Source organism: Castanea sativa, chromosome 6, assembly GCF_040712315.1.
Source record: "Castanea sativa cultivar Marrone di Chiusa Pesio chromosome 6, ASM4071231v1".
Taxonomy (NCBI): domain Eukaryota; kingdom Viridiplantae; phylum Streptophyta; class Magnoliopsida; order Fagales; family Fagaceae; genus Castanea; species Castanea sativa.
In genome coordinates this window covers 9,115,835-9,173,606 of record NC_134018.1, presented here as the reverse complement: position 1 = coordinate 9,173,606, position 57,772 = coordinate 9,115,835, and the positions used below count along the sequence as shown (strand labels likewise).

Here is a 57,772-nt window from a genome sequence, read left to right as displayed (position 1 = left end):
GGAGTACTGATTTATGGTATTCCGAGAGTACTCAATAATTACCCTGCCTACCCTACCAATTGACCCTTCTTGAACAAAAAGTAAATGAAAAACAACTCATAAAATACTCCATTAATTAGAAAAAGGTTAGTAAATTTACTTATTTTTTTGGTGTGTTTTCGTTGAAATTCTGTTTTTGTTTATTTTAGTTTCCCTATAATATTCTCCCTCCAAAAAAAAAGGGCCTTTTTTTTCTGAGAAATTATTATTTAATACTTCTTTTAAATAACAAATACTTTTTAGAACTTACCGGAAATTATTTTTAGAGATCTTTTACTTATAATATCATATACTATATAATAAAGTTAAACTTAGAAGCCATATTGCGCCAAGTGGCTACTCTCATTAATTAGTGAATTAATTTTATATTATTTTTTAGTATATATTTTCTCAAATTAAGGGATAATATTTAACAATTGTTTAATTTAGGTAAAATTTTATCATTTAAATTTCAAAAAATTTAAATTTTATTCAAACTAAAAGTTTAGAGAAATGATATGTTTACAATATTTTCACAACATTTTTATAATAAATCTTAAGTGACAGGTTGTTATCGTTGGGACAAAGAAGAAATCTTAGTGTTAGGTTCAAATTTGAATTAATAATAACTAACCACCTATGATTTGTTGTGAAAATATTGTAAAAATATTGTGGACGTAGAACCTCTCAAAAGTTTATTATAAAAAATTTTAAACTTTAATCTCAAACAACAACCAACGTTTTTCTTTCTAAATAAAACCACATTTTGACTTCTACTCTAACTAAAAGTCTATTATCACCTTCTAAAAACAAGTCTATTATCAATATTTTAAGAACAAATAATTAATAAATTAAATTTATATTATTTTTATGATATAATTCCTCAAATTAAGGGATCATATTTAGCAATTGTTTAATTTAGATCAAACATATTATTTAAACTTCAATAGTTTTAAATTATATTCAAACTAAAAGTCTATTAAAAAAAAATTCTAAACTTAAATCTCAAAAAAAAAAAAATTTCTAAATATATAAACAACCTTTTGACTTCTACTCTAATTAAAAGTCTATTATCAACATCTTAAGAACGACTAATTAGTAAATTAATTTATATTATTTGTTATATTATATGTGTGGGGCAAAAGGATCCTGGTGGGAATGTGGGCCTTTTGGGCCTTGTTAAAGAAGGCCGACCTGACCCTGGGGTTAGAGATTGTTGGTGCTATGGGTCGGCCTATACGCCGAGGATCCTAGGATCCAGCCGAGGATGGTTTTCCCCTCGGACTGACATCAAAGAACCTGAGACTTCATGGTAAAGATTAGGGAATGATACGGTCAAGACCAACGGTTAAAGGGAGAGAACCCTTGAATGTCCTAGAAGCGCCGATGTTGGAAGAATATCAAAGGTAAAGGCTGCTACCTCCACATTAAAGACCCTGCACCTACCACCCTGGCCGCATTAATGAGGAAGTGACACTTAAACAGTGGAAGGGAAACTTCTAGTTACTGTTCAAAGGCACTAAGAAAAGAAATATCTAGGCTAAGGGAGGAATTGGGGGGCAACACGTGGATAAAGTATTAAAAAGAGGAGTATTTAAGGAGGGACCGGGAACAGAAACAAGACGGAACTTTTTGTAACCTAAAAAGAAAAAGGAAAAGAGAGAGATATAATATAAGAACAGCTCTCGGCTTACGTCCGAGGAGGCCTATTTACATTACTCATTTTTGTTTCCAAGTACTTGCAATCTTTAGTTTGTCATTTCATCCTCATACACTTCTAACCTGGGTTTCAAGCCCACACTCTACAAATTCTTATTGTTTAAGGCTCATTGGGTCTGAGCCCATAACTATTCTTGGGTCCAGGTGCAATTGTGCACTTACAATTGGCGCCGTCTGTGGGAATCTAGTCTAGAAGTAGTAGGGATATTATGGCAGGCTTAGGCTCTCATCATGCAGAGTCACAAGGGTCACAACCTGAAGATCATTTCGAACGTCTTGAACAACGTAGGGATCGTGAGGGAAGCGTCCATACAGAATATCCAGGGGCTAGCCATACTCATGGAGGGGGTAGCACTACCCACGATGAGGGCTCTAAATCCATGCAGAAGGAAATCAATCGTTTGAAGAGGAAGTTACGCCGTGCTAAACGTAAGGTTTCCCCGTCCTCATCTAGTTCTTCCTCAGAGAAGGATGGGGGACATGGCTACGGTTCAAGGTCATATTCCCCCACCAGTGCAACATCCTCTGGTGAGGAGAACGACCAGCCAATCCGCAGACGTAAGAAGCTTCGTCCTAGGGGTTTAGGCAACGATACCATGAGTAGGGCGTTGCACCAACTCTCTAAATCTCCGTTTTCACGAAGGATTGAGAGGGGGAGGCTCCCCTGGAGGTTCACCCAGCCCACGTTTACCATCTATAATGGCCGGACTGATCCGGTGGAGCACGTGAGTCACTTCAACCAAAGGATGGCAGTGCACTCTCATAACGAGACTTTGATGTGTAAAGTCTTCCCCTCCAGCTTGGGACCTGTGGCTATGAGATGGTTCAACGGTCTCAAGTCGGGGTCTGTAGGCTCGTTTGGGGAACTAACTAGGGCGTTTGCTTCTCGGTTCATTACTTGTAGCAGAGTCCCTCGGCCCATTGGACTCATTGCTATCCATGGTCATGAAGGAAGGGGAGACACTGAAAGCATACTCCGACAGATATTGGGAGATGTTTAATGAAATAGACGGCGACTTTGATGAGGTGGCGCTAAATACCTTTAAGGTAGGCCTCCCTACTGATCACGACCTAAGAAAGTCTTTGACGAAAAAGCCCGTCCGCAGCGTACGTCGTCTTATGGATCGTATTGATGAATATAAAAGGGTAGAGGAAGACCAGCAACAGGGAAAAGGAAAGGAGAAGGTTATCCCGCAGGAGAGAAGGGATTTCAGGTCGGACAGATATCACAACAACAAGCCGAGGAGGGATTACTTCGGACAATCCGGCTCGGCAGCACCCCAGGCTGTAAATACTGTGTTCCGAGAACCAGTGCATCAGTTATTAGAAAAAGTTCGTAAAGAGCCCTTCTTCAGGTGGCCCGGCAAAATGGCAGGTGACCCTGCGAGAAGAAATCAAAACCTTTTCTGTCAGTACCATCAGGATGTGGGCCACACTACTGAGAACTGTCGAACCCTGTGGAACCATCTAGAGCAGCTCGTCAGTGAGGGAAAGTTAAAGCAGCACTTGTGTCAGCCCACTGGGCAAGTCAGTCAAGTTGGTTCAAACAACCAGCGGAATAGTTCATCTCGGCCAGCATTGGGGACGATTAATGTTATCTTCGCTGCACCTGGTAGGACAGGCTCAGGTCCTACTAGGGTTATGGCGGTTTCCCATTCGCAGGCCGAGGATGTGGGTAGCAGGCCGAAGAGATTAAAGAGCACTTTACCTGTCTTGGGTTTCTCGAGGAGGATAAAGTAGGGACTATCCAGCCCCATGACGATGCTCTTGTGGTTACCCTCGAATAGGTAATTATGACGTGAAGAGGGTAATGATAGATCAGGGCAGCGGTGCAGATATCATGTACCCTGATCTATTTAAGGGGTTAAGGTTGGAGTTGGAAGATTTAACTCCTTATGACTCACCTCTTATTAGCTTTGAAGGGAGAGCCGTTGTGCCAAAAGGACAGATCCGTTTACCCGTTCAATCCGGCACAGAAACGGTTGAAGTAGATTTCATTGTGGTTGACGCGTACTCTCCATATACAGCCATCCTCGCCAGGCCATGGCTGCACGCCCTGGGAGCCGTTTCCTCTACCTTGCACGTTAAGGTTAAATTCCCCTCGGGGGAACATGTTGAGGAAATCCTCGGCAGTCAGGTAGTGGCCAGGCAATGCATCTCCGCAGTACTTCGTCAGTCAGAAGTCGAGTTATCAACCTTGCCCATCCAGGAGTCATAGCAATTAACAGCTCCGGAGGCACCTGGAGCGATGACAGAAGATGAGGCTGTTTGCGAGGAGTTAGAGAAGTTTGTAATAACCGACGATCCAGAGAGGTTCTTTCAAGTTGGCATACGATTGCCACACCAAGAAAAGATGGAGTTGTTGAAATTTCTGAAGGATAATCTAGATGTCTTTGCATGGGACCCCTATGAGGCTCCAGGTGTGGATCCGAACTTTATTTGTCATCATCTAAACGTCAATCCGGCCATTGTTCCGAGGAGGCAGCCACCTCGGCGATCTTCCCGAGAACATTCTGAGGCTGTGAAGGAAGAGGTTCTTAAACTCAAAAGGGCGGGGGCTATCAAAGAAGTTTTCTACCCTGAATGGTTGGCTCATACTGTTGTCGTTAAGAAGAAGAACGGCAAGTGGAGAGTATGTGTAGACTTTACTGATCTGAACAAGGCCTGTCCTAAAGATTCATTCCCAATGCCACGGATTGATCAACTGGTAGATGCTACTGTCGGACATCCTCGGATGAGTTTCCTGGACGCCTTTCAGGGTTACCACCAAATCCCCTTGGCATTAGAGGATCAGGAAAAGACTGCTTTCATTACTCCAACGGGGAACTATCATTATAAAGTCATGCCATTTGGGTTAAAAAATGCTGGGGCTACTTATCAAAGAATGATGACCCGAATGTTTGAACAGCAACTGGGGAAAACCATAGAAGTATACGTGGATGACATGGTGGTAAAGAGTAAGACGGTACCTTCGCACATCACGGATTTGGCCGACACCTTCCAAATGCTTTGAGGAAGTATAAGTTGCGCCTTAACGCCTCCAAGTGTTCTTTTGGAGTGGGATCTGGAAAGTTCTTAGGATATATGATCACTCATAGGGGCATAGAGGTGAACCCGGTGCGGGTTAGGGCTATTCAAAATTTGCAGCCGCCTCGGAACCCAAAGGAGATTCGAAATTGACCGGAATGATTCTTTGCGTTGAACGGATTTATTTCTCGGTCGGTGGCCGGTGCCGTCCTTTCTTTCGGTTGTTGAACAAGTGGAAAGGGTTTCGATGGACCGAGGATTGTGAGTCAGCTTTCCAACAGCTTAAGCAATATCTATCTCGGCCACCCATTTTATCTCGCCCTGAGGTGGACGAGGTTTTATTCGCTTATCTTGCCGTGGCTATTCATGCGGTGAGTCTAGTCCTTATAAGGAATGAAGATGGAGTGCAGAGGCCGATCTACTATGTTAGTAAGTCCTTGAATGAAGCCGAGGTGCGCTATTTGCCCTTGGAAAAAGCACTTCTGGCTGTAGTCCACGCCACGCGCAAACTTCCTCATTATTTCCAATCTCATACTGTGGTTGTTTTGACCCAGTTGCCGCTCAAGGCTGTGTTGCGTAGTGCTGATTATTCTGGCAGAGTGGCAAAATGGGGAACCATTTTGGGAGCCTTTGATGTTAAGTACAAGCCTCGCACCTCGGTGAAAGGTCAGGTCCTCGCTGATTTGGATGCAGAGTTTGCTGAGCCATTGTTAGAAGAAACTTCAAAGGTAGCGCACATGGGTGAAAAATCAGTTGGTGTGATCACAGCCGTATCGCCCTCGGCTTGGAAAGTTTATGTGGATGGGGCTGCTAATCATAAAGGGTCTGGCGTTGGACTTGTTCTAATGTCCCCTGAAGGAATTGTCTTTGAAAAATCTTTGAGATTGGCTTTCTCGGCTACTAATAATGAGGCCGAGTATGAAGCAGTCTTGGTAGGCATGCGAATGGTACATAAAATGGGTGGCAAGGAAATCCATGTGTTCTCGGACTCTCAATTAGTGGTCGGCCAAGTCATGGGGACCATGGAGGCTAGAGATTCCAGAATGCAGGAATATTTGGCCCAGGTCAAGCGTCAGCAAGCTGAATTCGACTCCTTTGCCTTAGTTCATGTCTCTAGGAGTGGAAATACCCATGCAGATTCTTTGGCTACGTTGGCAACATCCTCGGCTCAAGGTCTACCAAGGGTTATTCTCGTTGAGGATTTGGTAGAACCTTCTCTTATAGCTGCTAACGCACCTCGCGTCCATCTAATAAGGCCTGGTCCTAGTTGGATGGATTCGATCATATCTTTTCTCAAAAATGACATCCTTCCCGAAGACAAAGTTGAAGCAGAAAAGGTACGTCGAAAGGCGCCGCGTTTCTGGTTGTCCAAGGACCAGAAGCTATACAAACGATCCTTTTCAGGACCGTATTTGTTGTGTGTACACCCAGAATCAACAGAATCATTATTGGAGGAATTGCATGAAGGAATTTGTGGGATTCACACTTGTGGAAGGTCCTTAGCTCATAGAGCCCTTACTCAGGGTTTATGGTGGCCCCAATATGCAGAGGGAGGCTCAGGACTATGCCAGAAAGTGTGATCAATGTCAGAGGTTCGCTCCTAATATCCACCAACCTGGAGGGGTTCTTAACCCTCTGTCTAGCCCTTGGCCTTTCGCACAATGGGGCCTGGACATTGTCGGGCCATTTCCGAGAGCTGCTGGCAACAAAAGATGGTTGCTCGTGGGAACAGACTATTTCACTAAATGGGTTGAAGCTGAGCCATTAGCCAATATCCGAGATGTTGATTCCAAGAAATTTATATGGAAAAACATTGTTACTAGATTTGGTATACCGCACACTCTTGTCTCAGACAACGGCGTTCAATTTGACAGCAACGCCTTTAGGCAATATTGTGGTGACATGGGTATCATAAATAGATATTCTACCCAGCTTATCCTCGAGGGAATGGGCAGGCCGAGGCCGTTAACAAAGTCATAGTCAATGGGCTCAAGAAGAGGTTGGATGATGCGAAAGGCAGATGGGTAGAAGAGCTCCCTCATGTTCTGTGGACATATCGGACCACACCACGCAGGTCCACTGGAGAGACACCATTTTCTATGACTTATGGAGCCGAGGCGGTGATACCACTAGAATCTGGTTTTCCTACTCTAAAGACAAGTTCTTTTAGCCCCGAGAATAACCAGGGACTTTTGGAGAAAGATCTTGATTTACTTGAGGAACGGCGTGAGGCAGCTATGGTCCAATTGGCTTATTATCAGCAAAAGCTAAAACGAGGATATGATGCCCACGTGAAGCTAAGGCCACTTGCACCTGGTGATCTTGTATTAAGGAAAGTTGTAGGCACTTCTAAGAACCCAGCATGGGGTAAACTAGGACCTAACTGGGAAGGCCCCTATCGCATTGTTTCAATAGCAGGCATAGGGTCGTATAGGCTAGCTGACCTAGATGAACGAGTTGTACCACGTCCATGGAATGTAAATAACCTTAGAAGGTATTATTATTAATCAAATAAGCTTTTGTCAATTAATATTTTAAAGTTATGGCTAGCTCTTATATTTGGAGTTACAATTATTGAGAATCAAACAGAAACTTGGTTAAGTGTAGTCCTCGGACCACAAACCTTGTGGAAATTGATGTCTTGTCATTTGTTAAACAGAACCTTAGTTATGCCGGGTCTTCGGACCTCCTACTTTGGGAAAATTAACATTTGAAGTTACAATTTTTGAGAATCAAACGAAACTTGGTTAAGTGTAGTCCTCGGACCACAAACCTTGTGGAAATTGATGTCTTGTCATTTGTTAAACAGAACCTTAGTTATGCGGGTCTTCGGACCTCCTACTTTGGGAAAATTAACATTTGAAGTTACAATTTTTGAGAATCAAACAGAAACTTGGTTAAGTGTAGTCCTCGGACCACAAACCTTGTGGAAATTGATGTCTTGTCATTTGGTCAACGGAACCTTAGTTATGCCGGGTCTTCGGACCTCCTACTTTGGGAAAATTAACATTTGAAGTTACAATTTTTGAGAATCAAACAGAAACTTGGTTAAGTGTAGTCCTCGGACCACAAACCTTGAGGAAATTGATGTCTTACCATTTACAGTTACAATTTTGAAGAATTAAACGAAAGATTGCTTAAGATTTATCTTCGGACTATGACTTTGATTAAACTTAACTTCGATTATGCCTGGATGTTAATACCTTACTGTTTATTAACTCGGATCTTACAACCTACTAAAAACAGTGTTATGCATTATAAGGGCTTAATTGTTATATGAAGTCCTCTTTCCTTTTTTAATCGAGGTATTATTCAAAGGAATTAACCATGTCACCTTGTATTAAATCTTTAATAATATACGCATGATTATGTGAAAGTTATGACTATGCAATCCTTGGAGTTAGATTTTTATGCTCTAGAAACTTCTGATATGACTTAATGGGAAAACTTTTGTAATAAGTACATAAAGAATAAAGAAAAAGCAGACACAATCCAAGTGAAAAGCAAACGAAATTGTTCTTCATTAATCAAGGTGAATATACATTACAATATATAATTCAAAAACAAAAAAAAATGGAAAAAAAGAAGCCCTAAGCTAAGTCCTAAGCTGTTGGAGGAGGATCTTGCTGAGAAGTACTAGTGCCCTCGGTCTTTCTCAACTCCAGCTCAAAAGGAGTCATAACCTGCTTTCCTTTATCCGCTGTCTTTGGTGGAAGGACGTTGGGTTCCACTATCTGGTTCAAGTCCCTCTCTGCATCCACCCCTCCTTCCTTTTCTTTATTGGAACCAGAAGGTTCTGTAGGATCAGGAATTTGCTGTGGGACCATCGGAGGTAGGACAGGAAGAGTTGTCTCAGGGGTAGGAGTAGCAGCAGGAGCCTCTTCAATCTCCTGTATTTCTAGGGGAAGCCAAACGTTCTCGGACTTCCTCAAATCCGAAGACTGGGGAACTCCTGCTACGTTTAAAGCTTCCCCCCATACTTTTTGACAGTATTCGCGGCATAAAGCCGCGAACTCCTCTGTCAGCTGCTCCTCGGTAGTGGCTACCCCTTCATCAAAACTTGCCTGCTTCGCAGCTTGAAGAGAGAGTTGGAAGGAACTGGCTTCTTCTTTCATCAGCGCCAACTGCTTCTTCAGATCCGAGCACTCCTTTTGAGCTTGGGAGAGCTCTTCATCTCTTGCATGAAGGAGCTTGCGCTGTCCTTCTATCTGGGTCTTCATTGTCTTCAAGTTTGACTCGACCCCATTCTTCTCTCTCCTCAGCTCTGCTACCTCCGAGGTCAGCTTTTCGTTCTCAGCAAGGGCTGTACCCAAGGACTTCTCGGTCTCCACCCTAATTTCGAGCTCAGCCCTGGCTACTTTCCGAGCGTCTTCAATAAACTTTTCAGCTACAAAGACCTCCTGAATAGCCTGTAAAAAAGCATGATGGAGTTAGGAATAACAAAAACTAATTTACTTATAAATATTGTTAAAAGGAGAAACACTTACCAGTGCTAAGTCTCTTTTTAGAGAGAGGAATAGTTGTGGTTGGCCCATCTTTTCCAAGGTCTCCATGTCCTTGGGCAGCAGAAGAGGGCGTTCTAGGACCTCGGCCAGGTGGTGGGCGTGGCCTTGTTGAACTGCCCTTATACTGGACTGACAGGAGATAGGAGCGCCGTCCAGCCTTAGATCGGGGGACCAAGTGGCCGGTGCTCGGTGCACTACGGCCTCATCCCTGATTTCCCCAAGTTCAGCTGAACGGGCTCTACCCTTGCCTTTGTCCGGCCTTTCCGCCGGGCCGGTGGGAGTTGTTGGCGTGGTTTCTTGGGGTCTTTAGTAATCGTCCCCTCATTATCTCCCTTCCTCTTCTTCTTGGGATCCTCGGCTGGCAGTTTTGGCTCAGCTAGAGGAGGAGGAGGAGGTAAAGCTGGGGGAACTTGGGACGTCCCCGTTTTCTTCTTCTCTGCAACTTTGGCAGCCCTATTAGTGAGAAGACCCTCCATTCGTCCCATGCCTTCTACGGATTCGTCCTCGGGAAGGGCAACTACAAACCCTGCGATTCCGGAGGCCTCAGTGGCTTCTTCCTCCTCGTCGGAAAGTACCACGAACTGGTTTCCGCGAGGTCTCTCGGTGTCTTCAAGATGGAATTGGTCTATCTCGTCGTCAAGAGTGTGTGAAGAAGACACCTCCTCTTCTGGAATGACAGTTGTTTGTGAGTGTATGGCGAGGGGGACTGCTGCTATCGGCCGGTTGTACAAAATAGTGTCAGGAGCGTCCGGGAGGTCACGGTCGTCCAAAAAATGGGGCCGAGCTACGTTTATCCTCTTCCGTCTTCGGTCGCCGGCAATAATGGCGTCCTCTATCTCCTGAAAGTCTTTGGAAAGGGGAGTGTATCCTAGAATGAGATGAGCAGCCCGGAGTTGTAGGTCTGCACTAACGAATACCTCGGAGCGAAGTACTCGGTTTAGATCGGCAACGTTACAGTGACTTAGACGAGGACGCACGTGTTGCTTATCTGCAAAAAAGACATCAAACAAACAAACCTGGTCAGATTCACACAAATATTTAACGAATTTAAGTAAATACAAATACGCATTTCTGTGTGTGTGTTAGGAGAAGTTGTGTTGTGGGGAGATTAATCCTATGGTGTCGCACCTGGATCCCCCCACTGAACTGGGCAGTGGAGGCCGTCGTGCCAGTTCCCAGACACGATCAGGTAGTCGTCCTTCATGCCTTTGTTTGATTTGGGCAGACAGGAGATTAGCCTAACGGTGCTAGACCGAGATTTCATATAATAGCCTACCTTAGAGAGTTTGTGGGACTCATATAGGAACACGACATCGTGCCATGTAAGGTTTAAACTCATCTGCTCGTTTAGAGCATCTACACTACCTAAAACTCTAAAAACATTTGGAAGGCATTGGTCGGGGCACAACCGGTGGTTGCGAAGATACTCCCTCATTACGGGTTTCATTGGTAGGGTCATCCCACCCTCTATGAAGGCTATCATAGGAATGATAACCTCTCCCTCTTTCCTAGAACCAGCCACGGCTGTTGCCGGGCAGTATTCTAACCCTACGTCGCTGGGAATATGGTATTTGGCTCTAAAGCCTTCCATCCCAGCGGCGGTATCAACTAGACACTTGAATCTTCCCATTACGAGAGAGACGATAGACTAAACTTTAAAAGGGAGAGTGATTCTAAAGCTAGCCGAGGACTGTATCCGAGGAGAAAAGGTCAATACTAGAGAGAGCAAGAACTTACAAGGTTGAACGAACCGGATACCACATATTACTCCAGGTGAAGAATGATTGTTGTTGTTTTGATGGGATTGATCCCTGATGACTTAAATGAAGGCGCAGGTTCCCGAAGCGTCACGACGTGCGAAAAGGCGGCCTCGAAAATTATGTCTGTCCCGCCTAAAATTTCGTGGAGTGAGGAGAACCGTTGGATGCCCATCTCACCGTTGAGCGTGGGAGACAAAGAGTAACTTACAGTAATAAATGCGCGCGTTTTCGAAAATGAAACCGCCAAGTGTCATCTTCTGGGACGCGAAACGATTTCCACACGTGTCGTCACTTATAAAGTGTGTAGAGCAGGTTCTCGTCGGATCAAAACCCTATTTTTCTCCTCGGATGTCGAAAATTAGAGTTTTGAGGGGCTATTGTGTGGGGCAAAAGGATCCTGGTGGGAATGTGGGCCTTTTGGGCCTTGTTAAAGAAGGCCGACCTGACCCTGGGGTTAGAGATTGTTGGTGCTATGGGTCGGCCTATACGCCGAGGATCCTAGGATCCAGCCGAGGATGGTTTTCCCCTCGGACTGACATCAAAGAACCTGAGACTTCATGGTAAAGATTAGGGAATGATACGGTCAAGACCAACGGTTAAAGGGAGAGAACCCTTGAATGTCCTAGAAGCGCCGATGTTGGAAGAATATCAAAGGTAAAGGCTGCTACCTCCACATTAAAGACCCTGCACCTACCACCCTGGCCGCATTAATGAGGAAGTGACACTTAAACAGTGGAAGGGAAACTTCTAGTTACTGTTCAAAGGCACTAAGAAAAGAAATATCTAGGCTAAGGGAGGAATTGGGGGGCAACACGTGGATAAAGTATTAAAAAGAGGAGTATTTAAGGAGGGACCGGGAACAGAAACAAGACGGAACTTTTTGTAACCTAAAAAGAAAAAGGAAAAGAGAGAGATATAATATAAGAACAGCTCTCGGCTTACGTCCGAGGAGGCCTATTTACATTACTCATTTTTGTTTCCAAGTACTTGCAATCTTTAGTTTGTCATTTCATCCTCATACACTTCTAACCTGGGTTTCAAGCCCACACTCTACAAATTCTTATTGTTTAAGGCTCATTGGGTCTGAGCCCATAACTATTCTTGGGTCCAGGTGCAATTGTGCACTTACATTATATTTCCTAAATTATGGGATAATATTTAACAAATATTTAATTTAGATAAAACTTATCATTAAACTTCAATAAATTTAAATTCTATTCAAACTAAAAGTCTATTATCAAAAAATCTAAACTTGAATCCCAAACAACAACCTACATTTTCTTTCTAAAAAAAAAAACCCTTTTGAAGTAAACTCTAACTAAAAGTTTATTATTAAAATTTTAAGAATAATTAATTAGTAAATTAATTTATATTATTTTTATGATATATTTTCTCAAATTAAGGAACAACATTTAACAACTGTTTAATTTAAATAAAACAAAAAGTCTATCATCAAAATTTTCTAAACTTAAAAACCACACAACTCACATTTTTTTTCCTTAAGTTGCGTCTTATTAAATTAATATTTTATCAGGATATTAAGCTAAAAAACTCGAGTCTTGACTAAGAGATAAGATTTAACAATAATTTAATTTAGATAAAATTTTATCATCTAAATTTTAGAAATTTAAACTCTGCTCCAACTAATAGTCTATATATGTATGATAAGCCATGACTTTTCGATATAATCACTCTTAACCAATAAAGTCATTAATATAATTAAATTCCACATAATACACCCCATGTTTTTGTATTTTTTCAATTTTTTTTTTCCTAAGATGCAACTTACGCTTATTGTTCATCATGTGTATTGTTTTAATTTAATAAATTCATCTTACTTATTATTCTTTACTTCTGAATTTGCATAAAGGATATTATGCCAAAGGAAGTTTACTATAAAGAAGCAAAATAATGGACACCATTTAAGTTCTTGATTCTTTTATGTAAGTTTTTAATTTTTTTTTTATATTCTCAATTTTGAACTCTTTTGTGTATGTTTTAATTTTGGGTTTTGATTATTATATTTAATTCGTGAGTATGCTGATTTATTTAATTATATTATCACTTGGAAAATAAATCTGTATTGAGGGGAACTATTTTGTTTATTATTATTTGTGTTGGCTATGGCATAATCCAAATAGGAATAATCAAACTCATTTCATAGATAAACACTGATAATGTCCAAACTCTAAACAATCGAAACTTAAAGTAATTTTTTTTATTAAAATTACTTACTTATTTTAGAATTTATTATTAATTTTTATTTAATTATTTTGTTTTAATTAATTTTAAAAAAATTTAGCTTACATATGAATCTTCATTAAGCCATGTATCGTGCGAGAATAATACTATTTTATAAATTAAAAAGTAAATGATTCTTTAACAAAATATTAAAGTCAACAACTAGTTTGATTAAAACACTAACTCCTCACTTAAAAAGTACTTATTAACCACATAAAACTCTAACTTATACTTAACTTATTATCTTATTAATCATTCTAATGTTAAAATACCCTATACTTTTTTTTTCTTTTTATAAAAAAAAGTATATTTAAAAGCATAGAAATTGGAAAGTCCCAAAATAACGTCATATAAATTTTGTCCTTAATACCTTCGTTCTCTTATTCAGAAAACTCTCTCCCAACCTTATTGAGTTAATAGAAGTTCATTCACATAATTAATTTATAACCCACCAATTTTAGATGAATTATTAGGGCCGATCATGCATCTGGCCTAAAGTGGACTTCACAAAAAAGATGGTGCTAATGGTTTTAACTTGTATTGGGTGGATTCTAATTTCTAATTCTTTAATTTGAAGTAATTATAAAGTCCAAAATTAATAAAAAATGAAAAAATAACTGGTTCCATTGGTGGGCGATAATGCTAGTGGTATGGAACTAGGGACGGACCCAGGTGGGGGCCTAAGGGGCTCGGGCCCCCCCTGGGCTCAAAAAAAAAATTAATGGCTTAAATTTTCCAAAAAAAAAAAAAAGAATTGGGCCCCCCTCCCGCTTAGGCCCCCTCCCAAAATCCATGAGTTCCAAGCCCAGAGGCAAGAGCCCATGCCATGACCGATGTAAATCCAAAAAAAAAAAACTCAGCAGTAAACCTAACTCCTAACGAAGAAAGCCAAAGGAAAAAAAAAAGAAAAAAAAAAGAAAGGAAATAGAACAGAGAGATAGTGAGGCTGAGGCGAGAGTGCGAGACTGCGAGACGGAGAGATAGAGAGGCGCGACGACGACGAGACAGAGAGATAGTGAGTGAGTCACTGAAGCGACGATGGCAACGACGACGTCGCGAGACACTGCCGCAGTACCCACCCACGCCGACGCCGGCACGCCATCATCATGCCAACCCTCCTTAGCTGTCACCGCCGCCGGTTGCTTGAGGCTTGAGCCTTCACACTTCACAAATCACAGGTACTTTAATTTATGATTTGTGAATCAACTGTTTTACTGATTTGTGAATCAAATGTTTTTACTGATGACGAGACATTGAGACTGCTTGTGGAGTGTTTGTGATTACTAATGAACTGATTATTGAATGGCCTTTGGTTTTTTTTATTTTTTTTATTTTGGGCTTTTTGGCTTTGTGACTCTCTGTCACTCTGTTGTCTCTTGTATTATATATAGATAAGAGAGATAGAGAGAGAGAAAAGTTTGTAGAGAATAGAGATATTTGTTTCATTGTTGGATTGTTTGTTTGTTTGTGGCACAACTACCGGTCAACAAAGCATAAACTTTGTGCTTTGTTGACTGGTAGTTGGGTATAAGAGAGACAAGCCACAGACAAAAAAAAAAAAAAAGAAGTTAAGTAAAGATTTTGTTAGTAGTGCTGGGTAGAATAAATAAAGAGTGTCGGTAGTACTGTTGTGGGATTGGGTTAGTAGGTCAATGTCAGAAAAATGGAGAAAAACACAAAGACAAAGATAAATAAAGGCAGACCATAGACAAAAAGAAAAAAAACAAATCATATAATATAGAAAATTGTCACACAAATTTAAGAAAATTGTCATACAAATTTAATATATATGATTCTTAATTTATTTGTAGATCATGAAAAAATCAATTACAATGCTTGATTTTTTCAAAAGAAAAGATTCAAGTTCTTCTGAAGTCAACGTGGGATTGCCAACAACTAATGTTGCTATTCCAATTCTAGAAAATGTGGATGTTCCAATTCTAGAAAATATGCATTCCCCAATTCCGGAAAATGTCAATGTTTCAATCTCTTAAACACAATTTCAAAGAGTTGATCTTGATTCTTTGGATTATGATCCCGGAACACGCAAACAAATATGGGAATATCATGTTAATCAACATGATGAAATTCGACGGGCTTACATTACAAAAGGTCCACACCAACCTCCTTTAAAGAAAAACAAAAAAAGTGGAATGCACAATCGTAGCTTTCAAGCTTCTTGGTTTGAATATAATAAATCATGGCTTGAATATTCTCCTACAACAGATATGGCTTATTGTCTACCTTGCTTTGTCTTTCATAGTCCAAATGGAGTTGTGGGACAAAATAAATTCACTGTCGGTGGATTTAGAAATTGGAAAAAAGTTGGGGGCAAAGATTGTTATCTTCAAGGTCATATAGGAAAAGATCCTAATTCAGCTCATAGAGTTGCTGAGCAAATGTGTAAGGATTTGATGAACCAATCACAGCATTTACAAAGAGTAGTTAATCATTTCACTACTGAACAAATTGCAAATAATCGGTTGCAACTAAAAGCCTCAATTTTTATTGTCCGATATCTTGCCTTTCAAGCTATAGCTTTTAGAGGTTGAGATGAAACTTTTAGTTCATTAAATTGTGGGAACTTTTTTGAATCATTGGGTATTGTGACTTTTTGGAATGTGGAGGTTGCTGAAATAATAGAAAAAGCTCCCAAAATTGCAACTACACATCACCTAGGATTCAAAAGGAAATTCTACATGTTTTCTTAGCCAAGTGAAGAAGGCCATTCGGGAAGAAATTGGTGATGCAAAGTTTTGCATAATGGTTGATGAAGCTCGTGATGAGTTCATGAAAGAGCAAATGACTGTGGTTTTTAGATATGTTGATGCAGAAGGTTTTGTGAAAAAACGTTTTTTTGGGCTTATTCATGTTGTTGACACTGCGGCTTTGACTCTAAAGAAGGGGATATATTCTTTGTTATCTCAACATTGCTTAGATATACAAAATATTTGAGGGCAAGGGTATGATGAAGCAAGCAACATGCGAGATATGTGGAATGGATTACAAGCTTTGATTTTGAATGATTGCCCATACGCTTACTACATTCATTGTTTTGCACATCGCTTACAATTGGCATTAGTAAAAGCATCAAAACAAGTTGTCCCCATTAGTGGGTTTTTTCTTACATTGCTTTTTCTGATCAAAATTGTTAATGTTTCATGCAAGCGTAATGAGCAATTGCAAGTTGCCAGTGCTAATGAAATAGCACGTTTGATTGATGTTGAGGAACTTGAGACTGGAATTGGACTTAATCAAATTGACATTTTACAACAACTTGTAGAAACACGTTGGAGTTCACATTTTAGATCAGTTTCTAGCTTATTAAGGATGTTTACTCCAACTCTTGAAGTTTTACATAATATAATTGATGATGCAATTCTTGGAGAACATCCGGCAGAAGCAGAGTTAGCTTACGAGAGTTTAACTTCATTTGAATTTGTCTTCATCTTGCATCTTGAGAAAGAAACTATGGAGATTACTGATATACTTTGTCAAGATTTGCAAAGCCAATCTCAAGACATTTTAAATGCCATGCATTTAGTTTCATCTACTAAAGCACTTATCCAAAAATTTAGAGATGATGGATAGGATGACTTACTCACCACTTTGATATCATTTTGTGAGAAGCATTCCATTGATGTTCTAGATATGAATGCTCGTTATGTTGCGAGGCGAGGTCGAGCTCGTAATCAACAAGATAGCGTTACAATTGAGCATCATTATCGAGTAAATATTTTTCATGCTGCAATAGATTCTCAACTACAGGAACTAAATCATCGGTTTAATGAAGATGCAATGGAGTTACTTAGGCTTAGCTTAGCTTTAGAACCTCGAGAGGCATTAAAATCTTTCAGAAGTAGTGATTTTTGTTTGTTGGTAAAGAATTTCTATCCACAAGATTTCACAGATTATGAAAAACAAGTGTTGGAGAAGGAGTTTTATCATTTTGAGTATAATGTAGTCCAAGATCCAGAGTTCAAAAAATTGAAAAGTTTATCTGAGTTGTCTCAATGGTTAGTGAGAACTAGAAATTCAGAACACTACAAACTTGTTTATAGAATGGTGAGACTTGTGCTTACTCTTTCAGTTTTTACTGCTACTACAGAGCGAGCATTTTCAGCTATGAAAGTTGTCAAAACTAACCTTCGAAACAAAATGGAAAATGATTTTTTGACGGACTCTTTGATGTTATACATTGAAAAGGATATAGCTTCGACATTTAGTTTGGATTCAATCGTAGATGATTTTGAAGATTTGAAAGAGCGTCGAGTTCCCTTTTCATAGATGATTGTATTAAGAAACAATAGTATTTCGTGTATTTTGTTTATGTTGATAGATGATTGTATCTTAATATATTAAGAAACAATGATTTTTGGGTATTTGTCTTAGTTGATAGTTTATTAATACTATATGGATGTGTATTTGAAATTTTTTTTTTTTCGCTTATCTCTACCCCCCCTCCCCCCGGACTTGAAATCCTGCGTCCATCCTTGTATGGAACACATCACAAGTACTTGTATGCATGTATGTGTTGATGATTTTTGTAAGTCCATTTGTAGCTGTCATAATAAAACTAGAGCAACTTTTTGAACATAACCTTAATTTTAGGTGAACCACGTAATTCTTCTATTTGTGTGTTGATCTTTTCTGTTCTCTATATTCTATTGTCCACACATTTCATAGACCATGGATAAAGTTTATTTGTTCCCTATGAAGCATGGGTGCGTTTCGGGATTCGAGTGCGGGTGCGGGAGTGGGTGTGAGACTCGGCAATTTTTGAAAAAGTAGGGTGCAAGTGCGACGGGGTGCGGCGATTAATAAATTATTAAAATTATTAAAAATATTTTTATTTATATTTTTAATATATTGCTAAACATACTTTTTTCACATTATATAAATATATACCAAATTTAAGAGCAATAGTAAATAATAACTAGAATACAGAGAATGGGAGAGAGCCTAGCTGAAGAGTGAAGGCAGAAAGTGGGAGAGAGGCGCAAGAAAAATGAAGAGGGAGAGGGCTGGGTCTTGGTTTTTTTTTTTTTTTTTTTTTTTTTTTTTTTTTTTTTTTTTTTCGGCCAAGTTAAACGATTATGCACCTGTTGTTGTTGTTGTTTTTTTTTTTTTTTTTTGAATTTCGGCCGGTATCGGTTTATGCCCGATACAGACCGATTTGGGCCGAATCGGCGCGTATCGCGCCGAAAAATAATATTTTTTTAATGTCCGACGCGGCACGGACGCGCAGGCAGCGGCGTCGCCTGCGCGTCCCCGTGTCGCGCCGCGTCAGACGCAGGTGTGGCGGCCCAAACGCCGCACCCGTGCTTCCTAGTTTGTTCCTAACAATTTATTGATTTAAGTCTTTGGATTAAGGTTGTATCTGTTAATATGTATATTAAAATCTTAGTGCTCATAAAAAAAAAGTATATTAAAATCTTAGTTAAAGAATCCCTAAAACGTTTTATTCCATGCAAATGACTTTTAGGTCAAGTATTATTTTTAATATTTTGACCAAAAATGTTTATTGTTTAACTCTAATATCCACTTAAAATATATGTAAAAGAAAAACCTTTTTCTCCCTAAACATTGGTGTCAGAAACTAGAATAATAGTTGAACTTTGGGCCATTTGTTTTGGCTTGCAACCAGTGGAGAAAATAGCAAATTAACCATAATTTTCAAACAATATAATTAATAGTTACAGTTTACAAACTATATTTTTTACTAGCATCTCGAGTTTAAGAGACTCGATTTTGGGCTTAAAAATCGAGTCTTTTAGGATCGATTTTCACGTCTGATGTGGCATTTTTTTCACATGGAGCCTACCTGAAAATCGAGTATCTAAGACTCGATTTACAAGGTAAAAAAATATTAGTCTACGTCTCTTAACCTCCCTTCACAGAAATACACAGTCAAAATTCATCCACCACCGTAGGAAGATCATTACTGAGCAAAACTCACCACAAAAAAAAAAACCCAGATCAGCCCAGATCCAAGTCACGTTGCGCCCAGGCTGCGCGCGCCCAGATTGCGCCAGGTCGCGTCGCGCCCAGGCCGCGGCGAGCCCAGGTCGCGTTGCGCCCAGGTCGCCGCGAGCCCGGGTCGCGCAACCCCGGGCCGCCGCGCGCCCAGGTCGCGCGAGGCCTGGGCGCGCCGCGGCCTGGGCGCGCCGCGGCCGGGGTCTCGTGACCTGGGCGCGGCGGCTTGGGTCAGCCTGGGTCGCACGGCGGCCTGAGTCGACAGCAATGGGTCTATGGCGGCTGCTTGTACAGATCAACGTGGAGGAGGAAGAAAGGGACAGATGAAAAAGTAGTGAGGAAGAAGAGAGATGTGAAACGTAGAAAAAATAAGGAGGAAAATAAGGAAGGTTTAGGATGTAAATCGAGTATTAGAGACTCGATTTTTAAGTAGTTGCCATGTGAAAAAAATGCCACATATAATTAGACCATAAACATCGACCATCAAAGACTCGATTTATAGGTCCAAAATCGAGTCTCTTAAACTCGAGATGCTAGTAAAAAATATAGTTTGTAAACTGTAACTACTAATTATATTGTTTGGAAATTATGACTAATTTGATATTTTCTCCGCAATAAGCATATATGGGAGCTGGGTTTTCGGACACATCCAAGTGGAAACCAACTGATCCCTACTAACTACAAACTGGTAATAGTCTACTTAATTTAAAACACTCAAAAGTATTGTATCGTGTAATAATATCCCATGCAGTATGCAGCATGGGATCTCAACCCCTAGCATGTTGTCGTGTTCGACTCTGTTTTTGCAACGCACATTTGGTAGAATCTACTACGATTTCCCACCTGCGCTAACAAATTTGATTGATGATTGTAGGTTCCTGGTCTCAGTTTAACAAACTTGATTGATGTTATAGGATTCAAAAACGAAATAAGGTATGATCAAGTGTTTATTTTGGTCCTAGCTTCTCGTAGAGTCGTAGCGGCGTACTAGATTGGAAATACTTTGTTTAAGTTTGAGTTTTTTATTGCAATTAGTTAACTTTATTTAGAGAGGCAACAAATTTTGAATAAAAAATATTTAGGCATAAATGTACTTTTAGTCCCTACATTTTGACGTTTTTCTATTTTAGTCCATACATTTTAATTTTATCACTTTTAGTCCCTAAACCAATTAACGCGTGTTATTTTTATCCTTTTCGTCAGTCAATCGACGAAAATTGCTGAGGTGGTAGCCGGAGACATTAAAATATTATTAACAATGCCACATCAACATTTAATTTTTTTAAAAAATAATTTATCAATTTTAATTAAATAAAAAAAAAACAGAATTAAAAATAATAAGAACACAAAAACAAACCCAGATCCAACCCAGAACCTAACACAAATTCAAATTTAAAAACACAAAAAAAAAAAAAATGATTGTAGCTTCGTACAAACCCAAAAAAATCATATAAACCCAGAAATGAAACTCTAATTCATGCTTCTCATCCCAATACTCTCTCCACAGTCTCTCATCCCCTCTCTCTCTCTCCATAGCTCATCTCAGACCCAGCCTCTCTCTTCCTCTCTCTCTCTCTCTCTCTCTCTCTCTCTCTCTCTCTCTCTCTCTCTCTCTCTGTGTGTCTGTCTCTGTCTTTTATTCAGTCCTCACTCTCTATCTCACGGTGGTAGTGGTGTTTTTTTGGGTGATTTTTTTTGGTGATATTGGTATGGGTCTAGTGGTTTGCTTGAAAGATCGGCGAAGATCTAATGGTCTGGTAGTTTTGGTGATCGGTTTTGGCTATGGGATTGATGATTTGCTTGCAAGATCGGAGTGGGTCTATCGGGTTGCTTGCGAGACTGGCGTGGGGCTGATGGTCTAGTAGTTTTGGTGATGGGTTTTGGCCGTGGGTCTGGTGATTTGCTTGCAAGATCGGTGTGGGTCTAACGGGTTGCTGGCGAGATTGGCGTGGGGCTGATGGTCTAGTAGTTTTGGTGATGGGTTTTGGCCGTGGGTATGGGTTGTTTTGGTCATGTGTCTGGTGGTTTGCTTGTGAGATCAGCGTGGGGTTGATGGTCTAGTAGTTTTGGTGATGGGTTTGTGGTTGAGCTTGGTTTGTGTTGAGTTATTACAATATTCTTTTATGATTTTTCTGTGGTTGAGCTGGGTTTGTGTTAAGCAATCAAGTTTTATTACAATATTCTTTTATGATTTTTCTGTGTTTGATTTTTGGGTTTATATGATTTTTTTGGGTTTGTGCGGGGCTGCAATAATTTTTGTTTGTTTTTGTGTTTTTAAATTTGAGTTTGTGTTTGGTTTTGGGTTGGATCTGGGTTTGTTTTTGTGTTCTTATTGTTTTTAATTCTGTTTTTTTTTTATTTAATTAAAATTGATAAATTATTTTTTAAAAAAATTAAATGCTAATGTGGCATTATTAATAATATTTTAATGTCTCCGGTTGTCACCTCAGCAATTTCCATCGGTTGACTGACGGAAAGAACGAAAATAACATGCGTTAATTGGTTTAAGGACTAAAAGTGGTAAAATTAAAATGTAGGAACTAAAATGGAAAAATGTCAAAATGTAGGGACTAAAAGTGCATTTACGCCAAATATTTATTGATTAGTTTTTGTTATTTCTTAAAGTGCAATCAATTAGATAATGGGTACACTTCGTCACATGTAACATAAGTGGAGTCACTTCAAGTAATTTTGTTCTATCGCTACTTTTTCCACGGCTAGGTGCTTACCTTTTTGGTGCTAAAGACTAAAGACGAGGATGGTGGTTACTAAACTGAGATTATGTTGTGTAATTAAAATTTTTTTCACTCATACAAAAGAGATAAATGAAAATTATTTATAGATCTTTGGTGAGACTAGCTAGTGATATATTAGACATAACGCTTTGTTTGTTTTGATGAAAAATCTTGTGTAAATATATTTTTTTATGTATTTTTCAGTGTTTGGTACTATCAGAAAAAATGAGTCAAAAGAAAACTATCTTTAGTTAACATAAAAAGTATGACTTATTTTTAGAGATTACTTTCTACTAATTTTTTTTTGGAAAACAACTTTACCTCATAGCAAGCTAAATAAAGGAAGTTAGAATATTATTTTTCAACTCATTTAAAGTTGTTAACAAGCATAGGAAAATAAAATAATTTCATAGAAAATGATTTTTGAAAAATGACTTATTTTCTTTTTTTTTGACTCATTTTCTAGAAAACAAATAGAACGTAAATTCAACCTTAGTTACTATAAAAATAAGGTGGCTAAGAGTTTTAGCATAATTGATAATTTCTGGTATTTTTAAAATAAATGTACAAGATTCAAATCATTCTCTCACACATTATAAAATAATAAAAATAAGAATATGATCCTATAGAGGTTACTGTTGAGAGCCGAGTTTTGAATAAATTTCGTGAAGCCCAAACTCAAAAGGTTAGCAAATTAACCCACACACACATTGGGTTAATAGATCAACAAAAGCCCAAAACCAACTTCCGGGCCCTTAGTTTTCCTTGAGTTACTGAGGGCCCAAAACCTCACAACATGAGGGCTCATTAGGATCTTGAGTGTTCATCACACATGTGCCCCTAGTGAAGGCCCAAAAGCCTCTAGTTGATCGTAGGGCCCAATCGAGCCCAAGTAAGGAGTATAATTAGAGTACAAGTGACTAAGTGGAACTCCCTAGAGTAAACCCGGGCCTAGGTGAGATCCAAAACCAAAAATATGGCATGTGTCTAGTATTAAATTATATTACATGCGTCTAGGAATAGTTTTTTGACACGTTACATTGTTTGTCCATATATCAACTAAATGTAGGAAGATGTGAGATGTCATCGAAGTATGTATGGTTTGAAAAGGAATACATGTAATTGTATTGTAGTATGTATCTATCAGTTTTTGGATATAATATATAGATAAATTAATTGATTAGATTAAAAATAAAGTCACAATAATAAAATTGAAAATGAAATGAAGAGTTTCTGTTCTAAAATTTATATAACAAAAAAAATGGAATATTGTTGCACTACTGAGAAATTATAGTCAGCATTAATTGAGATTGGGGTGATATTACTGATTACTCTTGAATCCTTGATCCGGTAATAAAAACTAATTTCGGGAATATAATAATATTGTTTTTCCACTTTTCACACAATGATAAATTTATATTAACCAATGTCCTCGAGACATCTGTCAAAACTTTTCTTTAATAATTCGTGTAGGAACGGGAGCATATTTTTGAGTGTGGACTACGTTCAAAGTTTGAAACTTTAAAATATCAAATAATCTTCTAAAGCCTGAACTTTATTAACCGTCCAGTGTGAAAAATTCCAAAAAGTTGACGGAAGTTGATAGACCCAGGTCATCAATCAACATCCAGTTGTCCTGGTGTGAGAATTTTTTTTGAAGGCCACGAAAGATGACAGTCCCAGCTCCCATGTGTTTTTGAAATTTGGTTTGTTTGAAGTCAGCATCGGCCATCGAGTTCAAATTATATTCTTGTGAACCCGTTCTTCAGGAAAAATATATATGTTTTTTCTCTCTCTCTCTCTCTCACAAGCGGTCGGTCCCACTGAAGAGTGAGGCCCACCAATTGTTAATAGAGAAAAAACATACACACGATGCGATGCAGGATATGTCTTCTTGTTCTATAGAGTAGACTTTAATGACAGGTTAACCTTTAGCTTTCACTTTAGGGAGTTCATCCTGCCTTGCGCAAGAATGAAAAATTTTAAAAATTATATGTATAATTATTTTTAAAATGAGATGTTTTGTTTAATTTCAAATATATTTAGTGTAAACTTTGACTTGAGATTCTTAAAAATCTGAGTTCAACCAAAAGTGCAGTACTATACATGTACAAAAAATTGAGTTGATAAGTTTTTATATGTTTTATTTGGGCCCACTAGAGATGTGCATGAATCTGATCAATGAGTTTTTACGATCCATCTTACCATGATTGGTTAAAAAAACTCAATTTAATTCAACCTATCACAGAGGTCCAATCCAACTCACATGGGTTGGGTTGGACTTTTTTTTTTTGTTAAATAAAAAAAAAAATCTGAGCATTAGAATAGTTACATCCAGAAGTATTACAACTGTTTTGCTGCCCCTACCATCTTCTAAAAATTCTTAGAACCATGCACAAATTATCAAACCAACACAAATAATCAAACCAAATGATATTTAAATAGTAGTATCTCAAAAAAAAAATGATATTTAAATAGTAAGATATCAAATAATTTTATCTCAACCCAACCCTACCCGATGAGTTGGGTTGTTTTTGGGGGTCATCGGCTAGGTTGGTTGCACACTACAAGGATCTACCATTAACATCACTTTTTTTTTTTTTTCTACCGCTAACAATTTGTTGACATTAACAGTTTTAAAAAGTTTTGTCCATATTTTTTGTCTACAAACTTTCTTCGACAAAAAAAATAATCTTGGCTCTTAAACATAATCCTTAACCCTTGAAAAGAAAAAAAAAATTAAATAACAACAATAAAAATTAGCAAAGAAAAAAAAATAGATTAGGCCAAACAATAACAAATGAATAAAATATTCAACAAAAAGGCCAATTAAATACAAAACATAAAAACTACGTACCTAATCATTCAGATCCATAAGTTGTTCAACCAATTTCATAAAAATAATTCATAATTTCATTTTTCCTAAAAAAGGTACCAAAAAAGATATTGTGGCCGTGATTTCTCCTCAGTGGCGTTGTTTGCTCAGCTCTCCTCTGCAACTCAACTTGCAATTGTAACAGGCATTATCCTTTACCTCTCTTTCTCCCCATGTATTTGCTTGTTTTCATGTGATGTCAACATATTCGACTTCTCTTTTTATTATATTTAGTTTAATTTTTTTTTATTGGTTACCTTAAAATTTTTTTAAAAAACCGACACTGCTTATAAATTAGGTGCGTGGGACTCAGTTTATGGAGCTTGCTCATAAGATAGTCTTCCTCTACAGCTTTAACCAGTTTTAATTTCTGGTGAGAATAATTCCAGAAAGACCACGAAATTAATTTGAAAGTAACTTTCTTGAAGACTTGGACTATATGCTGTACTAGGAAACATTCCACTTTCCACGCGACATCATGACTTTTAAGTCTTTGAACCCTAGAAAACGTAAAAAATGACTTTTTAAGTCTTTGAACCCTAGAAAACGTAAAAAAAGCTGCACAAGTTATTCTTCAAGCTAGTGTTTGGTTCATTGTAATATGTTTTTAATGTGATGTAATGAATAATGATGTGACATTAAAATTTTTGGTTTATTTTATTATTTTTAATATTATTATAATTTAAAATTACAAAATATATCACATTATCTTAATTTCATTACCTTCCTAAGCAATATAATGTTGCAGAGCTGGCCTAAACGTTTCGGAAGTTTAAGGCGGAATCTTCAAATGAGCCCTTTATGTTATCACTTAAATCATATTTAACTAACATTTTATATAATAATTTTTAAAAAATCCATTCCTTTTATTTTTTAATATGATTTTTTTTTTAGAAAGTGTTAAAGTTATAATAAATTTTACTACAAACTAGTGTTGTAATGTTGCAGGGCCAGCCTAAGCGTTTCGAAAGTTTAAGGCAGAATCTTCAAATGGGCTTTTATGTTATCACTTAAATAATATTTAACTAACATTATATATAATAATTTTTTTAAAATCCATCCTTTTTACTTTTTAATATGATTTTTTTTTCATTTAAAAAATGCTAAAGTTATAACAAGTTTTACTACAAACTAGTGTTGTAATGAATGTGATCAATAACATGAGGCTTACAAAAATACTAGAAATATTATAAAATTTACAACATGAGAATTACAAAGATATATCACTAATCACATATATTCATTCAAAAATGCATTTAATAGTTTGTTGAAATCCTCCTATCATATTCATTGTCAAATCAAATAATAAAAGTTGTGGGGTGTGGGGGCAATGACCGAAATTTAAGTTTTTAGAAGAGAGTTTCACATTCATATACATTTAGATTAGGCTAGAGTATAATTTTATCTTGTATAAAAATAATTAAATAAATAAAAATTATGTAGTAAAATTTATAGTATTTATAGCATTTTCATATTTGAATTACTTGTGATTAGTAACATGTCTATTTGTAAGATCTATTCATTTAAATTTGTCTTATCTTTATCTTTAGCATTACTTAATTCTTTGAGTCTTCTTAATAGTGAAAAAAGATGTAAACTAAAATGTTTTAATATCTTCCAAAAATATTTATATATAAAAAATAAAAAAATTTGCCCCCCAAATTTGGGGTCTTCTCTAGTAAGAGGGCCCTAGGCAATGACCTAATTGACCTAAGCCTAGGGCCAGCCCTGTAATGTTGTATCATTATATTAAGATTACATTAATATAATATTACAATAATGTAATATTACGGCGTAATATAACATCACAGCAAACTAAATGCTCCCTAAGTGATTTAACTAAAATTATTAATGCGGAGTATTATACTTTGGTTTGGGTAAAGGGTGAATCGACAGGTTGGTCGGGTTGAGGTTCGACCTGATGGGAGTAAAATTAAAAAACGACTTGTTCTAAATGGGTCATCAAATTTATGATGTTAATCTAAGAGTCTTTTAAAGGTTGAATTGACCTTATATAATTCTTAAAACTACTTTCACGTGAAAAAATATAAAATAAAAATGAAACTTAATTATATTATCTCTATCTACCTTGAAATAAGAGAACAAATAAATATAACCACTCAAAAATAAATGTTAAATAATATAAAAAGTCTAATATTTAAAGTCTTTCTGTTTTTTGTTTTGTCACTCAATCAACTTTCTCATTTTAGATTCTTGAAAATTCTCACAGAAAAGAAAAGAATAGGGATGATTTATCTTTCGTAGACTCTAGAGTTCAATTCCTGTGGTATTGCGCGGCTAGAATGATGTCTCTAAAGTTATACCTTATATGTGTTAATTAGATGACTTAAAGGTTAAGATACCTTGTGGAATGGTAGTAGTAAGCACTAAGCACACTTCCAGAAGTTGGTCTATCAATTAAATTTCATGGGTTATTCTTTTGGAAATTCCAAATCCAATCAAGATGATGAATCTTTTAAGCACACTTCTGTAGTTGACAAGATGACGAATCTTATGGGATTGAAATCTGGGCTATTGCACAATGCAGTTCCCTTTTGGGATTGAAATCTTTAAAATTTTTACTTTTAAATTCAGTACTTCAATTTTTAATCTTTTACTTTTTCGCGCTTTTAATTTCACTTCCACACGTTAAGGAGTAATTTCATGATATAATAACTCTAAATATTGGTCCACTATGCCCTTGAGCATAAGTCTCCAATGGACTCTAGGATTCAATTCATGCTTTATTGCATGGCTAGAATTTATTTCTCTCACCTTCGAGTTACGTCTTTCAGAGTTTAAAGACTCAGAAGTCAAGATAACAGGTGGATGTTCAGTCTCACTTCATAAGAACGATTGTTATGAACTTATTGGTTTTTGCTATACCTAACTCGGTCCAATCTTATGGTTGGCATTGAAGGTGAGATAAGATTATTAATACACACACACACACACACACATCCCACTTCAATTAATTAATATAATGATAACTATAATTTTTGGTTGGTGCATTTAAAGTCTTTTTGTTTTTTGTTTTGTCACTCAATCAACTTTCTCATTTTAGATTCTTGAAAATGCCTACAGAAAAGAAAAGAATAGGGATGATTTATCTTTTGTAGACTCTAGAGTTCAATTCCTGTGGTATTGCATGGCTAGAATGATGTCTCTCATCTTCTTGAAGATAGACCTTATATGTGTTAAGTAGATGACTTAAAGGTCAAGATAACTTGTGGAATGTTAGTAGTAAGCACTAAGCACACTTCTAGAAGTTGGTCTATGAATTAACTTTCATGCGTTTTCTTTTTGGGAATTCCAATACCAGTCAAGATGACAAATCTTTTAAGCGCACTTCTGTAGTTAACAAGATGATGAATCTTATGGGATTGAAATCTGGGCTATTGCACAATGCAATTCCCTTTTGAGAGATAAGGTTTAAAAGTTAAAACTTTAAAATGTTTACTTTTAATTTCAGTACTTCAATTTTTAATCTTTTATTTTTTCAGGCCCTTATTTTCTCTCTCACACGTTAAGGAGTGATTTCATGATATAATAACTCTAAATATTGACCCACTATGCCCCTGAGCATAAGTCTCCTATGGACTCTAGGATTCAATTCATGCTTTATAGCATGGCTAGAATTCTTTTCTCTCATCTTTGAGTTACGTCTTTCAGAGTTTAACGACTTAGAAGTCAAGATAACTGGTGGATGTTCAGTCTCACATCATGAGAACGATTGTTATGAACTTATTAGTCTTTGCAATACCTAACTCTGTCCAATCTTATGGCTGGCATTGAAGGTGAGATAAGATTATTAATACACACACACACACACATCCCACTACAATTAATTAATATAATGATAACTATAATTTTTGGTTGGTGCATTTAAAGTCTTTTTGTTTTATGTTTTGTCACTCAGTCAACTTTCTCATTTTAGATTCTTGAAAATGCCTACGGAAAAGAAAAGAATAGGGATGATTTATCTTTTGTAGACTCTAGAGTTCAATTCCTGTGGTATTGCGTGGCTAGAATGATGTCTCTCATCTTCTTGAAGTTAGACCTTATATGTGTTAAGTAGATGACTTAAAGGTCAAGATAACTTGTGGAATGTTAGTAGTAAGCACTAAGCACACTTCTAGAAGTTGGTCTATGAATTAACTTTCATGCGTTTTCTTTTTGGGAATTCCAATACCAGTCAAGATGACAAATCTTTTAAGCACACTTCTGTAGTTGACAAGATGATGAATCTTATTTGATTGAAATCTGGGCTATTGCACAATGCAGTTCCCTTTTGAGAGATAAGGTTTAAAAGTTAAAACTTTAAAATGTTTACTTTTAATTTCAGTACTTCAATTTTTAATCTTTTACTTTTTCAGGCTTTTATTTTCTCTCTCACATGTTAAGGAGTAATTTCATGATATAATAACTCTAAACATTGACCCACTATGCCCCTGAGCATAAGTCTCCTATGGACTATAGGATTCAATTCATGCTTTATTGCATGGCGAGAATTTTTTTCTCTCATCTTTGAGTTACGTCTTTCAGAGTTTAAAGACTTAGAAGTCAAGATAACTGGTGGATGTTCAGTCTCACATCATGAGAACGATTGTTATGAACTTATTAGTCTTTGCAATACCTAACTCGGTCCAATCTTATGGTTGGCATTGAAGGTGAGATAAGATTATTAATACACACACACACACACATCCCACTTCAATTAATTAATATAATGATAACTATAATTTTTGGTTGGTGCATTTAAAGTCTTTTGTTTTTGTTTTGTCACTTAGTCAACTTTCTCATTTTAGATTCTTGAAAATGCCTACAGAAAAGAAAAGAATAGGGGTGATTTATCTTTTGTAGACTCTAGAGTTCAATTCATGTGGTATTGCGTGGCTAGAATGATGTCTCTCGTCTTCTTGAAGTTAGACCTTATATGTGTTAAGTAGATGACTTAAAGGTCAAGATAACTTGTGGAATGTTAGTAGTAAGCACTAAGCACACTTCTAGAAGTTGGTATATCAATTAACTTTCATGCGTTTTCTTTTTGGGAATTCCAATACCAGTCAAGATGACGAATCTTTTAAGCACACTTTTGTAGTTGGCAAGATGATGAATCTTATGGGATTGAAATCTGGGCTATTGCACAATGCAGTTCCCTTTCGAGAGATAAGGTTTAAAAGTTAAAACTTAAAAATATTTACTTTTAATTTCAGTACTTCAATTTTTAATCTTTTATTTTTTCAGGCTCTTATTTTCTCTCTCACACGTTAAGGAGTAATTTCATGATATAATAACTCTAAATATTGACCCACTATGCCCCTGAGCATAAGTCTCCTATGGACTCTAGGATTCAATTCATGCTTTATAGCATGGCTAGAATTCTTTTCTCTCATCTTTGAGTTACGTCTTTCAGAGTTTAACAACTTAGAAGTCAAGATAACTGGTGGATGTTCAGTCTCACATCATGAGAACGATTGTTATGAACTTATTAGTCTTTGCAATACCTAACTCGGTCCAATCTTATGGTTGGCATTGAAGGTGAGATAAGATTATTAATACACACACACACACACATCCCACTACAATTAATTAATATAATGATAACTATAATTTTAGGTTGGTCCATTTAAAGTCTTTTTGTTTTTAGTTTTGTCACTTAGTCAACTTTCTCATTTTAGATTCTTGAAAATGCCTAGAGAAAAGAAAAGAATAGGGATGATTTATCTTTTGTAGACTCTAGAGTTCAATTCCTGTGGTATTGCGTGGCTAGAATGATGTCTCTCATCTTCTTGAAGTTAGACCTTATATGTGTTAAGTAGATGACTTAAAGGTCAAGATAACTTGTGGAATGTTAGTAGTAAGCACTAAGCACACTTCTAGAAGTTGGTCTATGAATTAACTTTCATGCGTTTTCTTTTTGGGAATTCCAATACCAGTCAAGGTGACAAATCTTTTAAGCACACTTCTGTAGTTGACAAGATGATGAATCTTATTTGATTGAAATCTGGGCTATTGCACAATGCAGTTCCCTTTTGAGAGATAAGGTTTAAAAGTTAAAACTTTAAAATGTTTATTTTTAATTTCAGTACTTCAATTTTTAATCTTTTACTTTTTTAGGCTTTTATTTTCTCTCTCACACGTTAAGGAATAATTTCATGATATAATAACTCTGAATATTGACCCACTATGCCCCTGAGCATAAGTTTCCTATGGACTCTAGGATTCAATTCATGCTTTATTGCATGGCTAGAATTTTTTTCTCTCATCTTTGAGTTACGTCTTTCAGAGTTTAACGACTTAGAAGTCAAGATAACTGGCGGATGTTCAGTCTCACATCATGAGAACGATTGTTATGAACTTATTAGTCTTTGCAATACCTAACTCGGTCCAATCTTATGGTTGGCATTGAAGGTGAGATAAGATTATTAATACACACACACACACACATCCCACTACAATTAATTAATATAATGATAGCTATAATTTTTGGTTGGTGCATTTAAAGTCTTTTTGTTTTATGTTTTGTCACTCAGTCAACTTTCTCATTTTAGATTCTTGAAAATGCCTACGGAAAAGAAAAGAATAGGGATGATTTATCTTTTGTAGACTCTAGAGTTCAATTCCTGTGGTATTGCGTGGCTAGAATGATGTCTCTCATCTTCTTGAAGTTAGACCTTATATGTGTTAAGTAGATGACTTAAAGGTCAAGATAACTTGTGGAATGTTAGTAGTAAGCACTAAGCACACTTCTAGAAGTTGGTCTATGAATTAACTTTCATGCGTTTTCTTTTTAGGAATTCCAATACCAGTCAAGATGACAAATCCTTTAAGCACACTTCTGTAGTTGACAAGATGATGAATCTTATTTGATTGAAATCTGGGCTATTGCACAATGCAGTTCCCTTTTGAGAGATAAGGTTTAAAAGTTAAAACTTTAAAATGTTTATTTTTAATTTCAGTACTTCAATTTTTAATCTTTTACTTTTTTAGGCTTTTATTTTCTCTCTCACACGTTAAGGAATAATTTCATGATATAATAACTCTAAATATTGACCCACTATGCCCCTGAGCATAAGTTTCCTATGGACTCTAGGATTCAATTCATGCTTTATTGCATGGCTAGAATTTTTTTCTCTCATCTTTGAGTTACGTCTTTCAGAGTTTAACGACTTAGAAGTCAAGATAACTGGTGGATGTTCAGTCTCACATCATGAGAACGATTGTTATGAACTTATTAGTCTTTGCAACACCTAACTCGGTCCAATCTTATGGTTGGCATTGAAGGTGAGATATGATTATTAATACACACACACACACACATCCCACTACAATTAATTAATATAATGATAACTATAATTTTTGGTTGGTGCATTTAAAGTCTTTTTGTTTTATGTTTTGTCACTCAGTCAACTTTCTCATTTTAGATTCTTGAAAATGCCTACGGAAAAGAAAAGAATAGGGATGATTTATCTTTTGTAGACTCTAGAGTTCAATTCCTGTGGTATTGCGTGGCTAGAATGATGTCTCTCATCGTCTTGAAGTTAGACCTTATATGTGTTAAGTAGATGACTTAAAGGTCAAGATAACTTGTGGAATGTTAGTAGTAAGCACTAAGCACACTTCTAGAAGTTGGTCTATGAATTAACTTTCATGCGTTTTCTTTTTAGGAATTCCAATACCAGTCAAGATGACAAATCCTTTAAGCACACTTCTGTAGTTGACAAGATGATGAATCTTATTTGATTGAAATCTGGGCTATTGCACAATGCAGTTCCCTTTTGAGAGATAAGGTTTAAAAGTTAAAACTTTAAAATGTTTATTTTTAATTTCAGTACTTCAATTTTTAATCTTTTACTTTTTTAGGCTTTTATTTTCTCTCTCACACGTTAAGGAATAATTTCATGATATAATAACTCTAAATATTGACCCACTATGCCCCTGAGCATAAGTTTCCTATGGACTCTAGGATTCAATTCATGCTTTATTGCATGGCTAGAATTTTTTTCTCTCATCTTTGAGTTACGTCTTTCAGAGTTTAACGACTTAGAAGTCAAGATAACTGGTGGATGTTCAGTCTCACATCATGAGAACGATTGTTATGAACTTATTAGTCTTTGCAACACCTAACTCGGTCCAATCTTATGGTTGGCATTGAAGGTGAGATATGATTATTAATACACACACACACACACATCCCACTACAATTAATTAATATAATGATAACTATAATTTTTGGTTGGTGCATTTAAAGTCTTTTTGTTTTATGTTTTGTCACTCAGTCAACTTTCTCATTTTAGATTCTTGAAAATGCCTACGGAAAAGAAAAGAATAGGGATGATTTATCTTTTGTAGACTCTAGAGTTCAATTCCTGTGGTATTGCGTGGCTAGAATGATGTCTCTCATCTTCTTGAAGTTAGACCTTATATGTGTTAAGTAGATGACTTAAAGGTCAAGATAACTTGTGGAATGTTAGTAGTAAGCACTAAGCACACTTCTAGAAGTTGGTCTATGAATTAACTTTCATGCGTTTTCTTTTTGGGAATTCCAATACCAGTCAAGATGACAAATCTTTTAAGCACACTTCTGTAGTTGACAAGATGATGAATCTTATTTGATTGAAATCTGGGCTATTGCACAATGCAGTTCCCTTTTGAGAGATAAGGTTTAAAAGTTAAAACTTTAAAATGTTTATTTTTAATTTCAGTACTTCAATTTTTAATCTTTTACTTTTTTAGGCTTTTATTTTCTCTCCCACACGTTAAGGAATAATTTCATGATATAATAACTCTAAATATTGACCCACTATGCCCCTGAGCATAAGTTTCCTATGGACTCTAGGATTCAATTCATGCTTTATTGCATGGCTAGAATTTTTTTCTCTCATCTTTGAGTTACGTCTTTCAGAGTTTAACGACTTAGAAGTCAAGATAACTGGTGGATGTTCAGTCTCACATCATGAGAACGATTGTTATGAACTTATTAGTCTTTGCAATACCTACCTCGGTCCAATCTTATGGTTGGCATTGAAGGTGAGATAAGATTATTAATACACACACACACACACATCCCACTACAATTAATTAATATAATGATAGCTATAATTTTTGGTTGGTGCATTTAAAGTCTTTTTGTTTTATGTTTTGTCACTCAGTCAACTTTCTCATTTTAGATTCTTGAAAATGCCTACGGAAAAGAAAAGAATAGGGATGATTTATCTTTTGTAGACTCTAGAGTTCAATTCCTGTGGTATTGCGTGGCTAGAATGATGTCTCTCATCTTCTTGAAGTTAGACCTTATATGTGTTAAGTAGATGACTTAAAGGTCAAGATAACTTGTGGAATGTTAGTAGTAAGCACTAAGCACACTTCTAGAAGTTGGTCTATGAATTAACTTTCATGCGTTTTCTTTTTAGGAATTCCAATACCAGTCAAGATGACAAATCCTTTAAGCACACTTCTGTAGTTGACAAGATGATGAATCTTATTTGATTGAAATCTGGGCTATTGCACAATGCAGTTCCCTTTTGAGAGATAAGGTTTAAAAGTTAAAACTTTAAAATGTTTATTTTTAATTTCAGTACTTCAATTTTTAATCTTTTACTTTTTTAGGCTTTTATTTTCTCTCTCACACGTTAAGGAATAATTTCATGATATAATAACTCTAAATATTGACCCACTATGCCCCTGAGCATAAGTTTCCTATGGACTCTAGGATTCAATTCATGCTTTATTGCATGGCTAGAATTTTTTTCTCTCATCTTTGAGTTACGTCTTTCAGAGTTTAACGACTTAGAAGTCAAGATAACTGGTGGATGTTCAGTCTCACATCATGAGAACGATTGTTATGAACTTATTAGTCTTTGCAACACCTAACTCGGTCCAATCTTATGGTTGGCATTGAAGGTGAGATATGATTATTAATACACACACACACACACATCCCACTACAATTAATTAATATAATGATAACTATAATTTTTGGTTGGTGCATTTAAAGTCTTTTTGTTTTATGTTTTGTCACTCAGTCAACTTTCTCATTTTAGATTCTTGAAAATGCCTACGGAAAAGAAAAGAATAGGGATGATTTATCTTTTGTAGACTCTAGAGTTCAATTCCTGTGGTATTGCGTGGCTAGAATGATGTCTCTCATCTTCTTGAAGTTAGACCTTATATGTGTTAAGTAGATGACTTAAAGGTCAAGATAACTTGTGGAATGTTAGTAGTAAGCACTAAGCACACTTCTAGAAGTTGGTCTATGAATTAACTTTCATGCGTTTTCTTTTTGGGAATTCCAATACCAGTCAAGATGACAAATCTTTTAAGCACACTTCTGTAGTTGACAAGATGATGAATCTTATTTGATTGAAATTTGGGCTATTGCACAATGCAGTTCCCTTTTGAGAGATAAGGTTTAAAAGTTAAAACTTTAAAATGTTTATTTTTAATTTCAGTACTTCAATTTTTAATCTTTTACTTTTTTAGGCTTTTATTTTCTCTCCCACACGTTAAGGAATAATTTCATGATATAATAACTCTAAATATTGACCCACTATGCCCCTGAGCATAAGTTTCCTATGGACTCTAGGATTCAATTCATGCTTTATTGCATGGCTAGAATTTTTTTCTCTCATCTTTGAGTTACGTCTTTCAGAGTTTAACGACTTAGAAGTCAAGATAACTGGTGGATGTTCAGTCTCACATCATGAGAACGATTGTTATGAACTTATTAGTCTTTGCAATACCTAACTCGGTCCAATCTTATGGTTGGCATTGAAGGTGAGATAAGATTATTAATACACACACACACACACATCCCACTACAATTAATTAATATAATGATAACTATAATTTTTGGTTGGTGCATTTAAAGTCTTTTTGTTTTATGATTTGTCACTCAGTCAACTTTCTCATTTTAGATTCTTGAAAATGCCTACGGAAAAGAAAAGAATAGGGATGATTTATCTTTTGTAGACTCTAGAGTTCAATTCCTGTGGTATTGCGTGGCTAGAATGATGTCTCTCATCTTCTTGAAGTTAGACCTTATATGTGTTATGTAGATGACTTAAAGGTCAAGATAACTTGTGGAATGTTAGTAGTAAGCACTAAGCACACTTCTAGAAGTTGGTCTATCAATTTACTTTCATGCGTTTTCTTTTTGGGAATTCCAATACAAGTCAAGATGACAAATCTTTTAAGCACACTTCTGTAGTTGACAAGATGATGGATCTTATGGGATTGAAATCTGGGCTATTGCACAATGCAGTTCCCTTTTGAGAGATAAGGTTTAAAAGTTAAAACTTTAAAATGTTTACTTTTAATTTCAGTACTTCAATTTTTAATCTTTTACTTTTTCAGGCTTTTATTTTCTCTCTCACACGTTAAGGGGTAATTTCATGATATAATAACTCTAAACATTGACCCACTATGCCCCTGAGCATAAGTCTCCTATGGACTCTAGGATTCAATTCATGCTTTATTGCATGGCGAGAATTTTTTTCTCTCATCTTTGAGTTACGTCTTTCAGAGTTTAAAGACTTAGAAGTCAAGATAACTGGTGGATGTTCAGTCTCACATCATGAGAACGATTGTTATGAACTTATTAGTCTTTGCAATGCCTAACTCGGTCCAATCTTATGGTTGGCATTGAAGGTGAGATAAGATTATTAATACACACACACACACACATCCCACTACAATTAATTAATATAATGATAACTATAATTTTTGGTTGGTCCATTTAAAGTCTTTTTGTTTTATGTTTTGTCACTCAGTCAACTTTCTCATTTTAGATTCTTGAAAATGCCTACGGAAAAGAAAAGAATAGGGATGATTTATCTTTTGTAGACTCTAGAGTTCAATTCCTGTGGTATTGCGTGGCTAGAATGATGTCTCTCATCTTCTTGAAGTTAGACCTTATATGTGTTAAGTAGATGACTTAAAGGTCAAGATAACTTGTGGAATGTTAGTCGTAAGCACTAAGCACACTTCTAGAAGTTGGTCTATCAATTAACTTTCATGCGTTTTCTTTTTGGGAATTCGAATACCAGTCAAGATGACGAATCTTGTAAGCACATTTCTGTAGTTGACAAGATGATGAATCTTATGGGATTGAAATCTGGGCTATTGCACATTGCAGTTCCCTTTTGAGAGATAAGGTTTAAAAGTTACTACTTTAAAATGTTTACTTTTAATTTAGTACTTCAATTTTTAATCTTTTACTTTTTCAGGCTTTTATTTTCTCTCTCACATGTTAAGGAGTAATTTCATGATATAATAACTCTAAATATTGACCCACTATGCCCCTGAGCATAAGTCTCCTATGGACTCTAGGATTCAATTCATGCTTTATTGCATGGCTAGAATTTTTTTCTCTCATCTTTGAGTTACTTCTTTCAGAGTTTAACAACTTAGAAGTCAAGATAACTAGTGGATGTTCAGTCTCACATCATGAGAATGATTGTTATGAACTTATTAGTCTTTGCAATACCTAACTCGGTCCAATCTTATGGTTGGCATTGAAGGTGAGATAAGATTATTAATACACACACACACACACACATCCCACTACAATTAATTAATATAATGATAACTATAATTTTTGGTTGGTGCATTTAAAGTCTTTTTGTTTTATGTTTTGTCACTCAGTCAACTTTCTCATTTTAGATTCTTGAAAATGCCTACGGAAAAGAAAAGAATAGGGATGATTTATCTTTTGTAGACTCTAGAGTTCAATTCCTGTGGTATTGCGTGGCTAGAATGATGTCTCTCATCTTCTTGAAGTTAGACCTTATATGTGTTAAGTAGATGACTTAAAGGTCAAGATAACTTGTGGAATGTTAGTCGTAAGCACTAAGCACACTTCTAGAAGTTGGTCTATCAATTAACTTTCATGCGTTTTCTTTTTGGGAATTCCAATACTAGTCAAGATGACGAATCTTGTAAGCACATTTCTGTAGTTGACAAGATGATGAATCTTATGGGATTGAAATCTGGGCTATTGCACATTGCAGTTCCCTTTTGAGAGATAAGGTTTAAAAGTTGAAACTTTAAAATGTTTACTTTTAATTTCAGTACTTCAATTTTTAATCTTTTACTTTTTCAGGCTTTTATTTTCTCTCTCACATGTTAAGGAGTAATTTCATGATATAATAACTCTAAATATTGACCCACTATGCCCCTGAGCATAAGTCTCCTATGGACTCTAGGATTCAATTCATGCTTTATTGCATGGCTAGAATTTTTTTCTCTCATCTTTGAGTTACTTCTTTCAGAGTTTAACAACTTAGAAGTCAAGATAACTAGTGGATGTTCAGTCTCACATCATGAGAATGATTGTTATGAACTTATTAGTCTTTGCAATACCTAACTCGGTCCAATCTTGTGGTTGGTATTGAAGGTGAGATAAGATTTTTAATACACACACACACACACACATCCCACTTCAATTAATTATTATAATGATAACTATAATTTTTGGTTGGTGCATTTAAAGTCTTTTGTTTTTGTTTTGTCACTTAGTCAACTTTCTCATTTTAGATTCTTGAAAATGCCTACAGAAAAGAAAAGAATAGGGATGATTTATCTTTTGTAGACTCTAGAGTTCAATTCCTGTGGTATTGCGTGGCTAGAATCATGTCTCTCATCTTCTTGAAGTTAGACCTTATATGTGTTAAGTAGATGACTTAAAGGTCAAGATAACTTGTGGAATGTTAGTAGTACGCACTAAGCACACTTCTAGAAGTTGGTCTATCAATTAACTTTCATGCATTTTCTTTTTGGGAATTCCAATACTAGTCAAGATGACGAATCTTTTAAGCACACTTCTGTAGTTGACAAGATGATGAATCTTATGGGATTGAAATCTGGGCTATTGCACAATGCAGTTCCCTTTTGAGAGATAAGGTTTAAAAGTTAAAACTTTAAAATGTTTACTTTTAATTTCAGTACTTCAATTTTTAATCTTTTACTTTTTCGGGCTTTTATTTTCTCTCTCACACGTTAAGGAGTAATTTCATGATATAATAACTCTAAATATTGACCCACTATGCCCCTGAGCATAAGTCTCCTATGGACTCTAGGATTCAATTCATGCTTTATTGCATGGCTAGAATCTTTTTCTCTCATCTTTGAGTTACGTCTTTTAGAGTTTAACGACTTAGAAGTCAAGATAACTGGTGGATGTTCAGTCTCACAACGTGAGAACGATTGTTATGAACTTATTAGTCTTTGCAATACCTAACTCGGTCCAATCTTATAGTTGGCATTGAAGGTGATATAAGATTATTAATACACACACACACACACACACATACACATCCCACTTCAATTAATTAATATAATGATAACTATAATTTTTGGTTGGTTTATTTAAAGTCTTTTTGTTTTTTGTTTTGTCACTCAGTCAACTTTCTCATGTTAGATTCTTGAAAATGCCTAGAGAAAAGAAAAGAATAGGGATGATTTATCTTTTGTAGACTCTAGAGTTCAATTCCTGTGGTATTGCGTGGCTAGAATGATGTCTCTCATCTTCTTGAAGTTAGACCTTATATGTGTTAATTAGATGACTTAAAGGTCAAGGTACCTTGTGGAATGTTAGTAGTAAGCACTAAGAACACTTCCAAAAGTTGGTCTATTAATTAACTTTCATGCGTTATCTTCTTGGAAATTCCAATACCAGTCAAGATAATGAATCTTTTAAGCACACTTTTGTAGCTGACAAGAGGATGAATCTTATGAGATTGAAATCTGGGCTATTGCACAATGCAGTTCCCTTTTGAGAGATGAGGTTTAAAAGTTGAAACTTTAAAATGTTTACTTTTACTTTCAGTGCTTCAATTTTTAATCTTTTACTTTTTCACGGTTTTAATTTCTCTCTCACACATTAAGGAGTAATTTCATGATATAATAACTCTGAATATTGAATTGGATCCAAATTCAATCTTATGGTATATCCCACGGGTAGGCCCTAGGCCACTTATACTAAGACTAAGGCACCCACTACGGGTCCCATCCTTTTGTTAGAAAAGGCCACACCCCCAATTTTTTTTTAAAACTCAAATTTTAATAAGGATCCTGTTAACACACTTAATAGGTGCCTTTAGAGCATTTGTTAATATACCATGAAAGTTGGTTTAAACCCTTCAAACTAGATTGTTTAACCTAATAGATTAACCAAATGATTACTTAGATTAATTATTTAGATCTAGGTTAAACACAAATAAATCGTATCATGCAAAGATGCAGAAAAGTAAATAATACTACGATATGATGACCCAGGAAAACCTATGAAACTAAATGTTTCAAGGTAAAAACTTGGGGCAGATTTGAACTAGCTATCCTCAAGGTAAATCAAATCCATTATAAAAGAATTGAAGTTTTTACAAAAGATTTAATCCTAATGTAATGCTACCTCTAGTAGTAACTTACTGACACAACCACTTGCAAGCTCCGAATCCACGGACTCCTTCTCTTGTTGGATTTACAGTAATACAAGCCACCTTGCTTTTGAGACTCCACTCAAAGGTTTCAAATCATCTTCACTTGTTGATCTTGATGTAGCTACTTCGGATCTGCTGGATTTAATGATATGAGAATAATTTCCGGCAATGACTTTGATAGAGGAAGGCACAATAATATTTAGATCTCACAAGAGCACCTTTAAAGTCTATCAAAAAATTCTCAAAACATAGTTAAGGTTTTCTTTTATATGCTAGAAGTGTTTCATTTGAAACCCAAAACTTTTAAGCAGAGTTTAGGCTGAAATAGAGTTTTGTAGAAATTTCATGTATGTGATTTTCGATTGGTTAGATCTAATTTTCGTTCGGTCGGATTTCACTGAATTTGAACTCTCTTTTTCGCAGACTGAATGTTCTTGTATTTTGACTTGTAACACCTTGAGCATTGTCTAATAAACTTTATAGACTCTAAGATCTATACCTAGACAAGTTTGTGCTCATGGTTTGCCCATTGTTCTAAACTTTTAGAACCTAACAATCTCCCCCTTTAGCAATCCGTGACAAAACTTACATACAATATGAAATGCTCATATACAAGAACAACCCTATTTCAATAAAATGCCCAATTACATCACAAATCCCAATCTAAGACTTCAAACCTAAAAGTTGCTAGAAGAGGCAGAAGATCTTGATCAGAATGTACTTGTCTTTCCTGAAACACTCAAAAGAACACATCACCGCATGTGTGGAAATAAAGACATAAACAATATGAATAACAAATATAAAAATATAAAACCAAAAGCAAACTAACTATACCCCTAAGTTAGATACATCAAATAAAATTTATTTTCTCCTCCTTTCAAAAACAATTCCATCTCCCCCTAAATATAAGTAGTTATAAACCTTTTCCAAATTTCATCTATTTCTCCCCTTTTTTGTCATGTATTGGCAAAGACAGCCCAATCCAAAGGTAGACAGAAAACATACACAACAAAGGATAAGAGAAAATAGAGAATCAAGAGAACACAAAACAATTTAGCTCTATAGAAAATAGAAGCAACTCTCCTTATGAAGAGCAACAACTCCCCATATGAACAACATAGATTTTAAAAACAGCTTTCCCCCCCTTATAAAAATAGGAAAAATAAAACAAGTTTTGGGAAAAAACAATTTTAGGGAAAATTTAGGGGGTAGGGAAAACTAAAAAGACATTTTACGTTTTTAGACCCCTTAAACACAAGTTGTTTAACCTAATTAATTAACCAAGTGAATACTTAAGTTTATTATTCAGATCTAGGTTAAAACAAAACAATCATATCATGCAAAAAAGCTGGAAAATAAATAACAAAATGATATGATGACCCAAGAAAACCAAATCGGTAAAAAACTTGGGGAGGATTTAACCTAGCTATCCTCAAGGTAAAAGGCAAATCCACTATAGAGAATCGAAATTTACAATAAGACTTAGACCACTAACATTCTATTGCTACCATATGTAGAACTTACTGATACAACCACGTGCAAGCTTTGAATCTACGGATTCCTTCTCTATTAGGCCTTTACAACACAAGCACCCACACTTGTGATAAAAAAACACAAACTCTTTTGTTTGTGACTCCAAGACCATGCTTGAAGGTTTAGATCATCAGTACCTTTGATAACTAGAGAAGAGAGCAACTTCTACAATACCGAATCTTGAGATTCTTCAAGGAATAACACCGGTAGAAGACATTAGAGAACTTTTGGGTACAAAACCCTAGATCTACAAAAAAGGCACTCTTCTCTCTCTAAAAAGCCTTACAAAAATGTGCTTAGGGTTTCTTTTATATACTAGAAGAAGTAAATCTGAAACCCTAATCCTTTTTGGGCTTGAATTGCTGTTTGGGCTTAATTAAAATTCTGCAGATACGAATCTTGATCGATCGAGCCTGTCTCTCGATTGGTCGAACCAGGCGAATTTCGAATTCTGTTTTCTGCAGCTTGCTTGTTCTTGGATCTTGACTTGTATCACCTTGAGCATTGTCTAATAATACCTATAGACTCTAGGATCTATATCTAGACAGGTTTGTATTCACGATTTGCCAATTGTTCTAAACTTTTAGAATCTAATAGACACAAACCTGACTTAAAAAAAAAAAAAAAAAGCTGAGGATGCACATGAAAACAAATATTCTCTCTTTCAATATAAGCAAACTTGACACTATGTGACCCATAATAGATGCATGCAAACATTTCAGGCACAATCAATTAAGACTACAATATAAATCTTAATGGAAAAAAAAAAAACAGCATGCAAAGTGTTTTAGAGAAAATTTTTGCATATTTATTATCCATAAAGTCTCTAAAAACATATTTCCAATTTTTACCAGTTCACACATCAAGAAAGACAACATATACTAACATGTATAGAACTAAAAAAATTAATCAATCAATTTTTAAATCAAGTTGAGTATTCAATTTGGCAAAGTGTATGCATGCTATGTGTGAAAACAATGAGAGATATGTCTACAAGAATGCAAGATGGATAAAGAAAACAATATAATGCATGTGAATCATAACAAAAATGATGCAAGAAAAGACTGATCAATTAAAAACTGAAATATTTCCAGTTTTGATCGATCGAACATCGATCGAGTATCGATCAAGAGAGGCAGAGAGTTTAGGCTGAAAAACTGAATTTTCCTCTTCCCATTTCGATTGGTCAAAATATAGACTCGATCGGTCGAATCCTAAAGAATCAGAAATTTTGAAAATTCTGGAAAACTTTTTCTGCAAAACCATTTGAAAATCTGTTTTTATGATATGAGATGTATGCTCATGATTTCAAATGTTTTACAAACCAAGTTTTTCTAAGAAAAATTCAAACTTTAACAATTTTCTTCAATCTTTTCTTTCCTCACTCCCCCAAAATGCATTAAACAAATTAAGAAGTTTAAAACTTAACACACAAACACATGTACCAAATTTAACAAAGTTTCGCTTGTGGTGTGTGCAACTAGAAAGTGCATGAGATACTCACAAGGTGATATATAAACAAAGAATAAAAACACTTTCTACATTATTCATCACATAAGTTTGAAAGTGACTATCATATAAAGAGTTACATCATATGACTACCACATCTCGTAGAAAACATGCTTGCAACCATGTAATTTTTTTATTCTTTTCTTTTGAAGCATTTTTATTTTTGTTTTTGTTTTTGATTTTGCTTCTTTTCACTAATGTACAATAGCAGCTTAAGTATTTACCTGTGCAAGTGCTACACCTCACCGAGCACGGCTTTTATGATTTGCGCACAAGTGTTCATGATTGATAAGTAACAGTAGTGAGATGGTTATTTATGCCTTTCTCCTAGGATTTTTTAGTCCTTACAATCAAAAGAATGTGTCTTCAAAATTAAGAGCATGTGTTTAAAAATCATAAATAACTCACACAATATAAGCACTACATAGCACAAACTAGCAAAGTGTAGAAAAAATAAAGCTCATCAAAGTTAAACAAGGTACACAGTCATGAAATTCAAATTTCATAGGCCAACCTCAATTACACATCTCGAAGATGTATAATATAAAACAAAAAAAATCTTTTTGAATTTTCAAAATTTTTATGACAAAAAAAAAAAAGCACACATTATGCTAAATGAACAAATGCAAAAACATTGCATGACAGTACTCAACTAAGCTATAAAGGGTACACAAATAAGAAATATCAATTTCTTAATTAACCCATAAGTACATGTACAAACTAGTACATACATATACAAAATAGTATTTATCTCAAAATAATCTTGCACTTAGTTATGCAATACACACTTGGGGATTCTGGCCATTTACTCCTATTTTTCAAAATATCTGGCAATATGCTCCTGTTTCCAAACTATTTAGGTTTATGCTCCTATTTCGAAACTCGATTTTTTAAAATCAAGTTTAAATCAAAAAACTCGATTGGTAGAAAATCGAGTATGGGGCAATCAAACTTAAAAAAAAAAAATTGCATGGAACTCGAGTTCATGGAGCTTGAGTACCATACCTATAGCAGCGTTCAGTGACATCTATAGCGGCGTTCAGTAACACCTATAGCGGCGTTTCCATGCATTTTTTTTTTTGACTTTGATCAGCCCAAAACCTATAGCAGTGTTCGATAACACCTATAGCAGCGTTTTCAATGGAACTTGAGTTCCATGCAAATTTTTTTTTTTTAGTTTGATCAGCCCAAAACCTATAGCGGCGTTTAATAACACCTATAGTGGCATTTTCAATGGAACTCGAGTTCCATGCAATTTTTTTTTTATAAGTTTGATTGGGCATAATTTGATTTTAAACCAATCGAGTTCTTCATTGAAACTCGATTTTGAAAAAATCGAGTTTCAAAACAGGGCATGGACCTAAATAGTTTGGAAACAGGGGCATATTGCCAAATATTTTAAAAATTAGGGGTAAAATGCTAGAATCCCCATACACACTTTCTATGTTTCCCCACATTATCAAGCATGTTCTAAATCAAGAGAGAGATATCATAATTCGTGTAATCCTCAAGAAAACAAGACAATATATATATATATATATATATATATATATATATATATATATATATATATTCTTTTTGAAAATTTTCAATGTTTTTGGTTTTTTTTTTTTTGAAAAAAACAACCTAAAACAAAAATAAAAACATGTCCACACATAATTGAAAGAATTATATCAAGGACAAATAAGCAACACTCACCTTAGAGAATCTTTTCTCACCCATATAGCACGTGTCTTTGGCTTTGTAGATGAAAAATTATGAAAAACAGAGTATATTTGAGGGATTACAACCTTCTTCTAAGAGAGACTGAAATCCTGCAATTTCCTTTCGCAAACCAACAAGCTTAAATTTTTCAAAGGCATATGAAATAATTTATTTGGACTTATGACAAGAGAAATATCATCACATATCTTAGATTGAAGCACAAAATACTTAATTTTCAATTTATGACAGTTAGGATGAATGTGATCAGATACACCACAAAAGTGACAAACAAGAACAAATTTAGGAATATCAGTATTTCTAAAAGCTGATTTAGTCTCAAATTTTGGTTTTTGCCTCAGCAAAGAACAATTTGGTCTAATATGACTAACAACACCACAAAGGTGGCAGGTAGGCACAAAAACAAATTTCTTATGCTCTCTAATAGCAGGTTTAGACTTAAGTTTAGAAACTTCAACGTCTACATCAAAACTTTTAACTTTGTCTAACCTAACAAAATAAGTTTTTTCTTTATGATTCCTCTTGAAAGGAGGAATATAAACATTGTTAGCTTTAGGCTTAAGAGAAACAAAAACAGATCTGTCATCAACAGTAAGTTTGGAATTAGACAAATTTTCAAGTTTAGCTTTAGCCTTAGCTAACTTTTGTTCCAAACTTTTCATCTTTTCATCTTGAGAGGAAAATTGATTTCTCAAGAATTCATTCTTTTTATTAGATTCATCTAATCTCACAATCAATTTCTCTTTTTCAAGATAAGCCAATTTTAACTCTTCCTTGAATTCTTAGCAATTTCACAGATTTAGTTAAATCCCTACGAAGTGTTTCACCGGCATCAATAAGATCAACAAAAACATTAGTATCCTTTTTATTCAAATCTTCACAAATATGAGCAGATAGACACTTAAAATTATCCATGATAGCAGGGATTAAGGATCTCACTTAGGACGTTGATCCAATTAGAGTGAACCTGCTCTGATACCAATTGAAAGTTCGTTTAGGCCCCTTAATCTAGATTTTTTAACCTAATATATTAAGCAAGTGATTACTTAGATTAATTATTCAGATCTAGGTTAAACACAAATAAATCATATCATGTAAAGATGCGGAAAAGTAAATAACACCACGATATGACGACCCAAGAAAACCGATGAAACTAATCGTTTCAAGATGAAAACCTAGGAAGAATTTGACCTAGCTATCCTCAAGGTAAACCAAATTCACTATAAGATAATTGAAGTTTTTACAAAAGATTTAGCCCTAAATCTAATGCCACCTCCAGTTGTAACTTACTGACACGACCACGTGCAAGCTCCAAATCCATGGACTCCTTCTCTTCTTGGATTAATAGCAACACAAGTCACATTGCTTGTGACTTTATGACTCAACTCAAAGGTTTCAGATCACCTTCACTTGTTGATCTTGATGCGGCAACTTCAGATCTACTAGATCTAATGATATGAGAATAATTTCTAGCAGTGACTTTTATAGAGAAAGGCACAATACCTTTTAGATCTTACAAGAGCACCTCTAAAGTATCTCAAAAAGTCGTTAGGCTGAATTACTTTAGAATTCTGCAGAGTTTAGGCTGAATTAGAATTCTGCAGAAATTTCATGTCTGTGATTTTCTACCGATCAAATCTAATTTTCAATCGGTCGGATTTCATTGAATTTGAACTCTCTTTTCTGAAGCTTGAATGTTCTTGTATTTTGACTTATAATACCTTGAGCATTGTCTAATAAACTCTATAGACTTTAAGATCTATACCTAGACAAAGTTTGTGCTTACAGTTTGCCAATTGTTCTAAACTTTTATAACCTAACAAATCATTTTAGGAAAGTTTTAATACATTTTTTATGAAAAATATGAAAAGTTGTCAATATAATCAATTGTAATTTTTTCTTTTCCCATAAAAAGCTTTTAAAAATATTTCACAAACTTGCTAATTTTGCATATCTCAATAAACATAACCAATTTCAAAATTATGAAAATTAATGCTCTTAATAAACTTCTTATAATCTCTAAACATCCACAAATTGGAAATAATCTCCAATATTTAAAACATGAATCGAAATAAAGATAACTAAAATCCTCTAAGGATTCGAGCACTATGTTAAAGTTTCCTAAAAACTTCCAAGCTCTACCTTACACCTCATGAAGCAATCCAAAGGTTCTGTTTCCTAACTACACTTTAATTTGAAAATTGTAATTGATGAGGTGAGCCACACACCTAGTACGCAATTATACACAATACATACACAATAGAATAGAGTCAAATAAAGCACAAATATTTTGATTTTACATATAATGAACCACTTAATACACATGTAATCAAATCTCAAAATCATTCGAAAAAACATACAAATAATTTATCAGAGTACAGTGTCGCATATAAATATATCACATATTCTTACATACAATCCTATGAGCAGATACTAACATTTAACCCCTGTTTTTGAAGGTTCAATACTTAGTCTCACATACAACCATGTGAGCGGGCTTGCACATATATCAGATCAATTTTAAAAATATTTAATGAGTCACATATCACGAAAGCAAAGTTTATATAAAAGTAGAGCAATTTACTTAATAGTAACAATCATTCCAAATACAAAGGCATATTGAAGATCGCAATAGTGAATTGAACATAAATTAAAGGATGCTTGACTCTCTTAGGGTATGTTTGGTAGGAGATGGAATAGAGGGGGTGGAAAATAAATGAGAGAAAATGGAGATGGACGTTATTTGGTAAGGAGAGAAGGAAAGAAAAATTTTGGGTGTGGCCCAGGCATTTACCACCCGGGCCCACAAAATTTCTTTATCACTTTTCTCTTATCCTTTTACTTTCACATTTACTTGCATGTCAATTAATCTTAGATGTATTTCCCAAAAAAAAAAAACATGATTTTAGGTGCTCTCTTATAAATGGTCATTTGCTGCACAATCACTTTTTTCACAAAGTGATTGTGAGATGATTTCATAAGAGAGAAGGATAAGGGATTATAATGAAAATAATATGGGTGAGGTCGTGAGACCCACCAGCCTTTTATTTTTATTGTATAGTATTTTTTATTGAGCTCCAACAAGTTATTTATTTTTTATTTTTTTCATTCATTTTTGTTTGTATTAAGAACCTGAACAATTGTAGTATGCAAAAAGTTACAGTTCGTAATGCAAATAAATGGTTAAATTTAAGAAAATGGGATTGAGATTTTAAGGTGTTTCTTATTTTAAATAAATTGTAATTTTCTTTGTAAGAGCTAAGAATTTGATGGCCCAAGTCCACTTAGAACAGTAGTACCTTGTACTTCAAACCAAGCCCAAACAATAGAACATTATTACGTAGAGGGTTGGAAGACAGTTCTAATATAATTCTAAGTAAATTTCAGGACTAAGGTTGAGGAGCCCAATCAAAGAAAAACAAATCACGTAGTTATTGAGAATAAAGCTTTCCTTGGTCAATTCCAAGGTGGAGTTCTTATATATGATTGATACAAGTTTTACACTAGGCAATGCACTGTTCACTTTCATGTTTTTCTCTTTCTTTCCCCCAAAAAACTCCTCCTTTAATGGGAGGCTTTCTCCCCCTTATATATCCTCATTCTTTGGATCCTAGCCCTCTACTTGTATGCCTTAGGGATTTTCTCAGGATACTTGCCCCATCAGGATTTTGCTGAAGGTGGTAGAAAGGGTTTCTAGCTGTGAAAATACTGTTTAAGGATCATTTTCTCAATAATGCAGCTGATAAAGTTGTTGTAGAGCATTTAATGCAGAGGGGAAAGGTATACCCTTTCAGGAAGCTTCCTCCCACTGTTCTGACCCCTTCCCCAGGTTCCATCCCTTCCAATCGAGTCTCATAAAATGCTACTTCACCTCTCCATCCCTTCTTGGGTTGATGAAATCCTCAGGTCGGATACGCTTTTACGGGTGGGATCATATATGATACTTCGCATTCAATCCTCCTTGGTCTTCGAACACCCTATATTAGCACCTTAAAACCTTGCTATTAAGATTCGCTCTAAGAGTAAGGTTTTAGTAACAATGGGTAGGGTAGTACGTGCTAGGTGCTTTCCCACGTGAAGACGTCATTTCATCTGTCTTCTACATGTCCCTAACGCTTCAGTATCCACGATCCTGCAGTTATTATGTCAGGCGGCTGCTTGTCCCCCCACATTCGATGGTTTGATGATGATCCTGTAGTCCTTAATTTCTGTAATTTATGAGGAGGAAATTTACCGCTCATTTTTTACTCCTATATAAGAAGGGGATGGGAGCAGCTTTGTCCCATTTACTTGTTCTCTAGCATTTTTTGTTGAAGCAGCAGTCCGAGGAAAAACCCTTTCCAACGCTCATAGGTGCGTTTAGTTCTTCATCCCGTGCCATAAAGAAATTTATTTATTACTCTTTCATTTTTTTAAAAAAAATTCTGACCCTATAAGAGCTTATGGGTAGATTCGCTAGATTAGTTGACACCCCCAAAGGTATGGCTGTCTTTAGGGCTAAATATAGGATTCTCAACAATGTTGAACTTCAACATTATGAGTTAGGAGAATGGTTAGTCATAAATAAACCACCCAATTTAATGGTTATTCTTATTATCGCCTTCATAAAAGGTGGGATGGAAATTCCCATGGGTAAGGTCCTAGGGATTTTCTTATTAATTTTAGGCTATCCCCAACCCAATGCCCTCCTAACCTCTTTAGGGTCCTCGGTAGTGTAGATATGATAAACCGAAATGGGAACTAACCTTACGTAGCACGACGTAAATTGGGTATATAATAGTCAAAAGGGAAAAGACACAGGTTATTATTTTAAGTGTAGGGTTCCTTCTGTTAGGCTAATTTCTTGTATACCTAAGTCAAATAAGGGCATGGACGAAGACTTCCTCATTATTTGGAGTGAATGGCACGATGGGTTGCACTGTCCTACTCAAGATGGGGAACCAGGTAGGTTCCTGTAAAGTTGTGATTTACAACTAGTTTGTGTTGGCTTTAATTCCGTGCCAAATTTGATTGTAATTATGTTCAATCTTTTGCACCCTGTATTTTATGTGGGATTTCATTGTATGGGTTGTGTGTGAGAGAGAGTGTGCAGCCTCAAGGCAAATTGAAGATCAAAGGAGTTTTTGTGGGTAGCTCACAAGTAGCCTTCCCGCGAAGTGAAGCATGTGCTCAACACATGACTAGATTGCAAAGAGTCATGACAGATGGTGACAGCTGGTTTTCCCGAGTGTCTCGCGGGTAAGGCTTTCCCACGAGATACCCGCGAAACATTTTGTTTTGCTATTTTGTCATATCTACTCCACTACATCCTCACCCACACTATATATTCCATCATTACCCATATATTGAGAGGAGTGATTTTTTAGAGAGAAAACCCTAGCCATAACCCTTGAGAGTTAGAGATTGTCATACCTGCAATCCTCTACACAATCCATTATAGTTTTCCTCAACTCCAACCTCTCTAGTTCCAAATCCTTGAAAGGTTGATAGCCCAAACACTTACCACACCCATTCTGAGTGTAAAGTGAGGTTTTGGTGCTGCTGGGAAGCATTGGAAGAAGCCATTTGTTTGGCGGATGCAACCAAGCTGAATTGCATGATCCAAAGAGCTAGAGAAGACAAGGCTTGGTGGGCCTCAGTTGGTAGTAGGAGCTTGGAGGGCTCAAGTACATGGGGTAGACTAGGCTTGGAGGGCCTTTTGTTATTCGTGTACTTCAATTTATTCTCTAGTGGATCAATTTACCGCTTGGAGGGCAACGGAAAGGTTTTTCGCCGAGTTTTTCGATTTCCTCTTCGATAACACATCGGCATGTTATCTTGTGTTTGCATTCTTCTTCCTTACTCTTTTAGCTTTTATTTTACTACTGTGATTTGTTGAATATGGCTTAGAGTAGTTTTATTGTTTGTTCGCTCACATTTACTCTATTATGCATTTAGTTTAAGTTAGAGTAAAATCAATCGAGCCATAATTTTTAATTTAGGGGTCTAAACAGCTCTTGTGTTTTCACACAAATTCGAGTTTTCAGTTCTCAAGGCCTTTAGACTAATTTAGGGCATCCCTTTTCTCTTAATTTATTTTTTTCGCTTACAATAAACAATTCTGTGACTTATAGTTTATTTATTTATTTATTGCAGACGAGTTCCATATTGCTTCGACCAAAAGTTTGGTGAATTTTTCTGATCTCAACCAAATCCTCATGTCAGAGATTTTTCTCCATCGAGGCCGACAGCTCCGGGCAGTACATGTGATCCTTGGATTCAAGCCCATTTCCAACTGTTTTTAAAGCCCAAACATGTGATTAGAGTGAAGGATCCAAGGCTAGCCTTAATTGAAGTAGTTGTCCCCGGATTCTTAACAAAGCCTCCTCCATTTGGCACCCAAGACACCCAGCTGCCTGCTCTGCTTGTGGTCAAGCTCTTCTACTCCCAAGAACAATCCATCCCCTCTAACGATGAGTAGGAAGAAACAGCACCTGAACCAACCTGGGAGGATATAGACAAAGATTTCGAAGTCTTCTATCGGGAGGATTCTAAGGACACTCCAGGTCCAGCCCACCGTCACCTCATTGCTGCTCAAGTGAGTACCAGCTAAGAAGCGACTGAGATTCCTGAGTCCATGGTTTTGGAGGAGAAAACCCCTGATCTACTAGCCTTACTTACCACCCATGCTGGGGGTAATACCCTCGTGGTTCCTGTGGTGCCTTAACCATCAACCCCTACTCCAACTCATACTTCTGCTGCAGATGCCCTTGAGAAGAAGAGAAAGAAGGGAAAAACATCTGAGGGTTCCGAGGAAAGGGAGATACCCCAACCAACGCAACAACCGCCCGCTAAAGAGTCTAGGGTCAACAAAGGTACCAAAGGAGAGCAGCGCTCCAAGGCCTCCATATGGAATCTGGCCTTCGTACTTAGCTTGGGAGACCCAGTTATGGACGATGCATCCCTCAGGGACCCTCAAAGAGGCAGGTTAGGGCTACTATCAAAATGCTTGGAGAAGGCCCTATTGCTTCCTAAAGACATGCAAGAACTCCAAGGAGTAAGGAAGTGTGAAGTGTTCCCTTCACTTAAAAAGGACCTTGCAAAGGTCTGTACTCTCTTCTTTACCTTTATGATAATTTTTTTTTTACTTATATACTCATATATATTTTTTATAGGCCGTGCAAGAATCCTTTGTTTTCGAGGAATGAGTGGACCATGCTTTGTCCAAATCCTGAGAAGCAGAAGGTAAATTGGAACAGTCCGAGAAGGCCCTATCGACTTCGAAAAAGGCTTAAAAAGACCCTTTTCATCTGGCCAAAGTAGAAAAAGGGTGCAAAAATGCTAAGTCGGCCTTGGCAAGGTTTGAAAAACAAGCTGAGGAGTCGCGAGTTTCATTGAAAAAAGTTGAAACGCAACTAGCCTTGGCAATGGAGAAGACCAAGCAATAGTAGAAGAAACTCAAGGAAAAGGATGTTGAGAAGGCAAGGGCTGAGCAGGCTGCATATGATGTTGGCATGACCAAGATTGCTCAAAGCTTGACTGCTCAACTTCGGGATGTTGCTTAGGACATCTGTACAGAAGTTTGGAGCGAAGCTCTCAATGCTGCGGGAGTGGATGCGAAATCTAAGTTAAGGGGAGCAGACAAGGTTTACTACCCTTAAGCACTTCGCATTGCTCCTAGCCCTACCCCTTCTCTTCCTAATCCGAGCTCCACTTCCTCGGCGCCCAAGCCCACTGCAACTCCAGCTTCTGCTACTTCCACCGAGAAAGAGAAAGAGTAACAACCTCCATCTCTGGTGGTGGAATTGGGACTAGAAGAAGCGATTGAGGTTGAGCAGTTGAAGAGGAAGAAAAAATAAAAAGCAAAAGATGCAATTGCATAAGCCCCTCTAGTTTAGTACTTAGGGTAAATTTGCAGGTCATTTAGTTCAAGATAATTTTTTTTTTTGTGTAATCCAAAATTTTGAATGAATATATGCGAGTTCATTGGCATTCCTATTTTGTGTAGATTGCAAGTTCTTTATTTTTACCATCATAACTCGTATTTCATTAATGAAAGAAAACAACTGAACATAGTGTAACTCATTTCAGATTTACTTCAACCTTACTAATATGGTCTATTTAAACAGAATGATACCCATATCTCAGATCTAGATCTAGTATACTAAGCCTTTGCTAAACAAGCATTTAAACTCTGTTTCATTGGTACTAACCTACCTGAGGCTCAAAACTTAAGGAATCATACAAAGCCTAAGATTCATCTGACATTTAAATAACTTCTAATAAGGATTAATTTACCCAAGGCCTGTGACCTGAGGAGTCGAACAAGACCAAGGTTCTGTTTAATACTTAGCCAATCTCACGTATGGGTTAATTTACCCAAGGCTTGTGACCTGAGGAGCCGAACGAGACTGAGGTTCTGTTTAACACTTAGCCAATCTCACATAGGGGCTACTTTACCCAAGGCCTATAACCCCGAGGAGTTGAACAAGATTGAGGTTCTGTTTAACACTTAGCCAATCTCATGTAGGGGTTAATTTAACCAAGGCCTGCAACCCGAGGAGTCGAATAAGACCGAGATTTCGTTTAACACTTAGTAACTGGGTGAAAGTCACCACAATTTAACTTGTAAATACAACAGTCAGGAAGTGGACAAGAAACAAATAAAAATCGTTATATTATTATTAAAAATAATACCGACGTAGATTATTTACATTCCATGGACATGGAACCACGTTTTCATCCAAGTCTTCTAAGTAATAAGCCCTAATGCCTGCTATTGAAGTTATCCTATACGGACCTTCCCAATTAGGACACAGTTTCCTCCAAGATGGGTTCTTTGCCGTTCCCACAACTTTCCTTAAAACTAGATCTCTGGGTGCCAATGGCCTTACTTTAACTCTTTTATCATACTCTTTCTTGAGTTTTTGCTGATAATGTGTCATTTTGACCATGGCCACTTCTCTTCTCTCGTCAATTAGTTCTAAACTTGTTAAAAGCAATCGATCATTTTCCTCAATACTAAACTTATCAGTTCTCAAGGTCGGGAAACCTGCCTCAAGGGGTATAACTACTTCAGATCCATAGGTCATCGAGAATGGAGTCTCTCCTGTTGATCTTCGGGGAGTGGTACGATATGTCCACAGTACATGCGGTAACTCATCCACCCACTTCCCTTTCACATCATCCAACCTTTTTTTCAACCCTGAAACTATGGTCTTATTAACTACTTCTGCTTGCCCATTTCCCTAGGGATAAGCCGGAGTATAATACATGTTTCTGATATCGAGTTCCTCGCAATACCTTCTGAAGGCCTTGCTGTCAAATTGGAGTTCGTTATCCGAGATCAATGTATAAGGGATTCCAAATCTGGTAACAATGTTCCTCCAAATGAACCTCTTCGCATCCACGTCTCTAATGTTGGAAAGAGGCTCAACTTTCACCCACTTCGTGAAGTAATCAGTTCCAACTAAGGGACATCTTCTGTTTCCTGCAGCCCTTAGGAAGGGTCCAACTATGTCTAAGTCCCATTAGACAAATGGCAATGGACTAGTGAGTGAATTCAAAACCCCTCTTGGCTAATGGATATTAAGAGCATATCTTTGACACTGATTGCACTTCCGAACGTACTCTTGCGCGGCCTTCTGCATACTTGGCCACCAATACCCCTGGGTGGGAGCTCTATGGGATAGAGACCTTCCCCTAGTATAACTTCCACAAATACCCTCATGCAACTCCTCCAACATGGGTTCCACGACCTCTAGCTGAACGAACAGTAGATATGGTCCCAAATGGGAGTTTTTATACAACTTTTGCTCTTGGAAAGCCAATATCGTAGGGCCTTTCTACGCATCTTCTCAGCCCCCCCTTTCTCTTGGGGCAATAAACCCTCGTTTAGAAATGAAAATAAAGGATTCATCCAACTCAGACCAACTTATATACTATTCACTTTAATAGAAAGCTGATCGTTATAGTTGGGACCTATCAGATCCTCTACAGTTATAACTCGGGGTAAGCCTGATCTAGAAGAAGTGGCCATCATAGCTAACAAATCTGCATGGGAGTTTTGTCCTCTCAGGATTTGCCTTAAGGTGAAACTTTTAAAACCAGATTGGGCACGTTTAACCTTGAAGAGATACCCTTTCATTCTTTGATCTTAGGCCTCAAATTCTCCGTTGACTTGCCCGACCACTAGGCATGAGTCCGAATATATTTCTATGACTTCCCCTCCAAGTCTGCCAACCATCGCCATCCCAGCTAATAAAGCTTCATTGTTTGTAGCCAGGAAGCCCAATCACAGGGACCTCTCCACCACCAGCTTCTCAGGAGTCAACAATACAATTCTCACTCCAGATCCCTTTTTGGTTTGCTGCTCCATCCATGTATACCTCCCAAGTTGCAGGAGAGGAGGTGGAAACCACCAAGGTACTCGGTCCTAGCCTCTTGTCCACAATGTCCTCAGTAAACTCTACCACGAAGTCCTCCAGAACTTATCTCTTTACAGCAGTACGACACATGTACTTAATATCGAGGGCCCCGAGCATGGTTCCCCATTTAGCAATCCTTCCTATAGTTAGATTTCTATATGAAAACTTGCAAAGAAAGTTGTGTGAGCCCCACTATAGTGTGTGCTCGAAAATAATGAGGGAGCTTTCTTGGAGCATGTATAATGGCTAGCACTGCCTTTTCCAAGGGTAAGTAACCGATCTCTGCCTCCAGGTATCATTTCAGCATTTCAAAGGTTGCTACACATTCTTCGGTCCATTCAAAGTTCTTCCACTTGTGAAGGAGCTGAAAGAATAGCCGACACCGATCTACTGACCAAGAAATGAACCTATTCAAAGCAGTTGTCATCCTTGTCAGTTTTTGCACTTCCTTGGGATTCTGAGGAGGATGCAAGTATTTAATAGCCTTGATCTGGTCGAGATTAACCTTTATTCCCTGGTACGTAATCATGTTGCCTAAGAATTTTCCCGAGTTGACACCTAAAGACCACTTAGATGCATTCAGACGCAATCTATGCCTCTTGAGCACCGAGAATACCTCTTTCAAATCTCCTAAATGTTCCAAGGTTTGCTTGCTTTTTACCACCATATTATCAATATATTCCTCGACATTCCTCCCGATTTGCGCTTTGACCATTCGTGTCACCTTTCTTTAATACGTAGAACCAACATTCTTTAAACCATATGGCATTACTTGATAATGATAATTGCTGTTAAGGACATATTTTATGTAATTAGCTAATCTTTTGACAAAATGCACTTTACTTGTAATTGGGTAGATCTAGGATGTTTTTAATACTTTAAGAAATATGTTATTCAAGTCTAGTATTAAAGTCATGAAGATTGAACCAAGAAACAATTGAAGAAAATGTGTTTACTAAAATTGGACAGATAGCTCGACACCTGTGGATAGATAGCTCGACAGTTACTCGATAAATATCTATCTATCGAGGTTTAATGAGGCTCGACAGATACTATCTATCGAGGTTACGGAAATCAGAATTTTTAGATCTGATTTTCGGCCCATGCTTATGTATTTGTGTAGGGTTTCTTTTCTCACAACCCTAGACATATATAAGGCTTATTTTAGAGGCCGTCACATAAGAGAATACAAGGAGAACACATGAAAAAGGTGACTGAAGCCTTATTCTCTCTGAAAGAAGCTACTGCGTCTTTGCGCCTTAGGGTTTTGTAACCAAGTACTTCTTAATCTTCATTGTTGATGAAGTGAAGAACTTTGCAGCCAACATTCTTCTTCCTAAAGTTAGTGAGTGAGTCACGTACTGAGATTTGTGCAAAGGAGTGAGTCACGTATTGGAATCCGTGCATCAAAAGGGTGGCGTTTATATATTGAAGAATTTAGAGGTTTTGAAGTGATAAAAGGTTTCTGCCGTAAGTTCATCTACGGGAATTGTAGAGTCTAGGGACAAAAGTTTTGTACTAGATCTGAAACTTCTCTTTACTATAGTGAATTGCTTTTCAGGAAGGTTTCCCCCCAAGTTTTTTACTGTGAAACTGGTTGGTTTCATTGGTTTTCCTAGGTCATCATATCCTGTCTTATTTACTTTTTCACTGCACTTATATTTGACATGATATTGATATTTGTTTGTTTTAAAAAGTTTAATGCAAAATAAATCTAATTAACAACTTAGGTTTAAAACTTGTTAATTCTATCAACTGGGGTCTAAATTTCCCAACAAGTAGTATCAGAGTGGGTACACTGTAATTGGATTAATTGCCTGAGTGTGATCCTTGACCCCCGTTGTCATGGATCGTGGACAATCTCTTTTGGTTCCTCCTTTATTTGATGGCACTAATTATGCGTACTGGAAAGTTCGTATGAAAGTGTTTTTCCAGGCTCTAGGTGAACAGGTATGGCAAGCAGTTGAAGTTGGCTGAATTAAGCCAAAGAAAGCGCCAATGGATTGGGATGATGCAACAATCATAGAGGAAAATTTCAACAGTAAGGCCTTGAATGCTTTGTTTTGTGGGGTGACCAATGAGGATCTAGCCTTCATAACTGATGAGATTATCAAGCTTCTTCAATTTAGGAAAAAGGATAAGGGAAAACCTCCTAGGAAATCTTAATCCTCTAGGAAGGGTAAGAATGAGAAGCCCCTCATCAAATGCCATAAGTGCAAAGGTTTTGGTCATATGAGGATAGAGTGCCCAAACTACCTTATGAAGGAAAAGGCCAAGAAGTCAGAAGATAAAGGGTTGGTTGCTAC

General features: G+C 36.4%; 3 protein-coding genes across 3 annotated transcripts; all 3 read left to right on the top strand.

Moving 5' to 3' along the window:
- Nucleotides 1-14,308: 14,308 nt before the first annotated feature.
- LOC142639396 (uncharacterized) lies at nucleotides 14,309-15,822 on the top strand. Its single transcript, XM_075813586.1, has 2 exons — nucleotides 14,309-14,448; nucleotides 15,279-15,822. Exons 1-2 carry the CDS (start codon nucleotides 14,309-14,311, stop codon nucleotides 15,820-15,822), a joined length of 684 nt encoding a protein of 227 aa, XP_075669701.1.
- A 211-nt stretch (nucleotides 15,823-16,033) lies between these two features.
- LOC142639395 (uncharacterized) lies at nucleotides 16,034-16,861 on the top strand. Its single transcript, XM_075813585.1, has 2 exons — nucleotides 16,034-16,106; nucleotides 16,227-16,861. Exons 1-2 carry the CDS (start codon nucleotides 16,034-16,036, stop codon nucleotides 16,859-16,861), a joined length of 708 nt encoding a protein of 235 aa, XP_075669700.1.
- A 60-nt stretch (nucleotides 16,862-16,921) lies between these two features.
- LOC142639394 (uncharacterized) lies at nucleotides 16,922-17,557 on the top strand. The gene has a single exon (XM_075813584.1). It carries the CDS (start codon nucleotides 16,922-16,924, stop codon nucleotides 17,555-17,557), a length of 636 nt encoding a protein of 211 aa, XP_075669699.1.
- Nucleotides 17,558-57,772: the final 40,215 nt, after the last annotated feature.

Excerpts from the sequence above, each read along its gene's own strand:
- LOC142639394 (XM_075813584.1), top strand. The coding sequence starts at position 16,922 with ATGAATGCTCGTTATGTTGCGAGGCGAGGTCGAGCTCGTAATCAACAA.
- LOC142639396 (XM_075813586.1), top strand. The coding sequence starts at position 14,309 with ATGGCAACGACGACGTCGCGAGACACTGCCGCAGTACCCACCCACGCC. Across the intron at positions 14,449-15,278 it reads TCACACTTCACAAATCACAG|AGTTGATCTTGATTCTTTGG; the intron begins GTACTTTAATTT and ends ACAATTTCAAAG.
- LOC142639395 (XM_075813585.1), top strand. The coding sequence starts at position 16,034 with ATGGTTGATGAAGCTCGTGATGAGTTCATGAAAGAGCAAATGACTGTG. Across the intron at positions 16,107-16,226 it reads TAGATATGTTGATGCAGAAG|GGCAAGGGTATGATGAAGCA; the intron begins GTTTTGTGAAAA and ends AAAATATTTGAG.